The sequence below is a fragment of the Arachis stenosperma genome, chromosome 8, assembly GCF_014773155.1.
Source record: "Arachis stenosperma cultivar V10309 chromosome 8, arast.V10309.gnm1.PFL2, whole genome shotgun sequence".
NCBI classification, from domain to species: Eukaryota; Viridiplantae; Streptophyta; class Magnoliopsida; order Fabales; family Fabaceae; genus Arachis; species Arachis stenosperma.
Genome location: NC_080384.1, coordinates 28,304,999 through 28,377,087, shown reverse-complemented (window position 1 = coordinate 28,377,087; position 72,089 = coordinate 28,304,999). Strand labels below are relative to the sequence as shown.

Sequence of the window (72,089 nt, the reverse complement as noted above, 5' to 3'; positions counted from 1 at the left end):
TCTAGTATAAATAGGATAAGTTACTATTGTATTAGACATCTTTAAACAGTTTAATCTCTTGACTGTTTAGCCTTTGATTATTCGGTCTCTTGATCACTCAGGGGGCTGGCCATTCGGCCATGCCTGAACCTTTTACTTATGTATTTTCAACGGTGGATTTTCTGCACACCATAGATTAAGGGTGTGGAGCTCTGCTGTACCTCAAGTTTCAATACAATTACTATTACTTTTTATTCAATTCTCTCTTATTCTTATTCCAAGATATACGTTGCACAACACTTTGATGAATGTGATGATCCGTGACACTCATCATCATTCTCACCTATGAACGCGCGTGATTGACAACCACTTCCGTTCTACCTTAGGCCGGGCGCATATCTCTCAGATTTCCCAACAGAATCTTCGTGGTATAAGCTAGATAGATGGCGGCATTCATGGGGATCCGGAAAGTCTAACCTTGTCTGTGGTATTCCGAGTAGGATCCTGGGAATCCGGAAAGTCTAACCTTGTCTGTGGTATTCCGAGTAGGATTCCGGTATTGAATGACTGTGACGAGCTTCAAACTCCTGAAGGCTGGGCGTGATGACAAACGCAAAAGAATCAATGGATTCTATTCCAACCTGATTGAGAACCGACAGATGATTAGCCGTGCTGTGACAGAGCATTTGGACCATTTTCACTGAGAGGATGGGATGTAGCTATCAACCAAGGGTGATGCCTCCATATGATTAGCCGTGCAGTGACAGCGCACAGGACCATTTTCCCGAGAGGATTAAAAGTAACCATTGATGATAGTGATGCCCTACATACAGCTTGCCATGGAAAGGAGTAAGAAGGATAGATGGAAGAGAGAGTAGTGAAGTAGAGTTTCAAGAGGAACACAACATCTCCATACACCTATCTGAAATTCCCACCATTGATTTACATAAGTATTTCTATCCCTTTTTATTTTCTATTTTATTATTAATTTTCGAAACCATAAACCAATTTAATCTGCCTAACTGAGATTTACAAGGTGACCATAGCTTGCTTCATACCAACAATCTCTGTGGGATCGATCCTTACTCACGTAAGGTTTATTACTTGGACGACCCAGTACACTTGCTGGTTAATTGAACGGAGTTGTGAATTCAAATAGAGACAATTATTAAATTTCATACAAGTATAAAGACAATAGATCACAATTTCATCCACCAAGCATACTGGATGCACTGAAATTTGATTTACCTTTAGAATCGGTTTTGAAATATCTGCGTATTAATGAAATTTATCTTATGGCATTTGTCCCAGTAGAAATTTCTATCGTCGCAGATGGTGAATTTGCCGTTGGGATGGAGTTCAGTTCCAGAGAAGCTGTTATTAAGGCGGTAAAGGAGTATACCATACGACGAAGCGTAGACTACCGGGTATATGAGTCTGAGCTGTTGACATTTTATGCCAAGTGTACACAGTATGGGTCAGGGTGTGATTGGCTTATCAGGGTTAGCTTGATCAGCAGGAAGTACTGTTGGGTTATAAGGAGGTATAATGGTAGCCACACCTGTACCACAGCCACTATTTCACAGGATCATTCGAAGCTGGACTCTATCACAATTGCAGAAGCAATAAAGCCACTGGTTGAAGCTGACCCCTCCTTAAAGGTAAAATCAGTTATAGCAGAAGTGCAATCGAAATTCAACTACACCGTCAATTACCGGAAAGCATGGTTGGCTAAGCAGAGGGCAGTAGAAAAAATATTTGGAGGTTGGGAAGCATCGTATGAAGCATTGCCTATATGGTTTGAGGCCATGTGTCACAAGGAGCCATCAGCTGTTGTCCATTTTGAGACTATGTGGTGCACGAAATTGCAATAACACTTTTGCAATCCCGCACAACTAACCAGCAAGTGCACTGGGTCGTCCAAGTAATACCTTGCGTGAGCAAGGGTCGATCCCACGGAGATTGTCGGCTTGAATCAAGCTATGGTTATCTTGTAAATCTTAGTCAGGAGATCAGAAATTATCAGGATTGATTGTAAAAAGCAAAAGGACATGAAATGGTTACGTGTACTGCAGTAATGGAGAATGGGTTGAGGTTTGGAGATGCTCCATCTTCTGAATCTCTGCTTTCCTACTGTCTTCTTCATCAAACACGCAAGTCTCCTTCCATGGCAAGCTCGTGTAGGGTCTCACTGTTGTCAGCAGCTACCTCCCATCCGCGCAGTGAAAGCTAATGCACACACTCTGTCACAGTGCTGCCAATCACCGGTTTGGTTCCCTCCTCTACCGGAATAGAATCACTCTTTTGCGTCTGTCACTAACGCCCAGTAGATTACAGGTTTGAAGCACATCACAGTCATTCAATCATTGAATCCTACTCAGAATACCACAGACAAGGTTTAGACCTTCCGGATTCTCTTGAATGCTGCCATCAGGTCCTGCCTATACCACGAAGATTCCGATTAAAGAACCCAAGAGATAACTACTCAATCTAAGATAGAACAGAGGTGGTTGTCAGGCACGTGTTCATAGTTGAGAATGATGATGATTGTCACGGATCATCACATTCATCCGGATTAAGAACAAGTGTTATCTTAGAATGGAAGCAAGCATGATTGAATAAGAAACAGTAGTAATTGCATTAATCCATCAAGACACAGCAGAGCTCCTCACCCCCAACCATGGGGTTTAGAGACTCATGCTGTGGAAGAAAACGTGTAAAATGTCATAAGGTTGCATAAGGTACTGATTACAAAGTCAAAAGGTCCTATATGTAGTAAACTAGTGTCCTAAGGTTTACAGAAATGAGTAAATGACAGAAAAATCCACTTCCGGGCCCACTTGGTGTGTGCTTGGGCTGAGCAATGAAGGAATTTCGTGTAGAGACTTTTTCTGGAGTTAAACGCCAGCTTTCATGCCAGTTTGGGCGTTTAACTCCAAATTTTATGCCAGTTCCGGCGTTTAACGCTGGAATTTCTGTAGGTGACTTTGAGCGCCGGTTTGGGCCATCAAATCTTGGGCAAAGTATGGACTATTATATATTGCTGGAAAGCCCAGGATGTCTACTTTCCAATGCCGTTGAGAGCGCGCCAATTGGGCTTCTGTAGCTCCAGAAAATTTGCTTCGAGTGCAGGGAGGTCAGAATCCAACAGCATCTACAGTCCATTTTGGTCTCTGGATCAGATTTTTGCTCAGGACCCTCAATTTCAGCCAGAAAATACCTGAAATCACAGAAAAACACACAAACTCATAGTAAAGTCCAGAAAAGTGAATTTCAATTAAAAACTAATAAAAATATACTAAAAACTAACTAAAAGATACCAAAAACCTACTAAAAACAATGCCAAAAAGCATACAAATTATCCGCTCATCACAACACCAAACTTAAATTGTTGCTTGTCCCCAAGCAACTGAAAATCAAAATAGGATAAAAAGAAGAGAATATACTATAGACTCCAAAATATCAAAGAAACATAGCTCCAATTAGATGAGCGGGACTAGTAGCTTTTTGCCTCCGAACAGTTTTGGCATCTCACTCTATCCTTTGAAGTTCAGAATGATTAGCATCTATAAGAACTCAGAACTCAGATAGTGTTATTGATTCTCCTAGTTAAGTATATTGATTCTTGAACATAGCCAGTGTATGAGTCTTGGCTGTGGCCCAAAGCACTCTGTCTTCCAGTATTACCACCGGATACATACATGCCACAGACACATAATTGGGTGAACCTTTTTAGATTGTGACTCAGCTTTGCTAAAGTCCCCAATTAGAGGTGTCCAGGGTTCTTAAGCACACTCTTATTGCTTTGGATCACCACTTTATTCCTTTTCTTTTTCTTTTTCTTTCTTTTCTCTTTTTTTTTTTTTTTTCGAAAATATTTTTTTTTCACTGCTTTTTCTTGCTTCAAGAATCAAATTGATGATTTTTCAGATCCTCAATAACAGTTCTCTTTCTCCTCATTCTTTCAAGAGCCAACAAATTTAACATTCTTAAAACAACAAATTCAAAAGACATATGCACTGTTCAAGCATTCATTCAGAAAACAAAAAGTATTGTCACCACATCAAACTAATTCAACTAGTTTCAGAGATAAATTTCGAAATCCTGTACTTCTTGTTCTTTTGTGATTAAAGCATTTTTCTTTTAAGAGAGGTGATGGATTCATAGGACATTCATAGCTTTAAGGCATAAACTTTATTAATTTTATTAATTATGAACTAAGAACAAGACTCAAATATAGATATAAGATGAAACTAAAAAAAAAGAAAATAATAAGGAAAAAAAAAACGCAAACATAGGCTTCTAATGATAGAGGTTTTCACAGAGTTAGGACTCAACAACCTTGATTTTGAGAAGTGGATGCTCCCTCAGCTTGAGAGGAGAGTCTTTGGCGCTTCATCTCTTGGATTTCACGCCCCTGCTTCTCTTGTTCCTTCAGCAATTTGCAGAGCATGCAATTCTGATTCTGCTGTTCTTCCTTCAGTTGCTCCATAGTCTCTTGCAGCTTGTTAATAGATGCTTCTAGGCTGGACCAGTAGTCAATTCTTGGGAATTCAGGGAGGAATTCCTGCGCCCTCCTCTTGATGGAGTTGTCTTGCACTTGTCCTTCCATTGACTTCTTGGTGATTGGGTGTTCAATGGGTATGAACTCATCTACTCCCATCTTCACCCCAGCCTCTTTACAGAGCAAGGAAATCAAGCTTGGGTAAGCCAGTTTGGCCTCAGTGGAATTCTTATTTGCAATGGTGTAGATCTCACAAGCAATCACATGATGAACCTCCACTTCTTTTCCAAGCATAATGCAGTGAATCATCACTGCTCTCTTGATGGTGACCTCAGAACGGTTGCTAGTGGGCAATATGGAACGCCCAATAAAGTCTAGCCAACCTCTTGCAATTGGCTTGAGGTCTCCCTTCTTGAGTTGGTTTGGGACACCCTTTGAATTGGTTATCCACTTAGTCCTAGGGAGGCAGATGTCCTCTAGAACTTGATCCAAACCTTTATCTACTCTCACCATCCTCCTATTGAAGGAATCAGGATCATCTTGTAGTTGAGGTAGTTTGAAGATTTCTCTTATTTTGTCCAGATGGAAGTACATAAGTTTCCCTCTGACCATGGTTCTGTGGGTATGGTAAGCGGTTCCAGTCATTCTTTGCTTATCTGTTAGCCACAGATTTGAGTAGAATTCCTGAACCATGTTCCTTCCAACCTTTGTCTCAGGATTGGTCAGAACTTCCCAACCTCTGTTTCGAATTTGCTCTTGGATCTCCGGATATTCATCTTCTTTCAGATCAAATTTAACTTCCGGGATCACTGACCTCAGACCCATTATTTTGTGATAATGGTCTTCATGTTCTTTGGTTAAGAACTTCTCTTCATTCCAAAGATTCTTTGGATTATTCTCTTTCTTTCCTCTTGAGTTGGTTTGTTTTCCCTTGGGAGCCATGATCTTGATAGATCTTAGCTTAGTGATCACGGAAAAGCACACCAAACTTAGAGGTTTTGCTTGTCCTCAAGCAAAAAGAAAAGAAAGAAAAGAAGAGAGAGAGAGAGAGAGAGAGAGAGGAAATTCGAATGGTGTGAGGAAGGAGGGGTGAGGAACGTTCATTTATAGAGTGGGGGGAGGAGAATTTCGAAAACAAAAGAGAGATTTGAAAGGAAATTTGAAAAGATTTTGAAAAAATTTGAGAAAAGGGTGAGTTTTTGAAGAAGATTTGAGATTATTTTGAAATAGATTTGAAGAATGGTTTTGATTTGTGAAGATTTGAAAGTGATTGATGAAAGGTTGAAGTGCATTTATGTAGAGGATTATGGGTAAAAAGAGGAAAGTTTGAAAAAATTTGAGTTGAAAACAAAAATGTGGTCCCCCCACCTTTCTGGCGTTAAACGCCCAGAATGGCACCCATTCTGGCGTTTAACGCCCACTTGGCACCCCTTTTGGGCGTTTAACGCCCAGCCAGGTACCCTGGCTGGCGTTAAACGCCAGAAAACCTTCCTCACTGGGCGTTTTTCTGAACGCCCAGTGATGCTGCACACCTGGCGTTAAACGCCCAGAATGGTACCCATTCTGGCGTTTAACGCCCAAAATGGTACCATTACTGGCGTTAAACGCCCAGAATGGTACCCATTCTGGCGTTTAACGCCCAAAATGCACCTTACTGGCTTTTTTTCGCCAGTAAGCTCATTTTCTCTGCTTTTTGAGCTGAATCCTTCTGTAACTCTGTGAATTCCTTCATTTTTTGATATTTGCCTCTGTAAGAATAAATCATACAACCTACTAATGACTGGGTTGCCTCCCAGTAAGCGCTTCTTTACTGTCTTTAGCTGGACTTTCACTGAGAATCACTCTAGTCTCAGTTTTGAGCACTCCTGCTCAAAGTTTCCTTCAAGATAATGTTTGATTCTCTGTCCATTAACAATGAACTTCTTATCAGAATCAATATCCTGAAGCTCAACATATCCATATGGTGACACTCCTGTAATCACATATGGACCCCCCCAACGGGATTTGAGTTTTCCTGGAAACAGTTTGAGCCTAGAGTTGAAGAGCAGAACTTTTTGTCCTGGCTCAAAGACTCTGGTTGACAATTTCCTGTCATGCCATTTCTTTGCCTTTTCCTTATAAATTTTTGCATTTTCAAAGGCATTGAGTCTGAACTCCTCTAGCTCATTCAGCTGTAGCAGTCTTTTTTCACCAGCTAACTGTGCATCCATGTTTAGGAATCTGGTTGCCCAGTAGGCTTTATGTTCCAGTTCCACAGGCAAATGGCAGGCCTTCCCATACACCAATTGGTATGGAGAGGTGCCTATAGGAGTCTTGAATGCTGTTCTGTATGCCCACAGAGCATCATCCAAGCTCTTTGCCCAATCCTTTCTTCGGGCCATTACAGTCCGTTCTAGGATTCTTTTTAGTTCTCTGTTAGAGACCTCTGCTTGCCCATTTGTCTGTGGATGATACGGAGTTGCCACTTTGTGGCTAATTCCATATCTGACCATAGCAGAGTATAGTTGTTTATTGCAGAAATGAGTGCCCCCATCACTGATTAGCACTCTGGGAACGCCAAATCTGCTGAAAATGTTCTTCTGGAGGAATTTCAGTACGGTCTTGGTATCATTAGTGGGTGTAGCAATTGCCTCTACCCACTTAGATACATAGTCCACTGCCACCAGAATATAAGTGTTTGAGTATGATGGTGGGAAAGGCCCCATGAAGTCAATTCCCCATACATCAAACAATTCTATCTCTAATATCCCTTGTTGAGGCATGGCATATCCGTGAGGCAGATTACCAGCTCTTTGGCAACTGTCACAGTTACGCACAAACTCTCGGGAATCTTTATAGAGAGTAGGCCAGTAGAAGCCGCATTGGAGGACTTTAGTGGCTGTTCGCTCACTTCCAAAATGTCCTCCATACTGTGATCCATGGCAGTGCCATAGGATCCTCTGTGCTTCTTCTCTGGGTACACACCTGCGGATCACTCCGTCAGCACATCTCTTAAAGAGATATGGTTCATCCCAAAGGTAGTACTTGGCATCTGAAATTAATTTCTTTCTCTGCATGTAACTGTACTCTTTGGGTATGAACCTCACAGCTTTATAGTTTGCAATGTCTGCAAACCATGGAGCTTCCTGAATGGCAAATAATTGCTCATCTGGGAAAGTCTCAGAGATCTCAGTAGAAGGGAGGGACGCCCCAACTACTGGCTCTATTCTGGACAGATGATCAGCTACCTGATTCTCTGTCCCTTTTCTGTCTCTTATTTCTATATCAAACTCTTGCAGAAGCAATACCCATCTGATAAGCCTGGGTTTTGAATCCTGCTTTGTGAGTAAGTATTTAAGAGCAGCATGGTCAGTGTACACAATCACCTTTGATCCCACTAAGTAGGATCTAAACTTGTCAATGGCATATACCACTGCAAGTAACTCTTTTTCTGTGGTTGTGTAATTCTTCTGTGCATCATTTAGAACACGGCTAGCATAGTAAATGACATGCAGAAGTTTGTTATGCCTCTGTCCCAACACTGCACCAATGGCATGATCACTGGCATCACACATTAATTTAAATGGTAATGCCCAATCTGGTGCAGAGATGACTGGTGCTGTGACCAGCTTAGCTTTCAGGGTCTCAAATGCCTGCAGACACTGTGTGTCAAACACAAATGGTGTGTCAGCAGCTAACAGGTTACTCAGAGGTTTGGCAATTTTCGAAAAATCCTTAATAAACCTTCTGTAAAATCCTGCATGTCCCAGAAAGCTTCTGATTGCCTTTACATTGGCAGGTGGTGGTAATTTTTCAATTACCTCTACCTTTGCCTTATCCACCTCTATTCCCTTGCTTGAAATTTTGTGCCCAAGGACAATTCCTTCAGTCACCATAAAGTGACATTTCTCCCAGTTCAAAACCAGGTTGGTCTCTTGGCATCTTTTCAGGACAAGTGATAGGTGGTTAAGACAGGAGCTAAATGAGTCTCCATATACTGAGAAGTCATCCATGAAGACTTCCAGAAATTTCTCTACCATATCTGAGAAGATAGAGAGCATGCATCTTTGGAAGGTTGCAGGTGCATTGCACAGACCAAAAGGCATTCTCCTATAGGCAAACACGCCTGAAGGGCAGGTGAATGCTGTTTTCTCTTGGTCCTGAGGGTCTACTGCAATTTGGTTGTAGCCTGAATAGCCATCCAAAAAGTAGTAATAATCATGGCCAGCTAGTCTTTCTAGCATTTGGTCTATGAATGGTAAAGGAAAATGATCCTTTCTGGTGGCTGTATTGAGCCTTCTGTAGTCAATACACATGCGCCACCCTGTGACTGTCCTTGTGGGAACCAGTTCATTTTTTTCATTATGAACCACTGTCATGCCTCCCTTTTTGGGAACAACTTGGACAGGGCTCACCCAGGGGCTATCAGAAATAGGATAAATGATCCCAGCCTCTAGTAATTTAGTGACCTCTTTCTGCACCACCTCCTTCATGGCTGGATTTAGCCTCCTCTGTGGTTGAACCACTGGTTTGGCATTATCCTCCAACAGGATCTTGTGCATGCATCTAGCTGGGCTAATGCCCTTAAGATCACTTATGGACCACCCAAGAGCTGTCTTGTGTGTCCTTAGCACTTGAATTAGTGCTTCCTCTTCCTGTGAATTTAAAGCAGAGCTTATAATCACTGGAAAAGTGTCACCCTCTCCCAGAAATGCGTATTTCAAGGATGATGGTAATGGTTTGAGTTCAGGCTTGGGAGGCTTATCCTCCTCCTGAGGAATTTTCGAAAATTCCTTTACTTCCTCTAGTTCTTCTTGATCAGGTTGAGCATCTTTGAAGATGTCCTCAAGCTCTGATTCTAGGCTTTCAGCCATATTGATCTCTTCTACCAGAGAATCAATAATGTCAATGTCCATGCAGTCTTCTGGTGTGTCTGGATGCTGCATAGCTTTCACAGCATTCAACTTGAACTCATCCTCATTGACTCTCAGGGTTACTTCCCCTTTATGTACATCAATGAGAGTTCGTCCAGTTGCTAGGAAAGGTCTTCCTAGAATGAGAGTTGCACTTTTGTGCTCCTCCATTTCCAGCACCACAAAGTCAGTTGGAAAGGCAAATGGCCCAACCTTGACAATCATGTCCTCTATTATGCCTGATGGGTGTTTAATGGAACCATCAGCAAGTTGGAGGCATATCCTGGTTGGTTTGACTTCTCCAGTCAACCCAAGCTTTCTGATAGTGGATGCAGGTATTAGATTGATGCTTGCTCCAAGATCACATAAAGCTATCTTGGTGCAAGTGCCTTCTAATGTGCATGGTATCAGAAAGCTTCCAGGATCTTGAAGCTTTTCTGGTAAGCTTTTTAGAATGACTGCACTGCATTCTTCAGTGAGAAACACTTTTTCAGTTTCTCTCCAATTCTTCTTATGGCTTAAGATCTCTTTCATGAACTTAGCATAAGAGGGTATTTGCTCAAGTGCCTCTGCAAACGGAATCTTTATTTCAAGAGTCCTTAGATAGTCTGCAAAGCGGGCAAATTGCTTATCCTGTTCCGCTTTGCGGAGTTTCTGAGGATAAGGCATCTTGGCTTGAAATTCTTTAACCTTAGATGCTGCAGGTTTATTCCTTACAGAAATGGTTGAAGGGGCCTTGTTAGGGGGATAATCATCAGAACTCTCAGGTGCCTGATTCTCCTTGGGCGTTTGAACGCCAGGAATGGGTGGAAAATGGGCGTTTAACGCCAACTTTTCCCCCTTTTCTGGCGTTTGAACGCCAGAACTGGGCAAGGAATGGGCGTTTAACGCCAGCTTTCCTTCCCTTTCTGGCGTTTGAACGCCAATATTCCTCTCTGGGCTCTTACTGTCCTCAGAGGGATTTTGAACAGTGGGTTGGTTGTCCTCTGTCATTTGTTCCTTATTTGGCTTTTTGCTCTTTTGAACAGTGTTATTCAAGGTCTTTCCACTCCTCAATTGAACTGCTTGACATTCTTCTGTTATTTATTTAGATATTTGCTGTTTTGCTTGATTCAACTGCAGTTCTATGCTCTTGTTAGCAACCTTAGTATCATGGAGCATTTCTTTAAATTCTGCTAACTGTTCTGTCATCAGGAGCAATTGTTGATTAAGCTCATTCATCTGTTCTTGAGGATCAGGATCATTGACTACTGCCATGACCTCCTCCTTTGGAACGAACTCATTGCTAGAATACAAGTGTTGGTTTCTAGCAACAGTGTCTATGAGCTCTTGAGCTTCTTCAATTGTCTTTCTCATGTGTATAGATCCACCAGCTGAGTGGTCTAAAGACATCTGAGCTTTTTCTGTAAGCCCATAGTAGAAAATGTCTAACTGTACCCACTCTGAAAACATTTCAGAGGGACATTTTCTTAGCATACCTCTATACCTCTCCCAGGCATTATAAAGGGATTCATTATCCTCTTGTTTAAAGCCTTGGATGTCCAGCCTTAGCTGTGTCATCCTTTTTGGAGGGTAAAAATGATTCAGGAATTTTTCTGATAACTGTTTCCATGTCTTTATGCTTGCTGTAGGTTGGTTATTCAACCACCTTTTTGCTTGATCTTTTACAGCAAATGAAAACAGTAACAGTCTGTAGACATCCTGATCTACCTCTTTATCATGTATTGTGTCAGCAATTTGTAAGAACTGTGCCAGAAACTCAGTAGGTTCTTCCTCTGGAAGACCGGAATACTGGCAATTTTGCTGCACTATGATAATGAGTTGAGGGTTTAGCTCAAAGCTGCTTGCTTTGATGGGAGGTACACAGATGCTACTCCCATATGCAGCTGTATTGGGGTTGGCATAGGACCCCAGAGTCCTTCTGGACTGGTTAATTACACTTAAGTCCATAATGGACAAAAGGGAAATGATAACAATTGCAAAGAGATAAATTTTGTTTATTTTTTTTTTTGAAATAACCGAAAAATAAAAATAAAAACAAAAAGGAAATTTAAAATAAAAATTCGAAAGTCAAAAGGAAAATAAAATAAGATTTCGAAAATTAGAAAGAAAATAAGATCAAAGCAAATTGAGAACTGAATCAATTAGTTAATTAAAAAGATTTTGAAAACAGCAATTAAGAAGATATGATTGAAAAGTTTTTATGAAAAAAATTTGATTTTTTTTTAAAAAGAGGAAAGAGAAAAACACAAAATGACACCAAACTTAAAATTTTTAGAAAATCTAATACTACTTTTTCGAAAATTTTAAAGGAAAAACACAAAGAGGACACCAAACTTAGAATTTTTATGAATCAAAAAGGGACTAAGAACATGCAAAAACGAAAATTTTAAAAGAAAAATAAAAGCATGCAATTGACACCAAACTTAGAATATGAAACTAGACTCAACTAAAAGACTCTAAACCAACAAAAATAGTCCTAATCTAAGCAACAAGATAAGCCGTCAGTTGTCCAAACTCGAACAATCCCCGGCAACGGCGCCAAAAACTTGGTGCACGAAATTGCAATAACACTTTTGCAATCCCGCACAACTAACCAGCAAGTGCACTGGGTCGTCCAAGTAATACCTTGCGTGAGCAAGGGTCGATCCCACGGAGATTGTCGGCTTGAATCAAGCTATGGTTATCTTGTAAATCTTAGTCAGGAGATCAGAAATTATCAGGATTGATTGTAAAAAGCAAAAGGACATGAAATGGTTACGTGTACTGCAGTAATGGAGAATGGGTTGAGGTTTGGAGATGCTCCATCTTCTGAATCTCTGCTTTCCTACTGTCTTCTTCATCAAACACGCAAGTCTCCTTCCATGGCAAGCTCGTGTAGGGTCTCACTGTTGTCAGCAGCTACCTCCCATCCGCGCAGTGAAAGCTAATGCACACACTCTGTCACAGTGCTGCCAATCACCGGTTTGGTTCCCTCCTCTACCGGAATAGAATCACTCTTTTGCGTCTGTCACTAACGCCCAGTAGATTACAGGTTTGAAGCACATCACAGTCATTCAATCATTGAATCCTACTCAGAATACCACAGACAAGGTTTAGACCTTCCGGATTCTCTTGAATGCTGCCATCAGGTCCTGCCTATACCACGAAGATTCCGATTAAAGAACCCAAGAGATAACTACTCAATCTAAGATAGAACAGAGGTGGTTGTCAGGCACATGTTCATAGTTGAGAATGATGATGATTGTCACGGATCATCACATTCATCCGGATTAAGAACAAGTGTTATCTTAGAATGGAAGCAAGCATGATTGAATAAGAAACAGTAGTAATTGCATTAATCCATCAAGACACAGCAGAGCTCCTCACCCCCAACCATGGGGTTTAGAGACTCATGCTGTGGAAGAAAACGTGTAAAATGTCATAAGGTTGCATAAGGTACTGATTACAAAGTCAAAAGGTCCTATATGTAGTAAACTAGTGTCCTAAGGTTTACAGAAATGAGTAAATGACAGAAAAATCCACTTCCGGGCCCACTTGGTGTGTGCTTGGGCTGAGCAATGAAGGAATTTCGTGTAGAGACTTTTTCTGGAGTTAAACGCCAGCTTTCATGCCAGTTTGGGCGTTTAACTCCAAATTTTATGCCAGTTCCGGCGTTTAACGCTGGAATTTCTGTAGGTGACTTTGAGCGCCGGTTTGGGCCATCAAATCTTGGGCAAAGTATGGACTATTATATATTGCTGGAAAGCCCAGGATGTCTACTTTCCAATGCCGTTGAGAGCGCGCCAATTGGGCTTCTGTAGCTCCAGAAAATTTGCTTCGAGTGCAGGGAGGTCAGAATCCAACAGCATCTGCAGTCCATTTTGGTCTCTGGATCAGATTTTTGCTCAGGACCCTCAATTTCAGCCAGAAAATACCTGAAATCACAGAAAAACACACAAACTCATAGTAAAGTCCAGAAAAGTGAATTTCAATTAAAAACTAATAAAAATATACTAAAAACTAACTAAAAGATACCAAAAACCTACTAAAAACAATGCCAAAAAGCATACAAATTATCCGCTCATCACTATGCCTGCATATCAAGGCGATGACTTGGTGGGTGATATTCGGGTACTGCATCGTGTATTTTGGAGTTATTACCTTTGTATTAGGGTATTCAGACATTGTAAGCCAATTGTCCAGGTGGATGGGACTCACTTGTACGGAAAGTATAAGGGTTGTCTGCTTGTGGCAGTTTCACAGGATGGCAACAACAATATCGTCCCGATTGCGTTTGCTATTGTTGAGGGAGAGACTTTTGAGGCATGGCATTTTTTCCTTAGTAACCTCCGTCAACATGTTGTTACTCGGGATGGAGTGGGTCTAATATCTGACAGGCACGAGTCCATCAATGCAGCTGTGGAGCGTAGTAACGGAGCTTGGTCACCTCCTAGAGCTTTTCATATGTTTTGCATCAGGCATATAGAGTCGAATTTTCTGAGAAAGTTCAAGGCACCGCACCTCCAAAAACTGGTCGTTAACATCGGTAAACATTTACTAAATTTAATCAAATTATTAATAGATTTGCCTTAAATAAATCTGCTGAACTCAATTACTTTGCTTTCTATATGCTTTGATCTGCTAGGATATTCCAGGACGGTGCGGGAGTACGAAGTGCGTTACCAGCGGTTAAGAGACCGCGGCGAGGCGTACACAAATTGGTTAAACCGAATTCCTCGCGAACAGTACGCATTGGCCTTTGATGTCGGGTACCGATGGGGTCACATGACGACGAATCTAGTGGAGTGCATCAACTCAGTTTTGAATGGTGCACACAATCTTCCCATTACTGCTCTTGTGAAGGCAACATTTTACAGGCTAAATGAGTTGTTCACCCGTAAAAGAGCGAAGGCGGAAGCCCGGATCAATGCTGGCCATGTGTTTTCTGAGATAGTGACATCGAAGTTGCATGCAAACCAACTTGCATTAGGAAACATCCAGGTTAGTTGTTTTGACCGCTAGAATGAGGTCTTTGAGGTTCGTGAGATGCCAAGTGGATTGGAGTTTGCAGTTGATCTACGTAGCCTTCTATGTGATTGTGGTGAGTTCCAGGTGGACCGGATTCCCTGCAGACATGTGTTCGCATGTTGTGCCAACCAGCGACTGGATTGGCGACTGTATGTTCATGATGTGTATAAGATGGATCAAGTGCGGCGGGTGTACCGAGCACGGTTTAGGCCACTAGGTAATCCCACTACATGGCCTGCTTACAACGGACCTCAGTTCATACCAAATCCGTACCTGCAACGGGTGGAGAAAGGTCACCCTAGGATGACGCGCTTTCTGAGTGAGATGGACACGAGGATGTTACGTTGTCCTAGGCAATGTACTCTATGTGGTGCTGAGGGACATAGTCGAAGCAGATGCCGTCGGTCAGTTGGTTCAAATACCAACAGAGATGCCCCATAGGTTCACAGTTTTAAGATGATATTGTATAATATAACCTGAATGAGCAAATTGAGGTAACATGACCTGTTATATGTAACCTTATAATTAACGACAATCTAGTATTATAACATATCTGTAGCATTATATAATATGATGGTTAGTACATCAATTGATAAATATCTGTAGGAGCATATTAAGCTTTTATGAGACATTATTACATACTCCAGATGGCTAATACATCAATAATGTCTAACACATATAAAGTACTCTATACAAAGTCCAACACATACAAATTAGTTTAAACATTACATAAAGTCATCAGTACATAATGTCTAACCAATACAAAAAACTCTAAACATTCCATAAAGTCATCAGTACATAATGTCTAACAAATACAAATAACTCTAAACATAAGGAAACAACTACTTTCTCATTTTCCACTTTACATCCTTCACAAACTTCTTGCATTTTTTGGCCGCTTTTTTGAAGACAGAAGGGGTGAAACGATTAGCACTTTGACGTGGCGGATCAATCCTCAGATTGTAACCTTTGACGTTGTCATCTGGACTGCGTTCCTGACCTGTAAACAATTTTGAATAAACAAGTATGTGCAGCACATTACATATTCAAGTATCAACATAAATACCACAAATCAAGAAGCAAAATCCAATAAGAGATGCCATTTATGCAAAGAAAGTAAATAAGTAATCGAATATGTAAAGCAAAATAGTTAACATAATACCATCGTTACGAGATTCTTCATCCTCATCGAACTCTTAAATTTCATCCTCGTCGTCTTCGCCCTCGTCATCCGGGTCATCTACTAGATACGCATCGGTTTCTTGTTCGAGTGTGTTAGTATCTTCCTCAATGAGTCCCATGTTAAGCCGGTTAGGATTTTGATTATTCAGAACACCGCGTCCACCCTCACTCCTACTAGAGTCGACAGATACGAAGCCTCCAGAAGCAACGGATGAGGTATGGCCTGGATACCTCGCATCCAACGAATACCTGCCAGGCATGAACTCAGGCTGATGGCCATATTGTGATTGTGCTGCATCCGCAGACATGAACTCAAGCAACTGGCTAAAAGAAGTTCCATCACCTATTTCAAACTGTGACATACCCCAATATTGTTGCTGTACTGGAACTGATGGGGTGAACTGTGTCTGAGGTAGATACTGGGTTGAGGACTGAGGTTGTTCTTGTGGAGGCGGGATTGGAGGTGATATATGTTGCTCCTGCTCTTCATTGTCCTCATCCATATCCTGACTACCCTCATCGGTATCTTGATTACCCTCATCGGTATCTTGATTACCCTCATCCATATCCTCATTGCCCACATCCAGATCCTGGTTACCTTCATCATTCTCTTCACCCACAAGATTCGACAAGGCTAAGCGGTCCCCATATTTTGATCGGTACCAGTTCATGTAAGTATCCAACGGATGCTGTGAAGGCATGGGAAGCTCAGAAAGAACATAGTGATACCTATTTGTCCAATGCATCACCCAAATTGAATGAGTCAGTGTCGTGGCCCAGTTAAGATTTTTAGGTCCAGTCAGAATCTCTCCATGCGCCTTATCCAAACTCTATTCCTGAGTAGGTACTCCCTGAACGAAACCGAACTGTCGCCTGACCCAATCGGTGGCATGCCACTCGATACATTCAAACGACACCAATGGAACTGTAGCGCTCCAGACAACCGATTGCATGTAGATTTCAGCAGGAATTATGTTCGGATCCACACGATCCACAGCATAGGCAACCCAGACAAACTGGAAAAATAAAGGAAACTCATGATTACAACCCACAATTCAAATAACAATAACAATGAATGATAGTTTTGTCGAAGCCCAATATTCCCAAAACTAATACTTCTTTAATTAAAACACACCTGGCCTTCCTGAAGTTCATCAAAGGCCTTCCTAAAGTGAGCTAGCTTCAGATATCTATATCGTCGGTCACCACGCTCCCAGTTACGCCACCTAATATGATGTCTTCAATTAGCTCAACTGAATCTTAAATATCAAGAAACGGATACATTGTAACATAATATTACCTGTTTGCTAGTGGAAAACTGCGGGGTTCTCTAGGAAGCGGCGATAGATAGGGCAATCGGATCCAGGCCCAACCGAGCAGAAGTGTTAGTGGACCATCTATTTCCTTACAGTTATAATGAGATGCCCTGCATAACGCCCTGTAAAGGTGTGCTAGGCATGCCGAACCCCAACTAAACTGTCCAATATTGACAAAATCACGAAGCAATGGTAGAAATTTTCAATGTACACCTGCCCCAGACTTATCCCCAAACAGTATCGTCCCAATCAGCAACATAATGTGACACCTCACATACCTAGTAATTAATGACAATCTAGTATTATAACATATCTGTAGCATTATATAATACGATGGTTAATACATTAATAGAAAAATATCTAATCTAGCATATTAGGCTATTATGAGACAATATTACATAATCCAGATGGCTAATACACAATAAGTTCAGTAACATAATATGACACCTCACATACCTCTGTATACTGATTTCGTCAGTCAATTCTAAATTCTCTTTTAGATTCCGCAGCCATGTCAGTTTTATGCAGCTTGATCTACAGTCCTCCTTACGAGGTGCAACCCCAAATTCACTACAAGATTTTTATATATTTGTGGGTATTTTTTAAGGGGGGTTTTAAAAACCTCCCCAATATATTTTATATGTGACATTTTTATAAACCCCCACGGACTAACAATAAACTGCACTGTTAATTACCACATAACTAAAACTCTTTCAAAATTCAATAGTCACTCGAAGAAAGGGAACCGAAGAATGAGAGGAACCGAAACCCTAAGCTCGCGATAGACATCTCCACCGCCATCTCCGTCGCGCCTCCGCCGCCATCGCCGCCATCGCTGCCGCTAGAGTTCATCTCTTTTCTGCTTCTACCATAAAGCTATTGAGATAGAGCCAAGGCGCCTCCTTCATCAACACGTTTCCAGACCTAATCGCAACACCCAAGCATTTGAGATCAAGAGAAAGTGCCTCTTCGATCAACTCTCCCCGCCAATGTCGCTCGTGTTCTCCATCGACATTCTATCCCTCATGTACACTCTTCTTTACACTCATTCTTAATTCCTGGTTCTCCTCTTTTTCCTCGTTTTTTTTGTTTTTCATTCGCAGATTCTGAATGCTTTGTTATGTGATATAATATTCGAAGAGTTTTATTATCTCTTAATGGATAACATTGTTTCAAATTCTCAAGCACTCCAAGTGTTTGATGAATTGTTTATTCTCTTACTTGAAATCCTGATAAATTAATTTGCTAATTTTGAACTTTGATTTCGTGACACTCTTTTATTTTGATATTAATGTATATATTTAAAATCCTGATAAATTGATTTTATTTAGAAATAGCTATGTTGCATGAGGTGTTTATTAAATCTCAAATTGGCTACGTCTATGATCACATAAACTGCACCTCCTCTGCTGAATGAAAATGATTATCACATGATGCTTAGGTTTTTCCCCAAGACAACTGTGGATGTTTTTGCATTGGTGCTGGAATCTGGCGGCAGTAAGCTTTCATTTCATAATGTATTTCTGTTTACTTGATAAGAGATGATGTATTCAATGGTTAGAAATTAAGGATGATGATTTTCTAAATATAAGTTACCTAAAAGCAATATAAAAATGAAGTTATGTTAATTGTTCTTTCAGAACCAAGGTTTGAATTTACTACTAGAGTCCAAAATATGTCAAATGCCTTAGAAGGATTAGCTTAGTCCAAAATGAAATTTTGATTTCCTATCAAACTTGATCTTCTACTACTTAGTTTTGATTACCCCCAAAAATTACATGTTTCTTTAGTTTTTTTTTAATGATTGCAGTTCTGTCTCAGTAAGAATCTTATCATTGATCCTATTTTTGAGGAGGAAAACTCCCAAGATGGAAGCTTGATGATTATGTGCATGCCTTCTCGCTATGAAATTACTCAACTTACATTTACTGGGGAATGGTCTACTCCAATGATTAACGAGGTATGCCTATTTATTTTATTATTCTCAAGAACAATACTTAGCAAATGCCAAGGTTTCCTGTTCTGAGGATTGATGCATTGCTGTTTTGTTTAGGCTTTAATGAGAGAAACTCTTATATTAATGTAATTATTAAATGCAAGGAATGAACTATCAGTGACATTCTAGTTTCTTGCGTGCAGAGAATACATCTTTGCCTTGACGCTTGTGCAAAACTTGCAAAGATTATGAGGTTGTGTTTGAAAGAAACTGCTTCTGATTCTCAGGAATAGAATGTGAGTTCCAATTTTAGCACAAAAGTCACAAGATGTGCTGTTAATTTGTTTTGTTTTTTCTTTTTTGTTATCCATTTTTTTTTCTTTTTCCTTTTTTTTTTTGGTTTGAAGTGACACTCTTACATTATATATTAATTTTTCATTATAGTCACAAATACAAAATGCATGTTCTATTCTTCATCAAGTAAATTGGCTTAATGTAATGCTACATAAATTTAATACAACAATGCTAGGGAACCAAGATCCTTTCAGCCAAAAATCTGCCAACTCTTGTTGGGCTGAGAACATGAAGCCCAATTCACTTCATCAACATCCTAAATTAACCTAGGTTTAACCTAACTGAACCTTCTCTTCTTCTTTCACCGTTTCACAGTATTGGACCTCCATTACCATACACGGCTGTGCCACACCATCAGCCTCATCGCGTGGCGTTCTCCTCCGCCATTGACGGCCGTTGCGCCTCGGTCCACATCGTGAGGGCAACATCAATCCTCCATAGCTAGCTACAGAACGCTGCAAAGCTTCTCTCCAGTCGACTTGGTCACTGGCGCGTCAATCGGAATCACGCCCATCTCCGCCGCAACGACGTCGTGCCACCCAGTTGCGAGGAAAAAGGCGGTTCTGCTTGTCACCAAGAGTGCGCCGCTGCTGCTGCATGTCGGTGTAGGCGGCGCCATTGAAGCATCTCTGCCCTGCTACCACGAACGCGACAGAAAGTCCCCTGCCCCAGCCTCAAAACATCCCTTTCGAGAACTAATTGGTGAGTGTTTAGTATTTGGAGTTGATTGATATCTGTTTTTGAATACCACGGTTTACAAGTTGTGGGATGTTGCCTTTGATTTGGTTATAAATATGGCTTTGCTAGATGTTGCTATTGATTGAATCAGACGGTTTTGTTAGAGGTTTTGGTTATGGTATTTCATTTCGCTAGATGATTCTTTTCTACTATATTTGGGGATTAGTAATGAGATCATGGCTTTTGAATGAGATTAATACGCTGATGCTAGCTTCTTTTAATAGTATAGTGTATTCATTATGCTATTAGTAACCCCTAACTTGTTGCAGGTTGTGGACAATATTGCAAACTTACACTGGTATAAATTACAGGAAGAGGCAACATTAAGTTAAATTTATAGTTTACATATTCTGTCATTAGGATTTATTTCTACTTTGGTGTTTTTGCTACTTTATTTATTTATTTAGTTTTTTTATTCAAATCAATATGATTTTATTTGTTACATGTTTCACCATCACCATTCAGATACAAATTATATGTTACTATTAAGACAATCTCATCATGGATACAAGATGAAATATCATGTATTATAATGTATGAAATGTTACGTGTTTTGTTTAAGAAAAGCTTCTACCATGACTATAATTGAAATCCTCATTTTCTTTAAAATCCCATATTAGCGGGTTGTTAGTTGAATTATTTGTTCTGAATTTTTTTCTGTATAATTTTAGATGTTCTTTTTGTATGTATTTATGGATGTTCTTTATAGCTAGAATTTTCTATTTTGAATGGAGCAATTAATGTTGAAGAAAGCAACAATGCACAAGATATTTTGATTGCTCAATCTTTTATTGCAAGCTGCGGAATAAATAAATCGCAACAACTTAGTGGATTCATGTCTTTGCTAAATTCTTTTGAAAATTTTTAGTTTAATGTAATTAAGATGTATACATGTTATTTTTTTTTCATATAACACTTTCAAAGTGTAAAACATGTTATTCTGATGTATACATGGGATGCCATTATTGATTGAGATACTTTTGATATATTTTCTAATTTTTCTTGTGTTGCAGTTGTAGATGTCTACTTCTTTAAGAATTGCATGACATTTTTTTATAAATCTTACTCGGCATGTTTCTTCATTTAAGTACCTGATTATTTTTGCCAAGATCTAAGTGGATGTTACTTTTGTTAAGTATTAAGATGTTTCTTTATCATACTAAATAGATGTTACTTTATATAATTTTCGAGTTTCCTTGTGTTGTAGTTGTAGATGTCTCTACTTCTTTAAGAATTGCATGGCTGTTTTTTTATATAAATCCTACTCGGTATGTTTCTTCGTGTAGGTACATGATTATTTTTGGCAAGATTTAAGTGAATGTTACTTCTAATCTTCGATTAAGCACCATGATATTCATACTAAATGGATGTTACTTTATATATTTTTCGTTGTTGTTCTTTTCTCTTTTTTTTTCCTTCGTTAAATTTTGTTAAACAAGCATTCTGGAGAGCCATAATTTTATAATACGATAGTGAATTTGAATCTTAATAATAGCTTAAGATGTGATACTTGTATTCAATATCAATTGAATCATTTCTGCAGGAAAGAATAAATACAAGTAACATATTAAAGCAACAAAGACCCCTTGAACATAAAAGTGAAGGCCAAATCATGTGTTTCATGCCTTACATATTAACATATCAAAGAATAAAATTGTATTTAGCTGGTGGAATGCTAACACATTAAAATATGCAAAAGGACTTAAAAGATCATCTGCTATAACACAAAAGGAACATCTGAAAATTTTAGGAACCACGATTATATTTTTCAAGTTTCCTTGTGTAACAGTTGTGTATTTCTCTACTTTTTTAAGATTTGCATGGCTTTTTTTTATAGAAATCCTACTTGACATATTTTTTCGTGTGGGTACCTAATTATTTTTTGCAAGATCTAAGCGGATGTTACTTCTATTAAGCATAAGGATGTTTCTTATTCAAATTAAATGGATGTTACTTTATATATTTTCCATTGTTCTTTTCCTTTTCTTTTCTTTTTTGTTGCTTCTTTAAATTTTGTTAAACAAGCATTCTCAAGAGCTATAATCTTATAATAAGACAGTGAATTTGAATCTTAATAATAGCTTAAGCTATGAAACTTGTATTCAATATCAATTGAATCATAATAAAGTAACAAAGACCCATTGAACATAAAAGTGAAGGCCAAATCATGTGTTCCATGCCTTACATATTAACATAATCCAAAGAATAATATTGTATTTAGCTAGTGGAACTGGAACAGTGCTACAAACACATCAAAATATGCAAAAGGACTGAAAAAATCATCTACTATAACACAAAAGGAACATCCGAAAATTTTAGAAACCACGTTCACATCGACGCTGCTGTAATCAAGCTTTTGCTGGTTTTTGAATATGGAGGTGTGACGTAGATGGTGCCTAACTTAATTTATAAGAATTTATAGGCTTTATGAAGACTTCAACTTCCTTTATTTTTTAGCTACAAGTTTCTTCACAAATTTGGCATTACGCTTTGAGTGGCACCTTTCCCTTCTCTTAGTTGTTCTGTTGTATCTTTTATCCTCAGCATCTGCAGACTAAGCAGCTTATGCACTTTTTGCTTCAGCTACACAGTAAAAGCAATGAATCTTAGTAGTTAATTTAGTTCTAATTTCTATTCACAAAGATCTGCACTTATAATTAGGTTCCCTTTTTCAATTAAAAGAAAAAAAACAAAAAATATCAGGTGCTTATCATACCTAAATTGTGGAACTTTGAAGCAATTCCCAAAAACTTATCAATAAGAAATTTGCATTTTTATTGTCAAAATAAAAAGAAAAAAAAAAGTCCGACAGAACAATCCCCAATAATACTTGCCATTAGTCCCTTCAGAAGCAAACAGTAAATTCATTAATGAACATCATTTCTTTACCCAAGAATAGTTTTAGGCAAGCACACAATTTCTAAGGGGATTCTATTATTCTTGCAGTCTTGTTCATGCTCTCCAACATCATAGCACAAGTATGAAAATTTTAAAGCAAGTTATTTTTGTGCTATCTTCAATAGTATACAAAATGTATATAGATCAACCAAAATATAAAACGTACATGTCCTAGTAGCAATCATCAATAATCATTTTAGCATATCTAATTCACTAGCGTCAGCTGCACCTAATAAAGTTCAGGCACTCCTAATGATGAAGTCTCATAAATAGGACCTTTTAATATATGGCAAGGGAACAAATAGAATGATTTTTCCTTTAATAGCAGCTGAAATAGAATATACAATATTCAAATACCTGGGCTCAAATTGATAATTAGTTTGACTGTAATTAACCAAGTTGTTTACTTATTATAACACATGCAAGACACCATAGACATACCTCAGGGAAACCAGGAGCAATACCAATCAAGACCAACCATTTATTTTGTAGGGCCAAATCGATAATTAATGAGAAAGTGGAAATGAGAGAGAGGGAGCTGCGGTGGTCCTGCGGAGGAGGAAACAGCGCATGCAAAGCGCGCGTTGCGGCGACGAAAATTGGTTGCGAAGGGAACCGGCGCTGCACAGAGGATCGTTGGGGTGGAGGCCGCGGCGGATGCAACAGGGGAGCAGCGTGGGTGCAACAGGAGAGCGGCGATGTGCGCGGCGCACTGCGGAGACAGCCATCAAGGAAAGGAATCACGATGGGGAGGGATTGATACTGGATTAGCCGATTAGGGGTTTTTTTTAGTAATCCTTATAATTTAAATTGGCAATGAATGCTGACTAATCAGATTTTATTTTTTAAAAAATTTAAATTAATAATTATTAATTAGAGTTGTTTAAAAAGTTGGCTAATTTGAGTTGTTTCCCTATACTTTTTCAATTTAATATCATCACAAAGATATCAAGTGAAGTTCAAGATAATGAGAACTGTTGACGATTTTTGTATATTTAAATTTCATAAATAACTATTTGCTTTTCGTCAAGAAGGATCAACAGGGACACAGGGAAGCAAAAATGGGAAGGAAGATTTGTTGATAAAGCACATTTATTATACAACAAATGGATTTGTGTACAAATTACAAAATCACTAACTACTCATTTTATAATCACTACCAATTTTTTTTCTTTTTCTTTTTCTATATCCTAATATTTGAATTTTATTGTATGCAGGTGGGTGCGAAAGTAAATGTTAGTGCCGGTGGAACAACTCCTTTACACATTGCAGCTGATTATATTACAATGCTATAATTAAATTATCTTTTAGAAAGTAATATTAAGGTAATGCGACAATGAGTTCAATTTAGTAGTTAATGTTAGGCTTTTGTATTACACTAATGACCCTCTATTTAGTACTTTCTTATTTGTTTGCTTATTACTTTAAAAGTTCTAGTTCGACAATGATAATATGATATATATGGAAAATACATGAGCGCTGAAAAAAAGTGGATATTTGATCACCATTCAATAAGATCATTTTGATTGAAGTTGCAACAGCATAGTGTTCATTATTGTAACCTAAATATGTATTACCTCAATGTTGTTTCTTTTTATTGATAAACAAATAACTTTATTAAGATGAAAAAGAAGAGTTTTGACAATTCATGTTTGCAGAAATTTGAAGCACTAGAGACCATAGAACAACGCATTCTAAAAGCTGCTGTGCCTGGGGAAGCAATCAGATTTGCTGTTATAGCATATACATTGGGTAATGCTGATAGAGAAGCAAAATCAGATGATTCTTCCATGGTAAATGTTGGAGATAATAGTGGTAAGTTTATTGTCATCTTATGTGAATCACTAATTATTTAAGGTTAGTCGGTTACCAAAATTTACTGCACTTATATTAGTAATATGATACTTCTTTTTCTTACTTTTTTACTTGGATTCAAGGTGGTATTGCAAACAAGGTGTCAATTTCTTTGTCAGCGTATGTTATCGATCAAGGGCTTGAAGTTTTCTCAACAATCTTCTTCTAAAAGGTTACTAATCTTGGTTTTGATATTCTTTTTTCCTTTTTGGCAGTGCTTTATTTTTAATCCTCATCACTTTACCACCATGAATGTGAATTAACTGTCATTCATTTTCTTTCTTATCGATAAGGTGTTCTTGCTTCTATTATTTTCATTCATGGGGCAGATCACCACTTCTGTGGCAAAACCTGTGTCTCAAGAAGCTTCAACTGATGATGAAATTTTTATGTACCAGAGCTTGATCTTTGATGATGGTCTCAAGGTACTTTGGTCGTGTTTAATGTCCTTTTATGTGGTGAAGTTTGTTCCTCAACCATACCTCCTTTATGGCTAGTGCCTGTTTGTATAATGCATCTCTTGCTTTAATCTAGTGTAGGATTCCATTATTAAGTGGGTTTTATTATATAATTTTGTTTGCTAACTATTTCTCATTTTTATCACTTCCTAGGATTTGAAAAATCTCATATCACAGTTATACTCAGCTGCCGAGTATTTTGAACTTTCATACCCCAATGATGACCAAAAACAAATGTGAGTTACTTTTTACATGCTGTTATATATGTATGATGGTAGTATTATATCCCTTATTCCCATCTTTATTTTGTTTTCTCTTTTCGTGTTATGGTTGCAGATATGTAGAGACATTAAAGGATTATGCGATTAAAGCTCTTGTGAATATTGTGGATCATTTAGATTATTTGAGGCATCAACTTGGGTTTGTTGCTTTGAGGTGCTGAGAATAAATATGTTTCTAGGCATAGAATCATTTCATATTCTTTTATTTATAGGATCCAGGATGTCATAAAATATATGGTTACTAGGAAGTGAAAAAACTTAGAAATTCATGTCAGTCCTCTTTTAATGCTTCTGGATACTCTAAGTTGACATCCTTCATTATTGATTTAAGTGTTTGTATCGATTTATGTAGAATAGAATTTTGCATTTAGATGTTAATCTCATGAGAATTTCAGATGTTTAGCACGTTGGGTTGGCTACCAAATAGCTTTTAAATTTTTTATTTACCAAACACAATAAAAGATTTAGTTTTTAAATTTTGATATTAAAAAATAATTTTTAATTTGAGAGTATGTAAATGAAATAAGATTAACGAATGATTCGAAATTAAAAATAAATAAATAATTACAGGGTTTGTGGAGGTTTAAAAATTTCATAAAATAACTAATTTTTGTTAAATTAAAAAATCAATTTGTGGGGGTTTTAAACTGTCACAAAAGTATTTTAAAATTGCCACAAAAGTCTAACATGAAACCTCCACTAAACATACACAAAACCTCCACTGAATAGATTGTGGAGGTTTTTAAAACCCCCCACAAAAGACCTCGTGGCACCTCAAATTTTGGGGGTTTTTGAAACCCCCACAAACCATTTCATGGGGGTTATAAACCTCCACAAATAAGAAAAAAAACCTCCACAAATAAATAAAAACTTTGTAGTGATTGAAGCAAACACTCCGTCTCCATGGCTTCAAAACTACTCATTGTCATCCCTGTGACTGGAAGACCATCTGTGGGAAGACCAAGTATTAGAGCCATATCTTCAAGAGTCACAGAACATTCACTAATGGGAAGGTGAAACGTATGTGTGTCTGGGTGCCAACATTCGATTAGAGCATTTACCAATGCTTTCTGACACTGAACTATCCCAATCTGAGACACATGATAGAACCCGGTAATTCGTAAATGCTCCTCCACCCTATCGTTGTACCGATCCGGAGGAACTGGGTGGTTACATGTCAACATTCTTAATTTCTACAAAAAAAACATAACAAATTACTAGTCATATAAGTATCAATTACTAACTTACCATCATCAATCATTTCACTAATTCCTTATATAACTAATTCTTTTAACTTCTAAAATTATTCATAATTACAAATAAAATTCATAACCAATACATTTATTCTTAATGAAAATTATCAACAATATTACAACATCTTAAATAGTATCTAATACTAATTACACATTTGTTAAACATTTTCTCCGCAATAATAAAAAATATTAACAATCAGTATATGCCATCATTCATATTCTACAAAATATTAACATTCATATTCTAAAAACTATAAACATTGTCATAATAAAAAATCTAGCATGGCTTAATTAAAATAATCCTATTAATCATTCAACATTAACACTTTCTCACTCACAATAACAATAACAATAACATTAACATTTAAATTCTTCGATAACAGTTATAGTTACTTTTTTAAATAAACATTTAAATATGATTAACTAACAAATAATTATACTCAAAATTTATAAAAAATTAAAAAAATAACATTCTCTACTGAATAAGAGATCTATTTACTTCTTCTTTTATTACTACCGAAATCTTTCCATCAATAATAATCATAATGTTTTCTTATTAATAATAATATTTCTTATTAAAAATCTGTAAAAAAAAATTTAGAAAAATCTAACAAATATTGAAAAATTAGTCATAATCCATCTATTTTTATATTTTTCAACTGCATTTCTAACAACAACCATAATAATTAAATTCTTAATATTAATAATTATAAATATAAAAAAATTTATAAAATTTAAAAATAATTGGAAAAAACTTACATAATCTGGATCACTGAGATAATGAATAGTATGAAGCTCAGATCAATCAACATCTTTAACTTTATATTTTTTGGGCATTATTTCTTCTCCTCCACCATGCAAAGCTCATCTTCAGAAAGGAAGAAGAAGGTGTGAGAGTGAAGTGTGAGTGATGGCTTTGGTTTTCGGATGGTGAGAGAGGGTTAAAGTTGTTTGTTTCTTCAAAAAGGGGCACCGTTCGGGGATAAACCAGAGAGCGACGCGTGTTCAGTGCATGAGTGAACTCGGACCGTACGATTGGTTTGAGTAGAAATCGAACGGTCCGTAACGTTATGCAACTCGGAGGGTCCGAGTTGGGCACTGGCCTCAACGGATTACACGCTACTCGGACCATGCGTCTTGTGACTCGCACTCGGAGGGTCCGAGTTGTTCCCCCTGACACCACCATTCTGTATAGCACTCCCCTCCCCCATATCAGCGCACTACACCTTCGATGGTTCCATATGTAAATTAAAAAGCGTAAAGTTGTACACTTATACATATATAATATTATACTTGATGTCATATCATAATAAAAAAATAATAAAATCAGTTGAAACAGATGGCAATCTAAAGTGGATATATAGAGACTAATTTTATGCCTAATTTAAATCTATTCTCAAATATATGAGATAGTATTTTTTGCAAGTATAATACAGTTATACACAAAGTTATATTTGATATTACATAATAATTATATAAAAATACTAATAAGTTTGAACAGCTGTCAACCCTAAATCGAACACACATGTACCAAATTTTTGCTGAAATCAAATTTGTTAAATAAGAAAGTGGTACATAATAAGAGAGAAGTATATAAACTTTTGCTGTGGTTATAAATACAGACTTTTTTACTGTAACTTGACCCAGTGTTTTGTCATTATTCTTCATAATTCTATTTTTAAAGAAATAGGCTAAATATTCCTCTAAAGTACCCAAAAATTTTATTTCATACCATCTTATACAAATACTAACATCCAAATGGCCGAACACATTGATTACTTACTTGACTTGAATCCAATAAAATTTGCTTGGAATTTCAAAATTTATGTTATTAGGATCTAGAAAGTCCCAAGCAAGTATAATGAGAAGGAGGTTGGAAGCATTCAAATGATTCTTTAGGATAGTAAGGTTTGTACACTGTGTTTTTAAATATTTTCTTCCGACTAACTAATAATTATGCTTCACCAGTAACTAACACCAAATCTTTCTAATAGGGCGATAGGATGCACGCTAAAATCCCCAGGTCTTTGATCAACAAGTGGAAGGGTTCTATTGTGCAGTTTCAGAATTACCAAATGACCCACTTCATTGTTGTTGCTAATGATATGGGCACAATCATAACTCCGAGCAAATGGATACTTTGCTTCTCTCATAGAACAAGAGTAATCCAAATGGAGAATCCATAATTTTCATTGGAAGCCTTCCCTTTCAAATCTATACCAGATTTACTGAATGCTGATAAGTTGGATGATTCTGAGAATTTTGGTAAGTACATGTGTTCTATATTGCACATGTTACTATACTAAGTTATTAGTCAGATCGATAAAGAGAATTTGTATTCTCAGATGTCATTGCCGAGGTAGTTGGCAAAGAGGATCCCAGACATTTGGTCACCAACAAAGGAAAAGAGATTAAGCGTTTGGTGGTTGTCCTAGAAGACCTAAAGTATGTTGTCAAACTCCTTTGATGTTTAGAATTATTTTACAAAATAAGGATTTGTACTTTGTCAAAATCCTTTAATGTTTAGAATCTTTTGACAAAATAAAGATTTGCACTGTTTAAATTGTTCCATTAACTTCTTGCAGGGCCAACAGAATAAATTGCATTCTATTCAGGAACATGGTGGACCAGATTCTTCCACAACTTGAAGATGGAAGGGTGGAATCCCTTATAGTTTTGTTTCAATACTTCAGAGCAACAAAGTAGAATGGAAAGACCTCTATTCAAAGCAACTTTTATGTGTCTTAAATGCACTTTAACAACAACTTAAAAGATATTATGGAGTTTCAGAAAAGGTTTGAAAAATCTTAATGTATTAATAACTAATGTAAATATTTTTCATTCAACCACATCTTGCTACTCATTATTTCTCATTTGTTCACCTTAGGCTGCTTACTGTGTCACCATCAAGTTCTGTGAGGATTAGTCAAGTACCTTCATAGCATGCATGGTCAGGAGCTGATGAACTTAATCAAGGATCTGTTTCCGTAAAGACAATCGAAGAAGTACTTAGCTTGGTTCAGGAAGGTCCTTGCTGGATATCTGCAACCATTGTGGCTATAAATGCCATGAACAATGATCGATTCTACAATACATGTAGGAGGTGCCCGAAAAAAGTAGAACAAAGTATCGGTGATAGATACGAGTGTAGCAAATGTGGCCACACTCATAGTTGTGCAGCTTTGAGGTATTGTTTTGTTTATATTTCTTTACTTATCGTGGTTCCATACAAATACTAGGTTTAGAGTTGTTCTAATTGGTAATATATTTTTATCTTTTTAAATGGTAGGTTCAAGGTGGAGGTCATGGTATATGATGGCATTGGAAGTATGAGTTTGCTTCTATGGGACAGAGAAACCACTCAACTGTGTGGTAAGCGAGCAGAACAAGTGATGGAGGAGGATGTAAGTACACAACTAAACATGATACTATTTATTATATTAATCTAAAACAATAAATGCATTCAATAAATAAGTTAGGATTAGTGAGACTAATATTTAGTTTTATCTCCAGGTAATAGGTGGTGATGAATATCCCCATATCCTTGATAATATGATGGACAAAAGGATGCTATTTAAGATTAATGTAAAATCTGCAAATATTAATCATAGAGATCAAGTTTACACTGTCATGAAAGTGTGTGATGATGACGAGATAATTCAGAAGAATATTCCAAAAGAGATACAATATAATCAGTCTATTAGTATTATGGTATGGTTCAATATTTATGTTAATTTCTTGAAGAAATTATATTTCTTAAATAAGCATGGTTCACAAGTATATTTAAACAAAAAGTATGGTTTCAGATTATGTAGGAAATTAACTGCAGTAACTTGGTTGATATGTCTGAAAATATTATTCATCTTAATGTTGATGCTGATTCTCAGTTTTCTGTGATATAAAAATTTTGATTTTGTTTCCAACCTTCTTATGTATCATATTATAGGTAGTTTTCTTTAATTGTTCAATTAAATCCTAATTGAAAAAATAATTTATTGTTAGTTCTATGTTTATATGTAGGATATTTTAAATGAGTGTGTTTCCTCCCTCAAATACAAGATCCCATCTAAAAGAGCTTCCAGTAGGATGAAGTCTGGGTCTAATAGTGCAATTGATAACGATGAGGATGGACAATTTTCAACTAATAAGTTCAACAGAAAGTCTAAAAAAAGACAGAAGATTCAAGTGATTGAAAGGGATGAGTAATGTACTTATGAAGGACTTTGAATATTGCTGAATTTCCAATTAAAATTATTTTGGTTCACATATTTATGTTTTAGATAGTTGTGCACAAGTATTTGACAACGTATTTAGGGTGAATCTTTCTTTAGACTCAATTTAACTTATAGACTTGGTGAACTAATCTAATTACCATGGAATCTATTCCATAAATATTATCTAAAAATTTAGAATGAGCTTGCCAGTATGTATGCTATTATTTTGACATCCTTAATTATATGATAAGGGATTCTTATATATGTTGCTATATCTATAAGGGATTTATATACATATTTGCTTTATATCTATATTGATTATTCGTAACATATTCATTGAATAAAGTGATATAAAATTTAGGTTTTATGTGAAATGGATGGATACTATTCAAATAGTGATAAAGAGCTTGCCATTATTTAAGTTTAGATATTTTGAAAATTCTATATAAAGTCTGCTGGATAAATTGATATAAAGTTAAAAATATATGTGAAATGGATGGGAGAAATTGTCATTATCTAAGCCTTTTTATTGACAATTTCACACGAATTCTATTGTAGAAAGATATGCATAATTAATTTATAAAATACCAAAACTATATGGGATAGTTTGTATACTAAATGCTCTCAAAGTTATATCAAAATGAGAATAGATAACACGTTCAGATAGCACCATCAAATGAAACTTACAGTAATTGTGAAGACGCATAGTATATATCCATGATTTCAGCATACACGGCACAATCTATACAAAAATTCCAATATTGGTGGTTGTGTTGTTAACTCTGTGTATATAAGAAAAATGAAATAATCAAGAATTGTTAACACAAGCACCATATATGCATTTAACAAAGTCTTATTTGATTGAAAGTCAAAGAATGGTTATCTTGAAGAGCAAAGTCTTATATTCAGACAATTTACCAAAAGATCAGTAAAAAAATATTTTCTATCTAATATTGGATCACACATGTTAAAATAAACCAATTAGTCCAATAGAAATAAATTGTGCTATAAATAATTTTGTAAAATCTATTTTGTAGCGACCTTCAGTTTTAAAAATATAAATATAAATAAGTTATAATTTATTTCATAAATTGGAGTTTTTTTACCTTTAGAAATTATTTTATCATCAGTAATTGAACTAATTTTATAACTATTTGAATTCAATCAAATTCATATTCTTATATATATAAATATTTTATGATGAAATATTTTACATAATTAAAACTATAATTCTAGTTATTTATAAGAAATAAAACTTATATCTATATTTTAATTTGAGTAATTGATATTTTAATTTAAAAATAGAGTTTAGTTAATAATATTATTATCGAACTTAGCTTTGTTAATGTTTCATTAAATATCTTTCACTCTTAAGTTACTAATGTCATTTAGATTAATAACGCATATATTATTAACTTTATATATAAATTATTATTATTATTATTATTATTATTATTATTATTATTATTATTATAGCTAGCGTTATTCATTGCTAGTTCTACTAAGGAAACTTTATAATATTATAAGTTACACAATTAGATATTGTAACATTATAAGTTACGTTAATATATATAAAGAAAGAGTACTCGGTCACTTTCATAGATATAAGTTTTGTAATATAATATTATATTATTATAATTCGTTCTTAGCTTCCTTCTATATAAGTATAACCTATTATTATAATTTTCTTTCATAAAGTGTATATAAAATATAAATAAAGCTAAGGCGGCGTATTTGTATTAATCATATATATATATCATTAACGTATGCGAGAGGAAAAAAAAGAAAGAACACGGAGAGAGAAGACCGAGAGAGAACGTAAATCCTTCGGAACTTCCGGCTTCAATTTCTTGAAATTCGTAACTCCAATAAAAAATCTAATCCGGTAAGAATATTCGTAACCTCCTCCTCTACACGTTGGCATAATTTTTAATTAGTAGAAGTTGACAGTGATGTAGTTCCTCTTTTTTTTGGGTTTGACCAACGGGAGTTTTAGGAGACATAGACGATACTGGACATTTTCTTCTTCGATAGCTCAGTCAGATAGCTTCTCCGGAGTTTTGAATATTTTGATTCCGTACGAAGGTATGGTTTTGGTTTCTCGTAGATAATGTTTAATGTCACGTGAAAACTTAGGCTAGAAGACCTTAAGATAGGAATGAAATGAATGAATAATTGATGGATTTGTGTATATGGTATAAAATGTGAGGTTTAACTATTGTCAATAATTTGCTGTTGAAGTTGGTCGGTTTGGAAAAAGATTTGATATTGGTATTTGTTTGATTATGAAATAATTTGTTACTGAAAATGATTTGAGTGACTGAGAGGTGTTTGGTTTGATAGTTGGGACCCTTGAAGGGTGGCAGAAATTTGAGTCTTAGAGGAGATATTGGCAAAATTTCTTTAAGAATTGGAGTTTGATTTGAGGTAATATTTTAAAAGGGAAAGAGATTATTATGTGGCTTGTATATTTGAGACTATTTGTTGACCCTCTGTCGCAAGATGTGACCGGGCACTTTAACTCCCCGGATTCCCCCATGGGCATGCATATAAATATGAATATTGAATATTATTGAGCTTGGAGTTTAACTCCATGGAATACTATACTATTGAGCTTGGAGTGTGACTCCATGGAATATTATATTTGAGCTTGGAGTTTGACTCCATGGAATATTATTGAGCTTGGGGATGCGCGCACAGAGGGACTGTCCAATGGTTAACTACCAGGACTTGTCGGGTTGGCTGTATAACCGACAGATGAGACTCATCAGCCATAGGACAGACATACATCATATGCATTTGTTTGTTTGCTTGAGTGTGCATTGTTTTGGTTTGCTTAACTGTTTAATTCTGCTTATCCGCTACTTGTTCTACTTGCTGTAAATGCTTCTCTACCTGTGATTTTCTTGCTTGAACTATATGTGTATGTTTTCTGAGAAATCCTTCTTGGCGAAGGTGTGAGGAGAGAGGATTGTTCCACCAATGATTCGGAGGAGTAGAGGAGACAGAACGTGAATTATTAGGTTAAAGTTAGATTCCGAATTAGAATACCTTAGACAACTTACCTAATTTCTGGTTTAGTTGAATTCTTAAGTTGAAATCTGAGTGTCGAAGTTCTAGGAATGCCTCTGGCTTTCCTGAGACCTTTTATATTAACTATGCGGGCACCTTTACCATACTGAGAACCTCCGGTTCTCATCCCATACTATGTTGTTGTTTTTCAGATGCAGGTCGAGAGACACCTCGTTGAGCGTTTGGGTATCCTCCTTACGAGCGAAGAACTGTCTTTTGGACTGTCATATTTTGTTTTAGGCTATGTATATATGTTTATAGAATCTCCGCATGTATATTTTGTGTTTTGTCCCTCCTAGAGGTCGACTTGGAGATACAGGGGTTTATTTTGTGGTTTGAGTTTTATTTTGGGTTGTATATATACATAATTATGTATTCTGGTCGGCCTTAGCTTCACAGGTCGAGTCTGGAGCTTGCTATCTGAGTTTTGGAACTCTGATATGTATATATATGTGTTCAGTTATCTTTCGCTTTTACCTGTCCGTTTTACGAATATCCATGCGAGTGTGTCACGATTTTCTGTTTATTAATTTGTTTAGCTTGTTCTTCAAGGCTCCTAGATATGATTTCACCCAACTACATCTATGTAGATATCATTTTCTTTTAGAGGTCGTAATACCTTGCCACCTCTGCTTTACGACTTAAGCGTAAGGCCCTGTGTGGTAGGGTGTTACATATTTTAATTGGACAAGTATTATAATTTATCCTTTTTTTTACCAGGATCTATATCTAATCTAACAAAATTTGGTGTTTTAATAGTTAGTCACTTGATCATTGATATTTGTCCTGTATGTTATGATGAAAATTGGATAAAATAATATTTTTCAGAAGTTGAAACTATTTGCTTCAATAAAAATAAACTAGAAGCTGAGCGCATAAAAATTTATAATTGCCTTTTAGTAACTTGAAAAGCATAAAGATATAAAATGCTGAACTAACCGGTATATGGGATTCAATAAATAATGGCAATACCTATTCATGAGAGTATGGTACTTATTTAATGAAAATGAGCCAGCATAATGACAAATATAATTTAAATTTGGTTAAATGAGAAAATTGGATTTTCATACTTTTTCAATTGCAGGTTTGACTATTGCTTAAACAAAGCAAGTCTCCATAGTATCTTGGAAAAAGTAAACAAATAAAAAATCACATCCACTGCAAAGGATTTTAATGATATTTGTTATTTACATCCTACACAATAACCACAATATCCAATGTAAAGACTCGAGAACCTATGATGTTAATAGCATCATAATGGCTATGGCAAAATATTGAATGGAAAAAAAGAAATTTATTGTGTATAAAAAAAATTGGTTCACTTAGTCAACGAGAACAAGCATTAGGAGAGTAAAAGAAAGAATATTCCCAACAATTATTTAGATAAAAAATTTTTTAAATGAAACTCTTAACATAAGGTACATGGTTGGTCACAATCCCAACGAAATGATGAAGTTTAGTTCAAGTAGAAAATAAATTAAATTAATGCTCAGAAACATTAATTTATTTTTCTGTAGGATATGTACTAATTGATTCAAAAAAATTGGATGTATATCATTTCATTTTTACATATAAGAAATTATAACTTTATTCTATATGTAAGAAAAATAAATCCAACACAGCTGACAAGGCAATTAGCTTAAAGCATAACATGTAATTAGCTAATTCAATATAAAACTGTAAACAAAATTGCTTAAAATATTTATTTTCAGAAATTAAGATTATTTGCTTCAACAAAAATAAAATAGAAGGTCACCGCATAAAAACCTATGATTACCTTTTAGTAACAAATGTGGAATTCGAAAAGCAGAAAGCTATCAAGTGTTAGATTGACAAGTATATGCGATTCAATAAAGGGGGCAATACGTTTTCATGAGAGTAGGATACTTATTTAATGAAAATGAGCTAGAGATAATGACAAATAAAATTTAAACTTGGTTAAATATAAAAATCAGACTTCCGTACTTTTTCAATTATAGGTTTGACTTTTACTTAAACAAAGCAAGTCTCAGTAGTATGTTGAAAAAAGTAAACAACCTGAAATCACATTCACTGCAAAGCCAATCAGCTTAAAACATAACATGTAAATGACTAATTCAGCAGAAAGCTGTAAACTTGATAGCATAAAAAAACGAATCACACATGAAGCATATCTGTTTCAATATTACGGGACAAAATCTATTTAAGATTGTGGCAAATTAAATTTAAAAAAAAATCCAAACACAGTGACAAATAAAAAAATATAATTCGCTTTTTGTGAAACTTAGGATTCATATTTATGATGTGCAAGTTTGAGGTTTGCTTAAACTTGGAAATGTTTACCTCGATGTTCAAAACATTGAGGTCAACTTGATCATGATATCTTTTCGTATCTTGGAAGATATTTGATTTTTGAAAGCTATATGGATTAAAGCAGTGGACCAAGCCAATATGATGAAAGTTTCCTGATGTGTCAAGATTATGTTACCAGCAGTATGTCAAATTTAAGTTTTAAGAGATACAAACTTTAGCCAGTAATTATACTAATCCGGTCAAATGATATATGGTGCATACATGTCTATATAAAAAGTTTAGAATGACAATACTATTTATTGAAAAGAATCAATATATACATAAAAAATTCTTTACCAATAACTATGAAAAAAACAAGTATTATTGTGCGAATAAGAGATAGAACCAGGCATCCCATTAATAGTTAACATATTAATTCACGTAGAAAAAATTCCTTCTTAAAAAAAATAAGTATTAAAAATTTTGTATTTTTATATGTTACATTAATCTCATTCACGTGGCAAGGTAACATAAAAATATTCTCATTTATTTTATTTGTATTGTCACGACACTTTTGCACGCGCTTCCAAATTTTGGTAGAATCGTCCTATCATTTAATATAACTAGAGTGAGACCCGCGCAACGCGCGGAGAGGTAGATTATTTATACTATATAGTGTATTTTAATAAATGTTATATTAAAAATAAGTTAGAGAACATATTATAAATAGATTTTGAATTTATTTATTTTTAAAAAAGATATAGGTTATTTATATTAGAGTTATATAAAACTGCATTTTCATTTTTTTTTCATTTTTCGTTTTGCATTAATTGCTATACTTTGTCTTTTCTTACATTTTTTGTTTGTTTGTAAATAAAAATATTATATTAAATTTAAAAAATCTTTTACAATTAGTATGAGAGATTAAGAAATGAAGAATAATAAGAGTCTTACTATGTATAAGTTGTAAAATTTGAATATTTGTAACTGAAATTTTTTATAATTATTATTATTATGGCTCTTTTAATGTATGTTTATTGCATTTAATCAGTACTTGATATTTCAATTGAATAATAATAGATAAGAGTTTTTTGTTTTAATTTTTTTAAAACATTTTATTTTACTAAATAGTGATTGGTTGATTTTCATCTTTTACCAAGTCATTAGAATTACTGATGTGGCATCATTAGCAAAGAAAAGATGGCTTAAACTCATTGTGGGAGAGTTGGCATCAGCTTTTATATATTTATAAATAGATACCACATCAATAGATGTCTAGATGAGGTTTTCCTTTCTTTGACAGCTATTGGATAAGGGAGATAGATGGATCCATATTTTGTAACATAGTGGGTTAGAGCATTAAAAAGTAAAAATGACATTTTTGATATATTGAAATAAGAGAACAAGTCCAATAAATTTTAACAAAGAAAGTATTTTTTTGTGAGAATAGTCATCCATTTATTACAATTATAGAGCAAATCCATCATGTCAATTCAATTGTAACTCAAAAGATTGATAAGATTATATTTTAATTAAATTATATCTTGAAAATTTTTCCAAAGTAAATTTTATGGCAGGAAAGAGAGATAGAATCTATCATATAAAAAGAGGTAATGTAAAATATAGCATTCTCAATAATGCTTTTAAAAGGCTGCATATTAGTTACATAAATATATGATGAATATTAAAATTTCTGAAATTGAAAGCTGACAATTCTATTGTCACTCCTTTAGGCTGGGTTAAAAAATTAAATCAATTGGAAATACTTTATCAGTCTTTGTATAAAATTCTATCTCCTTCTATGTGACCTCACATTGTCCATTGATATGAAAGGAGCAGTGAATTCATAACATCCTATGTATATGGTTTTATTAGAGGCCATCTTAAATTTTGTGAAAGACAAAAATAAATTAATTTTTAAAAATCTAGATAGTAACGCAGAAACAAATTAAAGGGTGCTCTTTATAATATATAATGACACTAACGGGTAGTTTTCACAGGAAAAAATAACTCCTATAAATATCACGAGACAAACACAATGAAAAATGGTAAACAAAAAACTTCTTTTTCATTAGCCTCCCTAACTAGAAGCTTTTAGTTTTGTATAAAAGCAATGAGTGATATAACACCCAAGAGAGTAACTATTCCACAGCTCAATGAAGATCTTTTGTGGAAGATCTTTGTTAGGTGTGATGCAAAAACAGTCGGGCGATCTCGAACAACCAATAAAGAATGGAGATTCAAGCTATCCACCGCTCTATTTGTCAAGCAGCACTTCAAGCAAAATAAAAATAGGGACAGAAGTGTCATTATTGGAGTTGGCTACCCTCCATCTTATGAAAGCTGCAGGTGGTTTTTGAAGGCAATGTTAGATGGAGGCCAGTAAAGGAATATGAACGTCCCTATTCCTATCAACCGATTTGGTTTCTATTCTCTTATCGGTTCAGACAATGGCAATGTTTGCATATGATTATCCCAGGGAGTTCTTAGTGCTAGATTGATGATGTGGAATCCACTCACACATAGAATGATGTTTGTGTCTGATCAGGCCGACAAGCATTGCCGTCATGCTGTTTCTCTTTATGCATTCGGTTACTTGATTAATGGCATTGAGTATCGCATTATCCACGTTTACAAACGTGCTTATTCAACCAAGCAGATGTCATAGACTTGCTACAACTCATTTGAAGCTGATTGGAACTACTCTGACAAGTTTAACACCAAAGTGCAGAAATTAGGCCCCAAGCATGTTGTTAACAATGGAATTGTCTACTGGATAGGTTGGGGAGGGGATGACTTTACGGAACCAAAACTAATTCTCATATTCTCTCAGCAGCAGAGACTTTTTTATGAAGGAAAGGTCCCAGACAAAGTGAAATCAGCTTATCAATCCCTCACTCTGTTTAAAGATGGTATAGGATTCATATCCTATAAGAACACCAGCTTTAGTAGGGAGATTGTGGTATGGGAAATTAACCGTGATATGGGATAAAATGATAAGGATTTTTGGTGTTGGAATACCTTATAATCCCACACTGTTTGTAGGGAAAGATATAATATCTGTCTTGGATTCCAGTTGCTATTTTGGTAGTGTGAATGATTCAGAGAGAACTGAAATTATCCTTTCAAGGCTTAAATACAGGGGAAGATTATGGGAACACCTCTTTCAGCACAGTTGGCATGAGACTGTTTATGTTAAAACAGTCACCATGCATTGTCAGGGACTATACCTGATATAATGTTCCTAATGAAAGTTGTTAAAGTGCAATGTTCAATTGTCTTCAATATAATGAGACGTGTTTGTAATGCCATTTGAGTATCTGTCTTAGTTTTTGTTATGTTATTTTAATTTCTAAAATTGTGCTGAGATTAGCCTAGACTGCATGTCGTTGTTTTATTTCTTGCTTAGCTCTATTGATGTGGGTGTTAAACTTCAACTTTATGAGTTTCAGAGCAGAAAGTTTGATCCTATAATCCTATTGGACTAAGAAATCAATGTATCTAGTTTCACTTTAGCTTTGTATTTTTATACTTATCATATGTTTTTATTTAAGGGTGTTATAAAATCTCTTATACATTTATTAAAGATTAATAAGTTAAAGGTGATAATAAGTTCTAATAGATTAAAAAAGTGAATCTCGATATTATAATCACCGTATATATTAAATTAGTGCCAAACCACAAATAATATAAAGTACCTATAAGGACTTATAATCTATTAACATACTTCATATAAACCAGAAAAAAAAGGCAATGTGGGTCCAATTTAAATTTACCTCTATTCAAATTCATTTTAATTTTTTTTTATCATACTTATACATTTACTTGAATATAAATTAACATAATATCACCATCAGGTCAAAAGATGACATTCAATGAAAAAGTTACCATAAACTCTAAAATAATATATTCTAAAAAATTTTTCACAAAGGGAGCCAACTTCCATAACTCTATAATTTACTCTTATGATATCACATTGGTTTATATATTAATACAACTGAGTAGTACGGTTAATATTCTGATACTCAAACAATATTAAACATATACTCCAAAATCTTATTACATTGTTAATAGGTTGCAAGTCCAAACAATATTAATCAGGGGACTTTTTTATTTTTAATTTAGTAATATATTTAAACTGAATATTACTATCATACACCGTTAGAACTAAAGGAGTAGGGCCAGCTAACTAATATCTTTTCCCGTCAAGACAAGAAACAAGTTCAGTTCTGGTCAATACAGAAAATAGCCACTTATAAGGACATATTACAGCATAAGTGTAATGACATCTTAGTATAATCTCACAGGTGAAAGATGAGAAGCAAATATCGAGAGTTAGTAAGTGCAACCTATTCTTTCTGCTATATCAACAAGAAGATAGAAGAAGAGACTTTGCCAGAAAATACAAACTAAGTTTGAGTTAAGCTCACCTATCTAAAAAAATGGAGAAAAAAACTACCAAACAAGCTAGACAGGAAAGAAAAATTTTCATCTATGAGAAGAGGAAGAAGCTTAAAATAGTAGAGGATGCCCAATCTGGTGAGCAGAACTTAAAAAGAGAACCATTGAAACAGATTAGCTTGAACTCAAGAAACACACCACCAGGTACTTGCTTTCAATAACTTTATATCTCAAGATATGTACAGATTTAATCATTTCTTCAATGTGTTTGGAAATAATTACTTTCATAAGATGTATTTGTCTTATCCTATATAATTGCCGCAGGATTTTTTTTCTTCACATACACGGATACATATATTTGAAGCTTACTTTCACTAAACACAATTTTCAGATGACATTTAATGGTGTAATATCATTTTAACCTGTGTATAGTACAAGATGTAGAAAAATTACGTATAAATACATCACTATTTACAAAAAAATTGCTTTCAAATCTATTTTTGACTAATTTATGTGGATATGTTTGAATATATAATTATACATCACTATTTACAAAAACACGCTTTCACTATTTACAATCTTTTATCGTTATACACCAAGACTTGACATATTTTTAAAACTATCCAAAGATGGACCTTGATTGTGTAAATTAACCATTATATGAAGGTATCTCAATAGAACCTCGGATTCTCTGCTCATAAATTCTCAACAACATCAAACAACACATGCTACTACACCCTCAAGTAAATATTAAATTTTAAAAAACTTAAAGATCAACATTTTACGTTCAAGTGATTTTTATATGTTACAAATTCAGGTACTGTGCCAACAATTTCAGCAATATCCACTCAAGAATTGATTTCAAACAAAGAAAACACCATATCAGTATCAAATGTAGGAAGGACAACAAACAAGAAGAATTCCTTTCAAAGTTTTATCAACAACACGCCAAAGTTCTCAATAAATCTCAGCTTAAAACTTAGAACATCTAACCAAAATTCAAGAGATATTGTCAAGATATATTGATATGTGCTTCAAATATTCGGGATATGAAAAATTCAAGTATTATTTAGAAGATATTAGTTTACATTTTTAAAATATTTTAATTTAATTTGATGTATTTTGATTTTGTTTATTTAATTACTAGATTGGGCCTTATGTTTATGGGCTTAGGATTTTCTATATTTTAACCTAATAAGAGATTATAAATACCTCATAAACTAGGGTAGTCATAATATAGAATGATTTAGAGGTTTGAAAATCCCTTTTTTGGTTTTGTGATGAAACCATGGTATGAACAATTGAGGTTGAGGAGTTTCCTCTCTTGTTATATTGGAAAATTAGATAGAAGGTTGAGGAGTCCCTTCGATTCAATTTCCAAACATTGGCATTGACAAGTTAGGTGGAGGAGTCCCTTTCTTGTTGCGTCAAGAAATTGGGTAGAAAGTAGAGTGATTCTCTTTGTACTCAATTTCAATCTATCCTTTTTGTTTCTATTTCAATTTTAATGTATCTTTTTTTTATTCAATTTCAATTATTGTCTTGTTTATCTTTTATTTCTTTATCATATATGGTGTCTTTTAGCTTAATATTTGAAATTTTCATATATTTTTTGACAACTAATATATATGTTTTGCCAAGTAGGTGACACCAGGAATACTCAAAAGGAAAGAGCGCTGAAACTAGCTGTGAAATGAAAAAATATGGCTTCTATGAGGTCAACAGGTGAAATTTATTTTATTAGGGTTTGAATACTATTTTATATGTTATATAGACTTTAAAGGATGAAATAAAGGTGATTCTTAATTATGTTTAGGCCTTGCTCAGGATACTACATCAAATGAGTTATATAGGGACCAGCTTCGAGTAGGTAGTGTATTATCTAGACTATTACTATATTCTGTTATATTTTTTTAAACTTATATCAATGCACAACCTTTATGTGAATATATATTTACAGGAGAAAATAATTCTCTAACAAATAATCTCGATCAAAGTTTGTTCACAACAGCTGATAGAAGAAATTTATCACACAGCATAATAACAGACATAGTTGCTGAGGATAACATAGAGATAAATTCGATGGTTAATATTCATCATAGCATGAGTAAGTTGTAGTTTTAAATAGGACAGATTGATCTATCATATATGAAATCCGTTAAATCACGTAATACACAATAATTGATATCAAATATCTATGTCGGTACATTGTTACAATACAGAATCGAGAAAGAAGGCCAGGCTAAAGGAGACATTGTCAACAAACAATAGAAGTCAATTAGTTATGACCAATGCCAAAGAAGGTTAGCTTCAAAATTTATGAAATTGTTATGACAATCCTTTGGTTAAAGAGTCTATTTGCCTAATATTAAGTATTTAGAAGCTAAAAACTAATAATTTCAGTTTCTTTTGATAAATTAGGTGTGTCGGCAAAGAAATGGAACACCAATCAAAGGAAGGTGAAGGCAACTGAAGGTATCTCAAACTATATTATTCAAATGTGGTAGACACAAATAGATATTCGAACTTCTCTAAGTTTCTTTTTAGAAAATAAATATATAGAAATAATCATATATTATATTATTCAAATTTAGTTTACACAACTACATACTAAAATTCTAAAAAATCCTTTTACATAATTACCATTTCTAAATATATCATAGTCCTGATAGTCCTATTGATCTAAATATTGCAGCATACTATCACATGGAAAATATGATTCATGAATGTGAATATTGCCAAGCATTATTTTGGTACGACGAAAGAATAAAAAAACACTACAATACAAGTGAACCGAAATACACACTTTGTTGTAGAGGAGGGCAAGTGGAGATTCCAGTTACAAGTAGCTCCTGAAGCTCTTTATAATTTGTTATATGCAGATGATGCTAAAAGCCACCATTTTCGTGAGAACATTAGAACTTACAATAGCATGTTTCAATTCACATCTATGGGTGCAAAAATTGAAAGAAGTATTAATCGGATAAAAAGACCACCTACATTTATTCTTTTTGGAGAGAATTATCATTTGATGGGTAGTCTAATACCACTAGAGGGGAATACATCAAAATTTGCCCAGATGTATGTGTTTGACACTGATAATGAAGTCCAGAATCAAATGTCTATTCTCAGGTGTGTTTGCAATAATTTTTTTTAATATTGCTTATTTAAAATGTCTTAAACAATGAGTCAAAGTTTGGATTAGATTTTTCTTATAGTTCAATTATTCATATACTACTTAATATTGAGCATATGTTTTTATGATGTAGGGGGAAAACAATAACATCCAACAAGAAATTGTTAGGGATCTAAAGACAATGTTAGATGAGCATAATGTTTTAGTCAAGGCATTTCGTATGGTTTATGAGTCGTTTGCTTCTAAGTCCGTATCAACAGTCAAGCTAAAGCTTTTGGGAAAAAGAGGGAAGGATGGTAGACGTTATAATTTACCTTCAACTAATGAGGTGGCAGGTTTGATTGTTGGTGACTTTGACATAGACAAAACTGATCGGGACATTGTGGTTGAAACACAAACTGGAAAGTTACAACGCATCAATCAACTTAATCCTGCCTATCTTGGTTTACAATATCCTTTATTATTTCCTTTTGGAGAAGATGGCTACAAAGAGGATATAGCTCTCAATAAGATTAATCGAACAATGAAAAAGGAAGATAAGAGGTATCAATGAAAGAATTTTTTGCTTTTAGGATACAAGAAAGGTTAACAAATGGTTCTCCATTATTGTATGCAAGGAGATTATTTCAACAATTCTTGGTGGATGCATATTCAATGATTGAATCAGCTAGATTAAACTATATATATCATGATCAGGACAAATTCAGATGTGAAATGTACAAAGGAATTAAAGATGTACTTAATGGGGAAACAACACCATCCTCTCGAGGCAAATGTGTTATTCTACCTTCGTCTTTTACTAGAGGTCCTAGATACATGATTTAGAATTACCAAGATGCAATGGCTATTTGCAAAGTTATGGGGGTATCCAGATCTTTTCATTACATTCACATATAATCCTAACTGGCCTGAGCTTGAGGATTTTTTAAAGAATAGAGAATTACATGCATCTGATCGTCCAGACATAGTTTGTAGGGCTTTCAAGGTCAAATTGGATCATCTCATCAAGGACATCAGAAATAATAAGATCTTTGGAAGAGTTGTTGTAGGTATTTAATTACATATTCCTATTTTTATTACTATGAAAAAGTCATAAACCAACTATATTAATCACATATATTTGATGGTGATCACTAGAAATCCCTAATACTAAGTATATGCAACAATGGTGTTGGATATCTCAATTTGATAAATTACTGAGTATTCTTTTAACTGGATAATACTGTTTTATATAAAAAACATATAATATGAGCTATTAAGGCATTTCTATCAATAGGCACTGACAAAGGAATTTTTCTTAATAAAAAAATTTATTATTTTGTTACTTGATTATTGTGCAAGTTATCTTATGAAGTTTATTCAGCAGTTTACTATTGATCAAGATTCTAATTTTAAGATAACATAATCTCTTCATTTTATTCTTTTTTATTCATATTTTGTTTTCTCCAGTTGTTTACACCATTGAGTTTTAAAAACGTGGACTCCCTCATGCACACATATTAATTTTCCTTCACCCGAATGACAAGTATCCAACCGGAGAAGACATTGATCGCATTATTTCTGCTGAAATTCCGGACCGCAACAAAGACCTGGAATATTATGAAGCTGTTGGGAAACACATGATGCACGGTCCATGTGGTAGTCTTAAGAAAGATTCTCCATGCATAAAAAATGGTCAATGTATACGGCACTTTCCTAAAAGGTTTGTTGATAACACAACAGTGGATGAAGATGGTTATCCAGTTTATAGGCATAGAGATGGTGGGAAGACGATTAAGAAATCCGGAATTGATCTTGACAAACGTTATGTGGTTTTGCATAACAGGTTTTTGTTGTTGAAATATGGAGCACACATTAATGTTGAATGATGTAACCAATCAAGATCTATAAAATATCTGTTCAATTATGTTAACAAAGGAATGACCGTGTAACAGCATCATTTTATAGAAGTGTGTCAGGGGATGCAGACATGGATGAAATAGATGAAGTTAGTATGTACTATGATTGTAGGTATATATCTCCATGTGAAGCCACATGGAGGATATTTGGATACAATATTCATTACAGAGAACCATCTGTCGTGAGGTTAGGATTTCACTTGTCAGATGAGCAAAGTGTTATATTCCAAGACCATGAAAACTTAGACGATATTGCTAGAAAGGCATCTGTCAAGGAGTCTATGTTTTTGGGATGGTTTCAGGCAATTAAAGAATTTACAGAAGCTAGGCTACTAACATATGCAGAATTGCCTACGAGATTTGTTTGGAAGGCAGAAAAAAGGGTGTGAGTCCCACACAAATCACATGCAGTTATTGAAAGAATTTTCTTTGTTTCTCCTGGGTCTGGAGAAATCTACTACCTTAGACTACTTCTGAATTTTGTGAGAAGACCTACTTGCTATGAGGAGATTAGAACAGTTGACAGTGTGATTTATCCAACATTTAAAGATGCATGCTATGCACGAGGTCTCTTAGATGATGATAGAGAATATATTGATGCAATACATGAAGCAAGTAATTAGGGATCAGGAGATTACTTGAGGAAGCTCTTTGCAACACTTTTGTTTTCTAATTCAATTATTAGACCTGAACATGTGTGGGAAAATACATGGAGTCTCTTATCTAATGATATTTTTCATAGACAAAGAAGGATGCTTGACAATCCAAAAAAGTAATAATAATTATTAATTTAATAAATATGACTATGTTAGTTGGGTACTCTATAATAATTATTAATTTAATAAATAGATTCAAGTTTGCATTGTTGTTGAACTCAATTTTAATATGAATATATGGGAAGTATCATAGAAATTTTAAGGTAATAATAATTCATTTAAATCAAGAACTATTAAACGTTATATATTAAGTTACCTTTTACTTTTGTATATAACTAAGATTTAGATCACTGTTCACTTTATTAAAAGTTTCTCATATAAAAATCTTTGTATTGTCATTTATCTTTTTTTGTAACAAATTTGTTCTAAATAGACCTGCACCTTAATGATGAAGACTTGAAAGATTTAACTCTAATAGATATTAAGAAGAAATTGAGGAGTTATAATAGGAGTCTTCGTGATTTTCCATCTATGCCATTTCCTGATAGGCAAACTATTTCTTATCACTTGATGTCAAGCGGGATGAATCGGTTAATTTCTGATAAGCTCCGCTATAATAAATGTGCATTAGCAGATCAACATAGTTGCTATCTTGAACTGCTTACCATGAACATGCAGTCTATGAAACAGTTATGCATGCTGTAAATGGAGGTGAGGGAGGGGTTTTCTTCCTATATAGCTATGGTGGAACAGGCAAAACTTTTTTTTGGAAAACATTAGCGGCATGGTTAAGATCAAAGGGACAAATTGTATTAACAGTTGCGTCAAGTAGGATAGCATCTCTTTTACTACCAGGTGGAAGGACAGCTTATTCACAGTTTTCCGTACCACCAACTTTTCCACTTGCAACATAAAACAAGGTAGTCAATTGGCAGAATTGATTATTAGAACTAAGCTCATAATATGGGATGAAGCTCCTATAGTTAATAAGCACTGTATAGAAGCTCTTGATAGAACAATGCGAGATATTTTGAGATTTAAGAATGTTAACAGTGATGATCAGCCATTTGGAGGAAAGATAATTGTTAACAGTTAATTGATTTAGGATAGCATCTCTTTTACTACCAGGTGGAAGGACAGCTTATTCACAGTTTTCCGTACCACCAACTTTTCCACTTGCAACATAAAACAAGGTAGTCAATTGGCAGAATTGATTATTAGAACTAAGCTCATAATATGGGATGAAGCTCCTATAGTTAATAAGCACTGTATAGAAGCTCTTGATAGAACAATGCGAGATATTTTGAGATTTAAGAATGTTAACAGTGATGATCAGCCATTTGGAGGAAAGATAATTGTTTTTGGAGGCAACTTTAGACAGATATTGCCCGTCATCCCTAAAGAAAGCAGACAGGAAATTGTGAATGCAACTAACAATTCATCCTACATTTAGAATAGTTGCAAACTTTTAACACTGACAAGAAACATGAGGCTAAAGGCAGATGATAGTGATTTTGAGAAATCTAAAACAAAGGAATTTGCTGACTGGATTTTAAGTATTGGAGATGGTACATGTGGGAAGCCTAATGATGGAATTCAAGAAGTTAAAATCCCTTTTAAAGCAATAACACAAGCATAAAAAAATTTAAAGATGGTATGAAGGGCCATGTCACTTTTAGCAACAATGACATAACTAAAGATCTCATAATTTTTGCTGTCTCAGTTTTTTTCTCCCCTCCACTTCTGTTTTTTTAAACTTTATTATCGTTAGAGAAAATTTCACTCCCCTCCCCTCTATTTTATAAATGTACATTCCCCTCCCTTCTAACTTTTAAAAAACCTTCTCTTTAATCCATTTTAAACTTTTTTGTATTAACTAATGTTAACTTTATTCATTTTTAAAAAATATATTTTTTAAAAAATACCCATTAGCAAAAATTTTGTTTTTTATCATTAAATTTTGCTTACCAAAATATCCTTTAATAAATTATTCTTTTATTGATTAAATTGTATTTTTTAAAAATTTAATAATTATATTATTTTTTTCTAAAACACCCTTCAATAATTTTTTAATTTTTTATTAAAATTTTCATTAACAATTTTTTTATATTTTACTATTAATTTTTTGATATCTATATATATTATTTTAACATTATATAAAAAATTTTAATAAAATTATTTTTCAATATCAATATATATTAATTGTTATACATATTAATAGTGGTAAGATTTTTTTATTTAATATTAAAATAATATATATTGATATAAAAAATTAATAGTAAATATAAAAATAAGTATTAACAAAAATTTTAGTAAAATCACAATTTAATAATTAAAAAATTATTGAAGAGAAAAAAAATTTAATTATTAATTTTTTTGAAAATATTTTAATAAACATATAATTTAATCAATAAAAGAATAATTTATTAAAAGGTATTTTGGTAAGTAAAATTTAATGATAAAAAATAAAATTTTTGTAAATGGATATTTTTTTAAAAAATAATTTATTTTTTCTTAAAAAATGGACAAAGTTAACATTAGTTAACACAAAAAAAAAAAATTAAAATGGATTAAAGAGGGGTTTTTAAAAAATTAGAAGGGAGGAGAATGTACATTTATAAAATAGAAGGGAAGGGAGTATCATTTTAGCATCTCGCAGGAGGTTTAAAATGCGGGTTGAATGGACCAATAATTTTTTTTTTCAAAGATAATGTTATTTTATTAATATAAAATAAAGGTGTTTCCATAAGGAAGTACAAAAGAATTGGGTAATCCCATTTATCACCAACTATGACTGAAAGATTAAGAACTTAGAAAATAGTAAAGTAAGAGTAAAGAGAATTAGCAGCATCCATCAGGTATGGCTCACAAGTTCACGCACTAAACTGTTGGCTTCTTTCACTATCTCTGGTGTCGGGCTTATTATCTTCTTAAAAATACACTGATTTCTCGCTTTTCAAGTGCTCCAACACAGCGCCGCTATGAAGAGGGTCTTTTGCCTACCGTCGAATTGAGCCGCTGCCCAAGATAAGACTCGTTGCCATCAATTGAAAAATGTTTCTTCTTCTCTCATCCATAGGTCAGGAGTTATTAAGCTTAGGCTCCAGATTATTGAAGACAGGGGGCATTAGAACAAAGCATGAGAAATTGATTCAACCTTTAACATGCATCTTGGACAAGTGGCAGGAGTGGATGCGAACCGACTGTGAACTTGTTGCAACACTGGAAGCTTTTTATGAAGACTCTTCCATAGAAAAATCTTAATTTTATGAGGTAATTTCAATTCCCAAATGCTATTCCATACTCTGTTGTTCTGTATGTTCTGGGGCCTCAATGAAGTAGGAGAATAAAAGAATCTATAAGAAATTTTGTATCCTGACCCAACTTCATATATATCAGATTTTGTCCAGCACCAATTAACTTCATCATCCTCCTCTGTTGGTTTGATTGAAAATTTTTTTATTACATATATCAACTGAAAAAATTGACTCAATCAGATTTCTGTTCCAGCTTCTATCAGGATTTAGTAACGCACTAACGTAATACACTTGCAGATTTTGTGGGATTGTGAGTGCATTTTGAGGGACATTAAAGGACACTGGTGGTGGGAGCCAGGGGTCATGGAAGATGCGGACATGAGTACCAGAGCCTATTTTTCATAACAAGCCTTTCTCGATAACCTTACGCCCTTCAAGAACACTTCTCCAGCCCCACGACGGTACGCTTCCTATCTCTGCATGTAAAAAATCTGTATATCTGAAATATTTAGCTTTGAGCATTCTTGATAGAGTAGAATTAGGGTATTTCATTAGACGCAAACATTGCTTGCCAAATAAGGCCAAATTTTGCGCCCTTAAGTCCTTGATCCCCAGCCCTCCATCTTTCTTCAGTCTCGTCATTGTGTCCCATTTAATCCAAACCATTCTTCGTTCTGCGCCTTTTTGATCCCACCAAAATTGTGAGAGCATGCTATGAATCTCAGTCAACAGCGTGTCCGGGAGCTTGAAACAAGAGAGTATATAAATAGGAATCGCCTCCCCCACCACTCTCAATAGCGTGTGCCTGCCACCTGATGACAATAGACTTCTTTTTCAACCCATAATCCTCTTCTGAACTTTATCCTTGATAGCTCCAAAGGTTGCTTTCTTTGATTTTTGGACTATAGAGGACAGCCCCAGGTATTTGTCTTGTGCTCCGATATGTTCAATATTTAGTGTCTGAGCAATTTCTAGTCTTATGTTCTGAGGTGTGTTGTGACTAAAAAAGATGGCCGACTTATTCAAATTGACTTTCTACCAACTAAAACCCTCATAGATCTCTAGCAATTCTAGAATACTTTGGCTTGTATTAGGTGCGCTCTTACAAAAAAGAATTGAATCATCAGCAAACAAAAGGTGATTAACTATTTGGCATCTCTGATTAACTTGAACTCCTTGAATTAATCTATTTTGCTCTGCCTTGTGTAGCAAGAAGGAAAGTCCTTCTACACAAAAAAGAAAGAGACATGGAGATAGGGGTCACCCTGTCGGATGCCCCTATTTGGCCTAAAATAGCCAAAAGGTTGACCTTCTACAACAACAGAGTAAGAAACAGTCGTTACCAATTCCTTAGTCCAGTTAATCCATTTAGCATCAAAGCCCAGCTTATCCATAATATACCATAAGAAATGCCATTCAACCTTATCATAAGCCTTGCTCATGTCTAGTTTAATAGCCATCTCATGCTCTGCCCCCACTTCTCTTATTTTTCAAATAGTGCATACATTCGTGGGCAATTAGAATATTATCTGAACTGAGTCAACCTTTGAGAAACGCACTATGATTTGGGATTATAATTTTATTCATAATACCTTGTAATCGATGCACCATAAATTTAGAAATAATTTTATACATAACTGAAGACAAACTGATCGGTCGTACCTGAGTCATGTCACTGGCATCTGGCACCTTTGGAATCAAACATATTTGAGTATGATTGAAGCTTTTTAGAATTCTGCCACTGTGAAAGAAACTTCTCACTGCCTTAAAAACGTCACCTCCAACTATATCCCAGAAAAAGTAAAAAAACTTAGCTGTAAACCCGTCATCACCAGGAGCACTCTGAGCATGAACACTAAATGTAGCTCTTTTGACCTCGTCCATAGTTACCGGCCTTTAGAGCCTGCGGTTCATGGAAGCTGTAACCTTAGGCTCCAAATCCTCTAAGTATGGATTCGGATCAGCCGAATAAGAAGAAGTAAAAATATCGCAAAAGTAGTCTTCAGCTACCTTTGCAATATCCTCCGGTTTCGATGCAATCTCATTGTCCCTTCCTACTAATCTCCAAATTCTGTTCCTTCGCACCCTTGATTGAAATTTTTGGTGAAAGAATCTAGTGTTCTGATCTCCTTCTTTTAGCCACTTGACTCTAGATTTTTCTCGCCAATAGCTCTCTTCTTTCAAATATGCCAGCTCCAACTTCTCTTCCAAAATGGTAACCTCCTCTCCCCCATTGATTCCAGCCACCTGCAACTCCTCTAGTTTAGCTTGAAGGTCCTCAATTTCTTTACGAGAGTTTGCTTCGTGAGTTTTCTGCCATTGAACTAGTCTATGTCTACAATCTTTCAACTTTTGGGCCAAGAAGAACATAACCAAGCCTACAACTTCTATTTTCCACACTTCACTGACAATTCTCTTGACATCCACTTCTCTACACCAACGTTCCTGGTATTTAAAGCGCCTTTTACTATGCCAGGATTGAGGTTCAGTTTCCATCAAGATTGGAGCATGATCCGAGCCTGACTCTATGAGCCTGTGCACCACTGCATTCGGAAACTTCAGCTTCCATCCCATCCCAACTAAATAGCGGTCAAGCCTCTCCTTCACCAAATCCTCTCCTTGTCTTCGATTTGTCTACGTGAAAGGGCGCTCCACCATTCCAATATCCACTAATTTGTTACTGTCAATAAAATTAGTGAATGTTGTAATGGTGGTTGCTGATTTTTGGCCTCCACCCTCCTTTTCCGCTTGGCTTGTTATAGCATTAAAATTGCCTGCTATTACCACTTTTCCTTCCAGGTGTTGACTCATTGTTGTAAGCTCCTCAAATTGTAAGGATCGAATTTGTTCCGAACAACTCAAATGGACACCAATAAACACCCATACCTCACTGCTTCTGACTTCCTTAATTTCGGCTGCCACAAAGAATTCTCCACTGTTAATAATTTGAACATTGATATTGTCCTTCCAAGCTAGCACAAGTCCTCCTGCCACTCCTGCCGGGTTAACAATATGCCAATTTTCGTAGCCGCATACCCGAAGTTTTGCTTTCACCTGTCAAGATTGGTTCTTTATTTCACTTATAAACACAATCTCGGGGGAGTGGGATTTACAAATCCCTTTTAGGGTGTGAATTGTCACGGGTCTCCCCAAACCCCGACAATTCCAAACTATAGTTCTCATGGCACTTTGGGTGCCATTTGTAGGCTGGCACCCTCCACCATCTGTTCAACTGTATTTTCATCCTCTGTTCTTGCTTTCTTTGTAGATCCTTCAGCTATACCACTCATTAACCTTCTTTTGGATTCACTTTTAGTATCTGACCCTCCAGCACCTTGTCTTGCTAACCTTTTCCACTTCCTACCTTTCTCTATGGTGAGACACTGCCCAATAGCGAATTACATAAGCTGTCCTTCATCCTCCTTGGCATTAGACTGACCAGCTATGATAACCTCCATGCATTCTGTTCTATAATTGGCTGATTGAGGTGACTTAGGTGCTGCCCTGTTACTAGTGTCTTGTGATTTCAAACTTTGTTTCCCTTCTTGCATTGACATCCCTGCAAATTCTTCCAATAAGCAGTTTAAGACCGATTTTTTCTTAAGTTGAGTGGTCTTATTCTGATTTTGGGTTGAGTTGTTGAATGTTCTTTCACCTTCAGAGTAGATTCGCGTTTCCACTTGGCTGGCTTTAACCCATTCGCCAATGTCATCCTTTTTTACCATATCACTCTCTGTGTCCTTCAGCAGATCATGGCAGTTTTTCACCTCGTGCCCCAATTTTGCGCAATAGGTACAGAACTTTCCAAGTCTCTCATAGCGCAATGCCACTTCTACCTCCTTTTTATTAGGTCCTGCCACTATTAACTGATCCCTCACTTGTCTGGCAGCATCAATATTGATTTTGGCCTTCACAATCCTAGTTTCTCTGTCTCGCATCTGAAATTTACCTACCTCCAACACTGTGCCCAGTCTCTCTCCTAATTTACGTCCAACTTGGAGGGTTTTAAACAATTCTGGCAAACCCCAAAATTGAACCCAAACTGAAAATTTGAAAATAATCTCTTCATCACAGTTCTGATCTTCCTTCCATCTCTTTACATGGAGCACATAATCTTTGAATAGCCATGGAGAACCACGTTCAACATGCAAGACATCCACTTCTTTATTAAAAAATAATTGAAAGGAATTGTCCTATTTGTCACTCGCGCTAAATCCTTTTGGGTTTCCCTATATAGCCTTTAAAGCATTTTTCATGGTTCCAACTGAGAAGGTTTTAGAAGCAAAGAGTCTGCCATAGAGACTATTGGAGCAAGCGTTAATACCTTCTGATATGTCTGCCTCTTCCAGTAGAATCACATTCCTACCTCCTTTTCGGTTGTCTTCCTCTGTCCGATCTTCATCCCTCGTTGTCTCAGCCATGTAGATTATTTGGACTTGTATTGAAATTTAATTAACGTTGACAATGTAACCTTGATGACAGTAGAAACTCTATTAAAAAATCTTAACAGAGCATTAAAAAACCCTAACAGAACATTTAAAAAATTTATTTATACTTAAATGGACCAATAATTAAGTTCTCTAATGATAGGAATCATCATTTATATATTATGATAAAGCTTATAATGTAAAGAAATTTGAGATTCTGTAGTAGAACTTACACTAAACAAAAAAAGCTTATAATTAGTTGATGTTCTGAGATGTACTGTTTGTGCTCATAGCTTGGTATATATAATCTAAATAATCCAACTTATCAAGAAATAACTCCATCATGACCTTTGTCCAAAAATATATATGATCTAAGACATATATACAAAGGGTAGAGTTTACAGAGTGGAAATGGGATCTTATAATAATAAGGCACCATCAGTGCACATACCTCATAAGCATTTGCTTGGAATCTGTCATATCCTATTTGCTACATAATGTATTGTTCTATATTCAAAATGTATACTTTGCTTTCGTTAAGATTTGACTATAAATTGTGTTTCTCTAGGTGTACTAATTTAACAAATATTCCTTAAAAAATTTTTTATTCTCTTTAAAAATGAAAAGAACTTATTTTTAAAGTATATAAAAAGTACATAAGACCTATTTAAAAAACTTTAAAAATAACTTTTTTTAACTTTTGACTTATGATAAGTAGTAGTATTAATATTTGGTACAATTTTTAAAACCAAATTGTAACTTTTTAAGAAGCTATTTAGGATCTTGTAAAGAAGTTAAAAAATGTCTTTTCTCATAATACTTCTACTTTTCATCACATTTTTATAAAATAAGTACTTTTAGAGTTAAAAATCCAAACACAAAATAACTTATTTATAAGTTACTTTTAACAAAATCATTTATTGTTTAAGTTATTTTATCAAAAGAAGCTTAATTAAGTTAGTTACCCAAATTGGACCATAGTATATAATGTATAATAACTCCTTATATACTTCCATTATAGAAAAAATTACAACAAATAAACCTACATCTACTATTAATAAAAAAAATAATTTAAATAATAGTACACCCAAATATTTTATACGCTTTTTGGCATCACTCTCATATAATTTTTATTTAGTTTTTATTAAATTTTTATAGGTTTTCTCTCTCATTGTGCATCTCGTTTTCTCTAGAGTTTCAATCTCGAACTCCATCGTTTGTGACTCTCTTCGATTCTTCAAACTCTTTGCTTTTCACTGCGCTACTGATCCGCGATCTCACGCTAGTCTCTGGTTCAAAAGACATATCTACTGATTCTAAAAAGGCAATGTCAGCGCCATATTTTGTTTTTGCATTTTTTTGGATGTATTCATTTCTTCTAGAATTGGGGTTATTCAATTTTATATTTTTTTGGATGTATAGAATTTTTTGATTTGCAAATAAATTTTTTTGAGTCGGTTCTGGATTAAAGGTTCATTTTTTTGGATATGAGAAATATGTGTATGTTGTGCATTATTGTAAAAAATATGGGTGTTAGATATGGATGTGGGAATAGCTTTTTCAAAAACAAGAACGAAGAAATCGGACTATTTTATAAAAAAAATGAAGCTTACTAATCGGACAATCCGATTAATGTGGAAGAGAAAATTTAAATTTTGGTGAAGGTAATCAAACCTTACGATTTGCATTTAAAAAATTAAAAAAATTTGGAATCCTAACACGACAGTTGCGTAAAACACCTATATACTCCATATCTATGTTCTACACCATTTCTCATCTAAATTAAAAAGCGTGGATTAAACTCAATTTCATATTTTGTTGAGTCTGGCTTAAACTATTTTTCCAAAAATTAAAAATAAAAATCAAAGATGATAATTTATTCAATTTATTTTAATAGCTATGTAGTGAAATGGATGAGAATGCTGTTGGAACCTGTGCTGAACTTATTTTTGATAGCTATGTAGTAAAATGATGCTTGTATATAAGATTCTTTTTGGTTTATATCTCACAAAGGTTGAGACAGACATAAAGACATAAATATTAAGACAAGTATATATATATAAAGACACAGTTAAAAAATATTGTGTTTGGCAATTATAATGGACAATGTACATACTATTTTAAAAAGTCTATTTTATTCTTAATATATGAAAAAAATTCATTATCTACATTTCTATCCCTTCATCTTCTTTCTTCAACCTGATTCGGATTTTCGCAAAACTAATTTATAATTCTATTTTCACAATTCATAGCAATTTCAAACAACAAAACAAAATTTTACATAAATATATATTATTAAGGTTTGTGTCAAGAAGATTAAAAAAACAGAAAAAAAAATAAAATTATGAATTATAAAAATAAATGTATTCTACTTTAGTAACTTGTACTCAGTCACATATATATATATCCAAGATGAAAGTGAATAATAACAGAGAAGAGAGTCTTTAATGCGTGGAGAAGAAAAGAAAAAAATGAGGTAAGAGTAAAATAGTATAAAAATATAATTTTATTTGTGTCTTATGTCAAAAATTTATGTCTTGTCTTTTTAAAGAGACATAAATTACATATATTTTATGGGTATTGATATGTAACTATATCTCTCTTAATTTTGTGTCTTAATAACTAAACAGTGAATATGTATATTCGTATTTATGTCTTTTTATCTCATCTTAAAAACCAAACGCTACCTAAGTTCATGCTTCATGTTACGTACATAGTCTCTTTAAGAAAGTTTTCTGCTATGATTGTGTACTTAATCTTTGTTTTATTTAGTTCATTAGAAAAAAAAAAGGAAAGAACAGAATCCATGATTTTATAAATATAAAGGTGGAAACTCAGGTGAAGTCGACTTCACGTGAAGTTGATATCTGAGAGTCGTTAGATGAAAATTTAGTCAAATCAGTCAAATTATCTAACGGCTCTCAGGTATTAACTTTACCTGAAGTCGATTTTACCTGAGTTTCCACCAAATATAAAAGGCAAAAGGATGGAATGAATTGAATGTCATAAAAACTTATTACGTAGTTGCCTTTGTTGTGAAAAGGAGACGGGAGAGAAATAGCACTATTCTTGGTGAGAAACCAAAACTTGTCCGAAGTAAAAAGACACAGTCGGAATCAGGCAAAAAAACAAATCACAAATTAAAACTACTCATAAACTGTAACTAAATTCAACAAACAGAATGCACCTCCTCCTGCTTCCACTGTGGGAGAAGCTCGTCCAGCGCTCGAGGCTCAAATACGTTTCCAGAAATAATGTGAGCACCTAATTACATATAACATATAAAGATTAACTTAATAATTAACAGTTCACGATTACATCAAAGTTAATTAAGCAATTAAGCTAAGAGTAGCATGGAACAAACCTACTTCAGCACCTTTCTCCACCACACACACCGATAAATCAGCTCCTTTCTGGTGGCAGAGCTGCTTGAGGCGTATGGCGGCCGATAAGCCAGCAGGTCCAGCTCCGACGACGACGACATCGGACTCACTGGAGTCTCTGGCCTCCGAATCGGTGGCGAAGCTTCGAGAAGGCGGAACCCTAGAAATGGAGGCAGGTCCGGGGAGCGAAGAGTGCTTGGAATACAGAAATATGCGCCGGGAGAAGGTGTACGCAGCTGGAGAAGATTGAGAACTTGATATAGATTTGGTACGACTCCTAAGAAGAAATAGATTCTTCGATTTGGATTTGGAGAAGATTGAACAAAACTCCTAGTATGTTGATTATTATTATAGTAGTGGAGTAGGACCCTTAATTATAAGTCATATCTGACAATTATTACATGCAACACACAGAAAGGATAAAAGATAGAAGCAATGAAGATGCATGTTGCAATTGACGAATATCACCACTACAAGGTATGATATATATAAGGGTATATATTAAATTTCAAATGACAGCAAATTTAAAGAGAATATTCAAAAAATAAAATAATAGTGATGAATCGATTGCAACATACATATATATATAAAGTAACACACTATGATATAAATATAGAGTAAAAAGAAAATCATCATATTAATTCCTATATATATATATAGGCCACGTCTCTGGTGGCCACAATTTTGGTGACTAGTGGTGGCTATTCATTGACCATCCAATGAGAAGATGACAAGTGGCATCATAGTTAATTAGGTTAATCTTTATTTAAGAAATTAATTACGGTAACTCTTGTCTCTTTTACCGGGGGTATTAGTAGAAATTGCTATCCTTTAGCAAGGGTATGAAGGTCGAGGGTTCAATGGATATCGGCGAGAGACGGTGTCGCCAGCAGCCTCAAGAAATGGGGTAGGTTGCGGCGGACGTCGTTCCAGAAAATGAGCTCGAGAGTTGATGAAGCCATATTAGTTTTGTATCGATGGTGTTGGATCTATTATTGGCTGGAGGCATGGTAGAATGCGAAACGTTGATTTTGAAGTTATTGGCGTGTTTAATGGTGAAGACTGAAGACGAGACTAAGGCGACATTGATGTTTGCGTCAATAACGTTTGATAATGTCGTTCGTTACAGGACCAGTTTATTATAGTCACTAGGTTTGCTTCAGCCTCTGGAGCACAAGGTAGTAACTTGGATGAGGCGCTCCTCCCCCGGTGATGTATGAAGGGAACACCAACTTGTTCCACCTACAACATTCCACTCATGATTCCGAAGATACTCTCCACGAATACTAGAGACGTTACACTATCAGCGACAACTTCTCCACCACACGGTCACCAAGTCGTTCACAAAAAAGAAAGACCCTGCGGTGATAGACTCAAGAAAAGTACAACAGAAGCATAATTTATTTTTTCCCAAATCAAATACTGAATAAAATTTTAATTTTTAAATTTTTTTTTTGTGAAATTTTTGTTAATTCAGTTTTAACCACAGCAACATATATTTATTGTGTTTTTATTGTGTTTCATTAACAATTTTATCGTCATTAATATAGTGCACCCGAGAGTCAAACAATCTCCAAATTCTCCAGGTGTCAGGCACTGGTTGGTTCAGCCGGCTTAGCCATTATAGCCATTCAACCTTTACTGCCACCATAGATAGCACCATATATATATATATATATATATAGGTTTATTTTTTCCTTGATTATTATTATTTCATTAAAAAAAATTGAATGTTGTCCGTATATACACAGGAAGATGTTGGGATCATGAAGGATATGAATTTAGAAGCTTACAGATTCTCTATCTCTTGGTCCAGAATACTCCCAAGTAAGTCATGATATGTACTTGAGTGAGCTAGTTTCATTAAATTTCACTTGATTAGATCTGTCATGTTATTAACTATTTTAAATCAATTTAATGTGAACAGAAGGAAAGCTTAGTGGAGGCATAAATCAAGAAGGAATCAAAATATCACAACAATCTCATTGATGAGTTACTATCAAATGGTTAGAATAACCAAAGTTTTAGGGCTAATATCAAAATAATATCCTTTACTCAAAGATTAAATAATGTGTATTCATTTAGTTTTTGAAATATTAAATATTTTAAATTGATCTTTAAAAAATACAATTGTGAATTAAATTAATTTTTGCATCACTTACATAATAATATGTGAAATAATCATTTTACAATATATTATAATATTATATTTTTTCAGGAATCAATTTATCACGGCTAATTTTTAAAGATAAAATTGACAAATATTTAATATTTTAAAAATTATTTTAATTATTATTCCCAAAGTTTTACGCTTGCATTCTTACCTTTTTAATATTTGCAACGATTGATATATTAATAATAATCTCAATGAAATTATATTTTTGCAGGTATAAAACCATTTATAACTCTTTTTCATTGGGATCTTCTCCAGACGCTGAAAGACGAGTATGGTAGCTTCTTTAAGTCCTAACATTATGTAAGTACTATAATTAAAAAATAAAATAATTTTCACCCAAAATAATAAAACAAGCTTTTTAGAGATAATTTTTGAGATTATGCGTAGGTTTACTTTAAGGAATTTGGAGATAGAGTGAAGCATTGGATTACTTTGAATGAACCATGGTCATATAGCCAAGGTGGCTATGCAAAGGGTGTGTTTACACCTGGTAAATGTTCAAAATGGATGAATCCAAATTGTGGTGCTAGTGATTCTGCTACTGAACCCTGTTTGGTTTCACATCATCAACTTCTTTCTCATACTTCTACTGTTCAACCCTACAAAGAAAAATATCAGGTACTCCTTTATATAGAGAAATGATTAATGAATAAGTTATTTTTGTAAATAAATTTAATCAAGTTATTTTTCTTTTTTTATGCCTCTCTTTCTTTTTTGTCAATTGGTTTTTATTATCACAATAAATGTCATTATCCATATTATGCATGTGATAAAATTGAAATTATAATTTTAAGTTATTTGTTATAATAAATTGACTAATAAAAAAATAAGTTATGCCTTATTTGTTTTTTTTTTATTTAGTGTTAATTATATTAACTATAAAATAGTTATTAACTAGTTTTAGTAATCTATTTTCTTCAATAAATCAGACATATATACTGAATGTAACCATAAATAATCTAGTAATACCTAAATTCACCAACAAATTATTATATGTGTAAAAATCAGCTGAAAATGAACAACAAATTATTAGAGAATTCTAATACAAAAAGTTCTCCAATAAACCATAAATAATTTAAACCCACTAAATAACAACTCAACACTATCTTTTAATGCCTACAAAATATATATCTGAAATAATACTATATCAATGTTAGTATACAAAATTATATAATTAACTTAATTATAAAATTGCCAATGAGTTATAGCTCAAATAGTTAGCCAAATATTTTTAATGGAGATAATTGCTATAATTAGGTAAAAATTATGTCATTATCTTTTATTAAACTTTATGATTAATTCAATGGAGATACTTATTCAATATATATGTTATCTACATTAATTATGTGCCAATATTTTTAGAAAAGAACAAAAAAGAGATATATAAATATATATAATATTATTGCTCTATAAAAAATAGATATAAATTACTATGTTCTTTTTTATTATATTATACAACTTAAAGTTATAGTATCATGTTATTATTAATTATAAATATTTGTTACAATTATATTAAATTTAATTATGACTCTAAATAAATAAAATAGATAACAATCAATATTTTTTTTCTTTTTTATATTCAATATTTACTGTAAATATAAAAATAAAATAACTAATGAATAAAAATGAATAAAAAATAAAACATAATAATTAAAATTCAATTTGTTAACTAATTAATCTTGTGTCTATAAAATAATAATAATAATAATAATAATAATAATAATAATAATAATAATAATAATAATAGTTTATTAGATTTTATTATCCTATTGATAGTACTATTTTAGTATTCTATTTTTTATTAATTTAAATATTTTTATTATTAATATAATATTATTATTAGTTGGTATTAGAGTCAGGTGAAAGCCTGATTCTGATATCTTCTCATAAGATCACCATATAAACATAATACCATGAGAAGATCAATTAAATTCTATCCTTATTGTTATCTATATGAAACAAACTATATAATCCAAGATGAAGAGATCTTTTATAATCAATTACTTGCGATTAAATTTTTACGTTATTATACTAGGCTTTATTATAATCTTTAAACTTTGTTATGTCTTACTTCTTTAATATATTCTTATCCTTATACCTTTATTATTATTCTGATCTTTGTTAAATAACTAAAGACCTTGTAGAACTTCATTCCATAATCTATTAAAGATAAGTGTAACGGTGAGAGTCATCTATACGTTGGTTAGCCCAATAAACATACCTGATGATAAATCCTCTTTAAAGACAATAAAATCATTGGAAAGTTAAGGTGGCCCTGTAGCATAAGTCTTTAAACAGATAATAGCTGAAATTTTAAGATCTTTAACTGAATTAAACAAAGGAAAGAATACTTCAATAATAATAAGGAATAATGATACTGAAGTCTCAAGTTTATCCTCAGAATTACAAGTAGTAAAATTAGAAGAAAAGTTTCATAACTGGTCTGTACCTCTTATAGGCGAAAAAGAAGTTTATAAAAAACAAACATTTTGAGAATAAAAAGATAATGAAATACATATGTTAGAGTACAGTTACCTAGGAACTAGTAATAATCACATCATAAACATACTAAAGAAAGAAAAACTAAAAGAGCATCAACAAAAAGATTATAATTTTATTTATATATGACTTATCCAAGTAGTCGTCAAACCTAACTTTAGACTAGGAATTAACATATCTATCTTAATGGTATTACGGGACACAAGGTTTAAAAAATTTAGAGACTCACTAATAGCTATATTAGAAAGTAATTGTCAATTACTTGTCATGATAGTCAAGTATTTTTTAATTGTTATCCAAATTTTTCAATGAGTCTTAAAAATGAATACACCTCTAAGCTCTCAAATTATATATTAAAACACCTAAAGACATCATTGATGAAAAATATGATCCTTTTGAAGTAATTTATAGAATATATTAGAGTAAATTATAACTTTAAGACTAGAAGAGAATCATCAAAAGACGAACTATTATTATTCATACTAATTTACGAAGGTCTTTTGTTCAAACACCTACAAATTTTCGACATGAAGAGCTAATGGGGAATATCCCTGAAGAATGGATTTTAGAAGATATAGTAGAAGAAGACAAAATAAAAAATACAGAAATTAGGGACATTATTAGAGAAGGTCTAAATATTAAACTAAGAATGAATAGGTCTCATTCAGTAAGAATACCAAATTACCAGAATAAAAAAGAAATTTCACCAAGACACTCTATAGATAATTCCATCATAAACGATGGAGTTATAGGAATAAATAACAATAGACTACATATAGTAACTCCTTTATATGGAACAAAAAATAATTATTCGCCAACTACCTCTCAAATCCTAGGAGTTATAATAAAAGAAGAACCTTTTTGAAATTAATAAAAATTGGATTAATAAAGATTTTTATAGAGAATATAATACATGATTAAGAAAATGGTATTTGGCTAGATATTCTGAAAAGGAAACTATAGAAATAAGAAAAGAATTTTATAATTACTTAATAAAAAATAAAATCAATTTATATTTCTTCTACTGGTTAAAAAATTACTTTCATAATTTCAAAAAAGAATTTTGTCCTTTAACTAAGATAACCACTACTTGAAAAATGAGTATAGGGCAAACCGTAGAATCCCAATATCCACCAAAAGAAATCATAAAACTACAGGTAACACACAATTTAGAACTAGAAGCCATCCCATATAAAGATAGTAGAATAGAAGGAAGTGTAGACAAAAGAGACATTAAAAAGGTATATCAACAACTTAACTACACTAACACGGTCCTAGATATTATGAAAAACCAATTAGAAAGAATTGAACATAAACATGAACAACTTAAGCCCATAGAAAAACCTATATATAAGTTTCAAAGTCCTGATGTAATCAAACTTAAAACAAATATGGAAGCAGACATTGATGAGTTAAAAGATAAACTTAAATCTATAAGTCTAGAAAAAACAGTTGTTAATACAATAGAAATTAACAAAATGACACATAAGAATCAGTATTATCCAACGCTAAGAAATTATAATCCAAGACCAACCTCGGCTGACGTAAGCCTTGAAGAAAGAACACAGCTAGTATAAAATAGTTTTACCGGATCCGAATTAGTAGAATAGAATTTAGATGGTTTAAGTGAACAACCCATTTTAGATCTAATGTGTACTATGACTATGGCAGCAATTGCTTATAAGGCAAAACGAGCTACTGATAGAAAAGCAGTAGTCATGATCACACAAGGGTTCACGGGAAAATTAAAAGGATGGTGGGATAACTTTTTAACTATACCAGAAGGAGAATTAATCTTAAATAGTATAAAACCAGAAGACCAATCACAAGACGCCATAGCAACCTTAATTTTTACAATTATAAAAAATTTTCTAGGAGACCAAATATTTTTAAAGATAGAATAGGAACCAACTAATGAACTTACGATGCCCTACAATGTCTGACTACCGATGGTATAAAGATGTTTTTATATCTAAAGTTATGATGAGAGATGATGCAGCGGCCCCTTTTTAAAAAGAAAGATTTATAGCTGCCCTATCCAAACTCTTTTAAAAAAAAAATTTACAAAAACTACAATCTTTATTCGGTACTCAAATACCATATGAAGGTCTAATTTTTTGCCAAATACATAATATAGTAGTACAAACTGGAGTAGAAATATGCATTGACACTAAATTACAAGAGAAAATGCGAAAAGAAAATATGAGCAATAAAAGAGAATTAGGAAACTTTTGTCAACAATATGGCATTACAACTGAAAAAGCACCTAGCAATCAAAATAGAGTCATTAAGAGAAGAAATACAAAAATTTATGGAAATAGGTATAATTATCAATCGAAAGAACCTTACACAACAGAAAATAAACCAAAAGAAAATTACAGGAAAAAACAAAAATAGAATAATCAAAAGAAAAGTAACAAGAAATAAATAGTTTGTTGAAAGTGTAAAAAACTATGTCATTATACTAATAACTATAAAAGAGAAGAAAAAATAAACAAAATTAGTAATGAAGAAGTAAGAAAAGCTTTAGCGGCTATACTAATTGACAGTGAATCAAAAATCGAAACAGAAGAAGAATATTCTTCTAATGATTCAAAAAATTTTATACAACAGTTAGATATATCATCTTCTTCAGAGTCTTCTAAAATAGAAGAAGATTCGTATCTAGAACAAAGAATATGTAACTGTGATAGTTGTATAAAATCTTTAAATGTAATTACGAGAACTCAAAAGTCAATCAATACTTTAACTAGAGAACAAACAAAAGCACCCATAAATAGTTGTGACCAATACTTGGTGGCGCAATAACAGCGATGATGGAACACAATGCTGCTAGAATTGTAGTAGAAGGTTGTACCCGTGGAACGTTGTACCCGTGGCTGGGAAGATATTGTTGTAGTGCCGTGTATGTTAAGCTACCCGGCGTCATGAGGTTTTCCGGCCTCTCTCCTCCACTACACTATAATGATGTCTTCCCATCCACCCCTACAACCTTCTACTTCTAGTAAGACCCTAGCAGCATTGTGTAACAATATTATCATACAAGGAAATGGCTTTAATTTATATACGCAACAATTTTTTATCCCAAGAAAAGAAAAAGAAAAATATAGTAATTCATAATCTTTAGGCCTCATTATTTGATAAATAATACTCAAATTATTCGTCTATATAGAAAAAAAAAAAAACTAATTCAAAAGTTTTTAAAAAAAAAATTAAATCTATAAAACTAACTTGTCTAACTTATTACCAAAATTAATATATCTAACCAAATAAAAAGTTCGGAACTTCAAACGAAATTTTTATCTCATACATTGCATTCGTTGCTTTTGTTTTACCCAACAAAAAACAATATGCTCACCAATCTCGCCATTAAGATCACCATTATTGTTGTTGTTTTCGGTTGACTGGGATGCATTGTATGATAACATTTTGTTTATAAAGTTTTCTTAATAAACATGTAACAGAGGCTCTCGACATTTGACATGTGTTCTGGTCTTTAAATAGTTTGATATTGCAGCAAAAAGAAACAAGGTGCTCCATGTTTACCAATATGTGACCACATCACATCTTTCTAGCACTAACAAAAATTTACAAAACTTTTTAGCTGATTTTTTCTGTTTTTTTTTTTTTTTTTTTTTTGGTCTCTGAACTGAAATAGGAAATAAAATGAAATAGAATAACTGAATAAGATGCAAATCTAATCCTACAGCGAAAATAAATTCCCTCTTCCCTAAAAAAATTGGCCCTTTTTTCCTTTGTTCATACATATTGAAGTGGGAAAAAGTTTGGCCTTTAAATACTGGAATTGGATTTTCATACAAATGACCAATTCACGAAAGAGAAGCTAAGCAATGAACACTGTTATCTTCTTCTGCAAGTACTTTCCATGCAATGGCCTGCTCGAACGATACGTGTCGCCCCATCGTTGACATGCAGATTCCGGCCGGCAGATATGCAAACCCCTGAAGGTATAGTAAATGAAAAAGCATTTAAGGTTGTTGCATAAAGAAAATGTGAAAGTTGTAATCTAAAAACTAAATAACAAAATTGAGAAGATGGGAATGTGTCTTATGTTTTCTTGTGGAAATTTACCTGCTGCATTAACTTGGCAAAATCTGCAAACAATGCCTTGCGTCCAGACTCATCAAATATTTTGTCCAATGTGATGTCTTGTAAAGCCACCAAAGTTGTTTCCAACATGTCAAGGCCGGCCTGGTTTGCAAAGATGAACACCGGCACCGACTACGATCCAGACAGAGAATCATATATATCTTAAATTAAAGGCTTTCATGGAAATGATGAACTCTACTATGAACAAAACATCTGCCATACCTTCAAAGAACAGCACAAAATGGCATCCTGATGATGCCACAAATGTTTAAGCACCGACTCACCAATGAGAGAATCAGATCTCAGCAGCTCTGCCCCCAAATAATAACTGTTTTTAGAAGAAAAAAGAACAAAGAAGTGAAGTGCAGCATTAGATACTTTTCAAGAATGAATATTCAACAATAAAGCTTGAACACAATACGACAGATGCAGACTTGCCTATAACTGCAGCAGATCCAGTTGGCTAGTGTAAGAGCCTCTGGAGAACCAGGAGAGAGTTTTGAGCCAACTGCCGGGTTTATACCAGATGGAGAAATCGCCATGGCAACCCTCTGCACAGAGGAAATCACACTACGGATGTACTGGCGTGCCATGACAGCAACATTATCCTGCAGACTACTGTCAAAAGGAAACTGGAAGGCAATAGTCAACACCGACCGTGCACTATGACATGATACCGCATCGCGTGCACCATTTGTTGTTGGGCCAACTTCAAAACCAGATGTCAAATCCAGGGTTTGACTTCCTGTCATTGAATCCTTTTTATCACCCTGGAAAACAATAATATCAACATGATTATAGTGTCATACACGCACATCAGTATCAATAGCTCCTTTCTAACTTGCACAGTACTTTTTTCTCTATTCAAATGCAATATCAAGAGATTTAACACTAAAAAGGACCAAATATAAACAGAACTCAACTGGTTTTGAATCCAACGGGATAATGCGGAAACCGGAAGGCAACAATGGAGCATCATCTGGGAACATTTCATCAATAGGAGCAAATATGAGCTCAGAACAAGCCCCCACGGCATTCTCGTCAATTCCACTACATAACTGTCCAAAGAGAACAAAATGGTTATATAGGACCAGTCTACTTATTACATTTCTGCATGAATAAACCGCAATACTATTTAAAATTATATTAAAAAAAGGAAGAAAAAATAAGAAAAAAGTGAACTGCAGTTGATACAGACAACTCATATTTCAACTAGCCAGAGGCAGCACCTGCAAGAGATGAACGTCCCTAGAGGCAAATGCATCTTCTTGAGCAAGAGAGTGTCCTTCAAGACGGATAACTTCCAGCATCTGTGAAGTTAACACAACATTAGCAGGGACCAGGCTTGAAACAGCAAGTGGTTTAGTGTGATTTGTCAGCAAAACGTTGACATTACTATTGAATAGCATAACAGACCAGTCTCTAATGGATCCCAGAACAGGATGCAAACAAATTTACATATATGGCTTAGTGCCTTGGAAAGGGAATGTAGTTGTACCTCTTGATGTTCAATTGTATGTCCAAGGGACATGATTGTTTGATTGCCAGTGAATCTTGTAGGCCTCATTCCTGGATAGGCATATGAGCCAGATTTCAGTGATGCAGCAGAATAGGCATCGACATTAAAATCAGCCCACTCCGAGCGATGTTCCCTCAGGAAACGAACCAAAACTGCAGGAGGGATGTTCTGCAAGACAATCAGAAGCTTGTCATATAACACTTCAAAGAGAGTTTTTTTCCTCACAACAATGGGTTTTGGACACTCACTTGGAGTAACATAGAAGCTTTTGCACACAGAATTCCTCCAAGGAATGTAAGGGAACTTGCTGGATTAGAAGTTCCACTAAAGTTCTTGGTTGAACTAACTGCAATAATTACATCCTCGGCACCATCACAGTTCAGTACAGACCAGCCATCGTCATTGAAACCATTGACAGCATCATTGAAACCTCTGCAAGTGTATGTCTCAGTTTCAGGCATATAACAAATCATTTTACAACAGCAGGCTGAAATAGTTTTCAAGGAAACAAATTCTATATGTTGTACCTGCTCAACCTTTGGCTGAAAGTTCTCAGAACGGCAGGTTGCCTACCCAGGCCATAAACCACTTCACCGCTTGTTTCTTGGGCTATTTGCCTGATATAACGTAGCGCCTATCACAAAACCCCTTTGAATCAATATCTGTCTTAGAAAGCATGGCAGCGGGGAATAAGATGGAATGAAGACAGGTCTAAAAAACCAGTCATGTACTTGTTGAAATTGACAAGAAGAATGTTAGATTATTAGGAAAGACGAAGACTAGATATGGTGATGAGTACTCAAAAGACCTTTTTATTAACACAGCAGTTCAAATTTCAAATGTTGTTCACAATGTCCACAACAGCCAACACAGTTAGCAGTGTAACCCTGAATTATCGAGTGAACTTACCGCAATTGTCATTTTCTGAGCTACCACTTTTGATGATTCATATAGTGGTCGCAGCACTTCTGGCACACTCCATGCCTAGAAGAAAATTCTAAGCAATTCAATAAATATATAATAAAAAGAAAGGTAGCATATATAAACTTGATAAGAAGTCAAACCTCAAGGTTTAGGTGGTCTACAATGTGAATGATTGATCCTCCACCTTCACACGGTCGAATCAAGTAGCCACTAGGCCGCATTTCAGCCCTCACAAACTGGGCAGCAGCAGCTGCATTAGGCCCAGTCCCAGAACCAGATAGTGACCTCTCACAAACCTTCACAAGGGTGCAAATTATATTAAACAACTCCCTTTCAATGAAAAGAAAAGAAATGTAAAGATTTTGAGACAACATGGAATACAAACACACTTACCACAAGACTGCCATTTTCCAGAGTTGTAGTGTATCTAAGAGTCCAGAAATCCCGGGCAGGAGCCAGTGTGGTAGGAGCATATGTCTGCAGCAAATTTCGTGTTTACTTGCAAGGATCAAACAAAAGAGAACTAAGGGATGTTACATTTCAATTTTGATTTCTCACCTGGGTGTAAACAAGTTCAATTGTGCCTCCATTTCCAGCGGGGAACATTGTGAAAACCTCTAGGCTCCGGCAATCCCGAAACCAAGAGGGACGGTCTTTTAGGATCTCTGCAATCTATTGAAAATTATGGCATTAAGGCATTTAGCCATTCAAAATCCGAACTTATAGAACTCAGAAAAGTGTTAACTGCAGCTTTCATTCAGATTTACCTTTGTAGGTTCAAGACTGACAAGACCACAGGCTCGAGCTGCCACCCCACTGCAACTTTGCGAAATAGCAAAGATCCCAACCGAATCCGGACCAGGCTGACAAAAAGAATTTCGGGAGTACCATTAATAAAGGAATTTAATGGATGAAATTCAGCCTTCAACTCAGATCAGCAGAGTGCCATGGTTATAAAAACAAACAAAATTATCTACTAGAAGCATGGCCACTAATCGTTTCTTATATAGAAAGAACACCTTCATCCCAGGCATCTGAACCCAATCAACAGCAGTTCCTGTAGCCTTTGAAAGGAACTCTGCCAAGGTCTCCTCTGCAATTGATAGGAATCTGCAAGGATCACATAAGAAAATGAATCAGAGAAAGAATCACAACTAAAACAGGATAAAAGCCATTTCTTATACTTCAAGAGTCATACCCTGCAGGACTATTAGCATCTCTCATAGATTGCTGAGTAGTCGAACTCGAAACCACTGGATCACAGCTTGCATCAGTGGTTGCTGCTGATGGCTGAAGCTGTAACAATAACATCAAACACTTCAATTTTAGTCAAAGCAACCAAATCATACACCAGCTGAAATCAAAATAACTCCCCAACCATGACAATTGATGACGATATATTCAACGAAAAAACCGATGCTGATAGACTTACAGTATGCAACTGCTGCTTCATATACCCATTCTCACACACCAGCTGTGACACCTGCTTCTGTAATCGATCATTTTCCTCCATTAACAGCTTATTCATCGCTGTAAGCTTGCGGTTCACGGTCTGAAGCCGTGAAGCCTCTTTCCTCTGCTTCTCTCTACACCTGCATAGTAATTCAATTTCAAACACACCCCAACAATATCAAAACCAGATCAATTACCAAACCTGACAACCCACCAATAAAATCTCATACATCCACCCATCCATTCATTCATTCATACACTTTTGACCATAACATAACACCCTAATCCCTATCCTAAACACATCAAAAATCAAAGCTAAACAAAAAAAGGGGGTGGAAGACCTGAATCACCTGCGGTTCTGGAACCAAACTTTGATTTGCTTGGGCTCTATGTTTGCAAGAATGGGGCAGTCTCTAATCAACTGCTGCCTCCTCAAGGAGCTAGGTTTAGGGCACTCAATGTAAACTCTTTCAAGTGCTTCAACTTGCTCAGCAGTGTACCTAACATATTTTCCTGACGAATCAAGATGCTTGTCAATGCTGCTCTCCCTATGATGATGCTGAGCCACAGCCATAGCCATCTTCTTCTTCTTCTTCTTCCTCCTCCTCCTCCTCCTCAAAACTTCACAACAAGATTCTTATGCTGAATCTTATAAATGTTATGTATTATTATATACTAACACTACAATAATAAAGACAGTAAAAAGCGAGTATTTTTAGTGAAGCATGCGTGACTCGTTGCTATAGGAACACAAAATCCTCGTTTTTCCCACCTTCGAACTGAAAAACCGGTTGCTTTAACAAGAGAAATTGGGGGAAACCGGTAATTGTGTTTTGGAAACAGAAAGCAGGGGACTTTGTTTCAGAGCTGGGAACCGCCACAAATTACGGGGTTCTGATTTTGTTTGGGGTAAAGGCTCGTTCTTAAATCCATGTGAAGCAAACAAAAAAGAAAGGGATATGGATGAGTAGTGGTTTGGAGTTTGAACTAAGCGAGGATTTTGAAGAGGCTTTAGCTTTTTGTGAAGGAGATTCGAGAAGCGGAAGAAAGGTATGAGATTGAGTTGAGAATAATGGAGCTTGAGGAAGAAGGAACGAATAGAATGGAATAAGGGAAGAGGTAGTTGGAATTTTTGTTTTTATTTTTATTTTTTTCTTTTTGGTTCGGTGGTAAAGGGAAAGTGGATTTGTTAAGCTCTTTGTTGATGTTGTTGTTGTTGTTGTTGTTGTTCTGAGTTGTGAAGAAGCAGCATTGAGAGAGAAGAGAGAAGAGAGAAGAATTTGAAAGGTTTAAGTTTTGAGAGTGATCGCAGAAGCAAAGAGAGAAGAATAAAGTAAGAAGTAAGAAGTAAGAAGTAAGAAGGAAGAAAGGAAGCATGCACACATATCGAGGATCATATTACTACACTCTTTTACTAATTTCTTTAAGTATGTAATAATTTGGACTGAATTTACCTTCCTGCCCCTCCTTTTTGTTTCCAATCACCCATTAGTCCCAACAATATGAAGCCCCAAGAAAAAATAACTATTTTGTCATTCGAAACATTTTTAATTTTGATAAAATAAATTAATTTATTATTTTAATTATTTAAATTATTTTATTAAATAAAACTGATATTTAATATTTATTTAAAACAACTATTTATTTCTTATTTATAAATAATATTACTAAAAATAAAAATAAAAATAAAAATGAACACTGAACAAATTCTGGGAACGACACAATCAAAATGAAAAATTGAGCAATTTATTTTAATCAAGTAATTAGAATCAAGATTATGCAGGTATTTTTAACAGAAATTAATTACATGTTTGTTCTAAATATATTTATATAAAGAGGAAGTATAAAGAACCAATAGAATATATGTACAATGTGTATAATGAGGTTTAAGGATGTTCGATTCAGTAGGATATCAAATGTTTATTATTCCTGGTACCCGAATGGTTATTCTAGATAATATAGATGTATTGTGTTTAAGAAATTAGTAGTATTTTACTCTAGATATTCATTTTTTAACTCATATTAGGCCAAATAAACAG

At 34.3% G+C, this 72,089-nt stretch overlaps 5 protein-coding genes and 1 pseudogene across 5 annotated transcripts; 4 read left to right on the top strand and 2 right to left on the bottom strand.

Annotated features, from left to right (window-relative positions):
* The first annotated feature begins 13,446 nt into the window (after positions 1-13,446).
* LOC130945728 (uncharacterized) lies at positions 13,447-14,826 on the top strand. Its single transcript, XM_057874434.1, has 3 exons — positions 13,447-13,903; positions 14,003-14,358; positions 14,470-14,826. Exons 1-3 carry the CDS (start codon positions 13,447-13,449, stop codon positions 14,824-14,826), a joined length of 1,170 nt encoding a protein of 389 aa, XP_057730417.1.
* Positions 14,827-16,642: 1,816 nt separating this feature from the next.
* On the top strand, positions 16,643-19,112 carry LOC130945727 (exosome complex component RRP41-like). Its single transcript, XM_057874433.1, is given in 5 exon segments — positions 16,643-16,738; positions 16,902-16,933; positions 18,313-18,439; positions 18,694-18,843; positions 19,023-19,112. Coding segments are annotated over 5 exon segments (495 nt in total).
* A 23,204-nt stretch (positions 19,113-42,316) lies between these two features.
* On the top strand, positions 42,317-47,756 carry LOC130945726 (uncharacterized). The gene is made up of 14 exons (XM_057874432.1): positions 42,317-42,338; positions 42,430-42,483; positions 42,574-42,720; positions 42,836-42,916; positions 43,035-43,088; positions 43,496-43,585; positions 43,726-43,745; positions 43,883-44,292; positions 44,446-44,554; positions 45,276-45,574; positions 45,667-46,032; positions 46,138-46,262; positions 46,737-47,004; positions 47,432-47,756. Exons 1-14 carry the CDS (start codon positions 42,317-42,319, stop codon positions 47,754-47,756), a joined length of 2,370 nt encoding a protein of 789 aa, XP_057730415.1.
* A 3,700-nt stretch (positions 47,757-51,456) lies between these two features.
* On the bottom strand, positions 51,457-52,134 carry LOC130945725 (uncharacterized). Its single transcript, XM_057874431.1, has one exon. The coding sequence runs from the start codon at positions 52,132-52,134 to the stop codon at positions 51,457-51,459; it is 678 nt and encodes a 225-aa protein (XP_057730414.1).
* Positions 52,135-57,780: 5,646 nt separating this feature from the next.
* On the top strand, positions 57,781-60,188 carry LOC130945724 (cyanogenic beta-glucosidase-like; annotated as a pseudogene).
* Positions 60,189-65,527: 5,339 nt separating this feature from the next.
* Positions 65,528-71,334, bottom strand: LOC130945163 (homeobox-leucine zipper protein REVOLUTA-like). The gene is made up of 18 exons (XM_057873859.1): positions 70,401-71,334; positions 70,031-70,190; positions 69,797-69,894; positions 69,618-69,708; positions 69,366-69,461; positions 69,157-69,270; positions 68,992-69,075; positions 68,739-68,894; positions 68,584-68,658; positions 68,202-68,308; positions 67,923-68,106; positions 67,654-67,842; positions 67,385-67,465; positions 67,079-67,213; positions 66,594-66,925; positions 66,378-66,483; positions 66,138-66,287; positions 65,528-66,007 (listed from the first exon to the last, which is right to left on the bottom strand). The coding sequence occupies exons 1-18, from the start codon at positions 70,628-70,630 to the stop codon at positions 65,876-65,878; spliced, it is 2,520 nt and encodes an 839-aa protein (XP_057729842.1). The 5' UTR covers positions 70,631-71,334; the 3' UTR covers positions 65,528-65,875.
* Positions 71,335-72,089: the final 755 nt, after the last annotated feature.

Bases quoted from the DNA above. Each gene is read 5' to 3' on its own strand.
- LOC130945163 (XM_057873859.1), bottom strand. From the start codon at position 70,630: ATGGCTATGGCTGTGGCTCAGCATCATCATAGGGAGAGCAGCATTGAC. The intron at 70,191-70,400 runs GTGATTCAGGTC...ATTACTATGCAG, and splicing joins GTTTGGTTCCAGAACCGCAG to GTGTAGAGAGAAGCAGAGGA. The intron at 69,462-69,617 runs GTGTTCTTTCTA...TCTTTTTGTCAG, and splicing joins TTCAGATGCCTGGGATGAAG to CCTGGTCCGGATTCGGTTGG.
- LOC130945728 (XM_057874434.1), top strand. From the start codon at position 13,447: ATGCCTGCATATCAAGGCGATGACTTGGTGGGTGATATTCGGGTACTG. The intron at 13,904-14,002 runs GTAAACATTTAC...TTGATCTGCTAG, and splicing joins AAAACTGGTCGTTAACATCG to GATATTCCAGGACGGTGCGG. The intron at 14,359-14,469 runs GTTAGTTGTTTT...GGTGAGTTCCAG, and splicing joins TTGCATTAGGAAACATCCAG to GTGGACCGGATTCCCTGCAG.
- LOC130945725 (XM_057874431.1), bottom strand. From the start codon at position 52,134: ATGGGATGGAAGCTGAAGTTTCCGAATGCAGTGGTGCACAGGCTCATA.
- LOC130945726 (XM_057874432.1), top strand. From the start codon at position 42,317: ATGGCTTCTATGAGGTCAACAG. The intron at 42,917-43,034 runs GTTAGCTTCAAA...TTGATAAATTAG, and splicing joins TATGACCAATGCCAAAGAAG to GTGTGTCGGCAAAGAAATGG. The intron at 46,033-46,137 runs GTGAGTCCCACA...TTTTGTGAGAAG, and splicing joins TGGAAGGCAGAAAAAAGGGT to ACCTACTTGCTATGAGGAGA.